At 36.3% G+C, this 72089-nt stretch overlaps 2 protein-coding genes and 1 pseudogene across 2 annotated transcripts; all 3 read left to right on the top strand.

Annotated features, from left to right (window-relative positions):
* The first annotated feature begins 48471 nt into the window (after window positions 1–48471).
* On the top strand, window positions 48472–49261 carry LOC143560879 (brassinosteroid-responsive RING protein 1 pseudogene; annotated as a pseudogene).
* Window positions 49262–62166: 12905 nt separating this feature from the next.
* On the top strand, window positions 62167–63118 carry LOC143560885 (uncharacterized). The gene is made up of 4 exons (XM_077049080.1): window positions 62167–62286; window positions 62334–62525; window positions 62618–62698; window positions 62858–63118. The coding sequence occupies exons 1-4, from the start codon at window positions 62167–62169 to the stop codon at window positions 63116–63118; spliced, it is 654 nt and encodes a 217-aa protein (XP_076905195.1).
* Window positions 63119–63250: 132 nt separating this feature from the next.
* LOC143560884 (uncharacterized) lies at window positions 63251–64183 on the top strand. The gene has a single exon (XM_077049079.1). The coding sequence runs from the start codon at window positions 63251–63253 to the stop codon at window positions 64181–64183; it is 933 nt and encodes a 310-aa protein (XP_076905194.1).
* The last annotated feature ends 7906 nt before the right edge of the window (window positions 64184–72089 follow it).

The following is a 72089-nucleotide window of genomic DNA, read 5'->3' as shown; positions in this document are numbered from 1 at the left end:
CAAAAGAAATCAAAAAATGTATATGAAGATCAGTGGTTCATATTGATCAATTTCTAATTTTTGTGTTAAAAAACTAACACTTAATAAAATCCAACATGACAAAATCGAATATCGAAAAATATAATAAAACAAAATGCGTCAAATTGTAATAACTTATGGTTATCTACAGATTATGTGTAAGGCCCCGATCCTGGTGTCCTACTTTAGCGTGTGATATACTCATAAATACAGTTCTAAATATCAGAGTGAATTACTTACGCAGAAATATTAAACTTCAACCATATATTACATGATCATTCAAATCTTTTCATAACAATAAAATTATTGTCTTAAAGCATAATATAAAAAGTCATATTAAAACATCATAGCATTCTTCTCAAGATGCTAGCCTTTGAAAAGAGACTACTGGTGGCCAGGAATGAAGAATGATGTGATAGATTATGTCAGTAAGTGCTTAACTTGTTTACAAGTCAAGGCAGAGCATCAGAAGCCTTACGGAAAGATGCAACCTTTGGAGGTACCAAAATGAAAATGGGAACACATCACCATGGATTTCATAACTAAGCTACCTCATACAGCTAAGCATCATGATACCATCTGGGTGATTGTGGACTGTTTGACCAAGAGTGCTCACTTTCTGCATATACGAGAGGCTATCTCGTCGGAAACGTTGGCAAGCTTGTTCATTAAAGAGGTTGTATCTAAGCATGGAATACCGTTATCGATCGTGTCTGATAGAGATACTCGGTTTACTTCGAGGTTTCGGAAGAAGTTCCATGAAGCTATGGGAACGAGATTGAACATCAGTACGGCGTATCATCCTCAAACATATGGACAATTTGAAAGGACGATCCAAACCCTTGAGGATATGCTACGTGCTTGTGTTTTAGACTTTGGAGGAAGTTGGAATACCCATCTACAGCTACCATTCAAGTATTGGTATACCACCGTTTGAGATGCTTTACGGTAGACGATGTAGAACCCCGGTATGTTGGGGAGAGATTGGTCAGAAAGAGATGAGAAGTTTAGAAGTTGTGCAAGAAACTTCTTCGAAGTTTGATCAGATCAAGGCAAGGATGAAAGCTGCTCAAGATAGACAGAAGTCGTATGCTGATAAGCGGCGACGACCGATTGAGTTTAACGTTGGCAACAATGTGATGCTCAAGGTCTCACCTTGAAAAGGAATTATTCGTTTTAGGAAGAGGGGAAAGTTGAGTCCGAGGTACATTGGACTGTTCAAGATTATTGATCGTATGGGCGAAGTGGCTTACAAGCTGGATTTACCCGAAGAGTTAGAAGGAATTCATCCAACCTTTCATGTTTCTCATATGAGGAAATGTTTAGCTGATGACACATCGCATGTGCCATTGGTGGACATTGAGGTTGATGAACAGTTGAACTACATTGAACAACTAATCGAGATAGTTGATCGCAAGGAGAAGCAACTCCGACACAAGGTTATACCCTTGGTGAAAGTGATATGGAAGCATCGCAAAGGATCTGACGCTACATGGGAATCCGAGGATGAGATGCGCAAGTTTTATCCAGATTTGTTTTAGTAATAGTTAGGTTTCGGGGACGAAACCTCTTTAAGGAGGGAAGATTGTAACATCCTGTTTTTTTATAGTCCGGTTATTAAAATGAAAATATGAGTTATTATGAGTCAGACTAGTGTTGGGTTAAATGGATATGGGATATGGACTTGGGTTATGAAGGAAAGAATGAAAGACCATGGGCTTAAGCCCATGATCCATAATTATATAAGCCTTAACTACCCATTTAATAATTCATTTACACATATTTCATACACCACCAAAACACACACTTAAGCTCTCTCTCTAATTTCTATCCTTTCTCTAGACGAACCAAGATAGAAAACCGATCCCGATCCAAGGTAATGATAGTATGATGTTGTATAAACTCAAACTCGTTAGATTTAGTCACGAAACAACGAGCCGACACCGTTAAACCATTAAAGTAACGAGATCCGGGTGGAATCGGGTATAAACCAAACCTAAGATGAGTTTAAGGGTCACCCTAGCTCAGACCTGGATTGAACGGGACAAAAAACGGTGAAAAACGAGCCAGACCTCGTTTTTCCGGTGAAGCCGGGTTTTCCGGCGACGGCGGCGCTGGAAAGGCGATGGGTACGAGAATGTTGTGTTAGAGAATGTTTATGACATTCTCTGACCTAACCCTAATTCGTTAACGGGAAGTTAACGAATTAAAGGTATTTCGTTAACGGGTAATTAACGAATTAGAATCAATTTGTCAAAGCGATTCGTTAATGGAAGCTTAACGAACTAGCCTTAGTTCGTACCCAGATTCGTTAAGGAAAAGATAACAAATTAGAAGGTCCAATTCGTTACATGGACTGCTTCGTTATATGGACTGATTCATCAAGGGACCAGTTCGTTATAAGGTCCAATTCATTTACAGGACCAGTTCGTTAGAGGGTTCAATTCGTTACAAGGGCTAGTTCGTTATGATAAACCAATTCGTTAAATAACCAAGTAACGAACTAGAAGTTTAATGAAATGACAGAACAGTCCCTGGACTTAGAGGAAAAATGATTTAATTACAAAATAGCCCTTGGACTTTATTAATTTATGGAAAATACCTTAAAGGATTAAGAGGTTAACAATAAAATATTATGTTGGTGCATAAATGTCAGTAGTTCATAGTCTAGTGTCTGTAATCGAGTCTGTAATGTTATTTATGTTTTTGTTTAAGCGAAGTTGTTAACAAGTTCGCCTAGGCGAACTTGTTGAACAAGCGAAGTTATGGACAACTTCGCCTGAACATGCCAGGCGAAGTTGTCGTGTATTTATATATAGGTTACGGCTTGTTTTGTTTTTAGTTAATCAGTTAGTCGTTTGAGTCGATAGAGTTGATCTAAGTCTGTATCAGTGATTCATATCACGTGAGTTCGGTTATTAATATATAACGTGTTTCAGTTTATTCGTGTGTGTTTGTTTGGTTTGCTTTCTACGCTCGTAACGATCTACGCAGGGATTCCGCACCTGAGTAGACAGGGATATCTCGTGTGATCCGTCCAGGGAACCTGCATATTATCATGAAATCCTAACGGAAAATTTGTTAACCACGCGAGGGGCTGCCGCCCCTAGAACCCCGCTGCTAGGGGCGCTGCCCCCGGAGCCCCATTCGTTGAGGGTAATAATTGAACTTGAAATACGCTATGGGTAGCGATAGATAACTTATACATGAAATTGTTATACAGTTAGTCGCTCACAATTAAAGAAGGGAATAACTATTAACGGTGAACGTAACCGCGTTCAGGTGAGTTTCTAGCCCCACTTCCTTGTTATGTTTTCGGAGCTGTGTGCATACTCGATGTGATAGTTAATACACTTACCTTAAGTGGTGAGTGTATTCCTCGTATGATGATTGCTTGACGGTGCGCGAACGATCTTCGGATATTGCATGTACCGCCAGGTAGTAGTTAAAGATATGATTGATATATATGATGTATGAATGACAAATGTATGATGTATGTATGATGTACGAATGTTGTATGTATGATATATATATATATGTGTGTGTGTGTGTGTGATGTATGTAAGATATGTTGATAGTACGTGAACGATCTTCAGATATCGCACGTATTATTAAGGAAGGTATGTAAATACAGGTATGTTACAGTTGTACGAAACAAAAGGGACCAGACCCTAACAATAATCTGTGATGATAGGGACCAGACCCTAACAATATCTGTGAGGATAGCGACCAGACCCTAATAATATCTGTGGGGATAGGGACCAGACCCTAATAATATATGTGAGGATATGGACAAGACCCTAATAATATCAGTGAGAATAGGGACCAGACCCTAATAATATTTGTGATGTTGGGGACCAGACCCTTATAATATATGTGAGGTTATAGAGCGGAAGGCTCTTTAAATAGTATGGATAGATATGCATGTAAAAGTAAAGTATGAATAATGTACACCCCTTTGGGAATGTGTGTAAGAATGTGAATTGATTGTTTGTTGTATGATTAACTAGAACTCACTCAGCGTAGCTGACTTTTAGTATGCACGCAGGTGAGTAGGATGAGATAGCTGGCTTGATTGGAGACACATGGCAGACGAATAAAGAAGCTGGCATATGAAGATTTATTTGTTAATGTTTGAACTGAAAGACATGTTTCAAGTTATGTTTTAAGACAAGTTATGGACAATTGTGTAATATTTAAGAAAGTATTATATTCCACGTAAAGTTTTAATTAAATCCGTTGTTTAAAACTATGTTAATGAGTAAATCCAACGTAGTAGGGCACCGGTAACGGGGCCTTACATAACATCACAAACATTATGAGGGTCTGGTCTCTATTCTCACAGATATTATAAGGGTCTGGTCTCTTCATTCCATACGACCATACAACCATACGTTCATACATACCTTTCCTCATATTATCATTCATGTAATTATATAGATACCATTAACCTTTTCTATATTATTCAAACATCATCCATAAAACATCCATATAACATACACTTATCACTTAAGGTAAGTGTATTAACTACTCACATCGATTATGAACACAGCCCCGAAAACGTAACACACAAATGAGGCTAGAAACTCACATGGATCCTATTTCTCTCGGAGTTAACTATAACACCCCTCTTTAGCTGTGCACGGCTAACTGTGCAAAAACAAACACACACACACATACACACACACACACACATATATATCAATTAACTACCCCTATCCAAATCATACTTCTAGGTTAACAAAACCTCTAGCTCCCCTGACAGCGGAGTTCTAGGGGCGAAAACCCCTAGCAGGGTCCAAGGGGCAAAGCCCCTGGCTGGGGTCTAGCTGACATGCCAGTTTGGAAAAAAAATAGTTTCATTAATAAGTCTTTACTAAAAACTTCATCAGAAAACTGAAGTTTAAATGAATCGAGTTTTGTTAAGCAAGTCGAATCGATTTTTCAATCTAATCAAATTGAGTTTTCAATCGAATGATTTTTCAGTCGATTCAATTCATTTCACTTTTTCGGTTCGACTCAGTTATTCATCGAACGAATCGAGTTTTCTCAAGACTTGATTCGATCCATTTCATGCTTTTCCATTCTAAGTCTATTCCTGTCACACCCCCGTCTACGGCCTAGGCGTGTGACACATAGTTGGAACTGATTTTGTAAATAAATGAGAGTTATGGTTTATTAGAGGAAATTTAGCGTGGATAAAATATTAACATATATATATATATATATATATATATATATATGTATGTATTCAAAATATGGGAGTATAAAAATGCTCGATAATGTTTACAAAAGATTGTTTGTTAAAAACCATCATTTATATTTTTACATTAAAAAAATTCATCTGAGCCATTATGATGGCTACTTCGTCCCCAAGCATTTATTCTTCATTAGCTATAAAACAGTTTAAAAATGTGTCAGCAACACATGCTGGTGAATAAGCTGACGCAAAAAGATATTTTTTTACTTAATTACCCGTCGAGCTGTAACTTAGGTCTCAGCCCATCGTGGCTTAGGAATAATCAAGTTAAAAACTAAATCACAATTATAAACTTAAGATCAACTCGAAACCGCTCAGCAAACACCACAGCATTCGAGATTACTTAGCTACCATTAATATACACGCGGTTACCCACTCTCGGACATTACTTAGGTCCGGTCCGTCATGGCGGAGGCATAACCAAGTGTGGCACGGTGTGCCCACCGTGAAACCACATATGAAAGGATCCTGACAAACGAATACGACGATTATACTATTTAAAAGTTTGGGGCGTATTCATCTTTTGTTTTATTAACTTTACTTCACTGATTGAGTTCGTCATTCAGGTTATCTCGGACCTATAGTACGAGTATTGTAACAACTCATATTTTTCGATAATAAACAAATATCATATTACTCTCCCCGTTTTGGTTTTCGGGAAATTTTGTAAGGCCCTGGTCCCAGTGCCCTACTTTGGCGTTGGATTTACTCATAAACACAGTTCTAAATATCAAAGTTAATTAAAACTTTCGCGGAATAATATTAAAAGTCAACCATTGATTAAAACATCCATAACTTGTCTTTTAAAACATAATATGATAGATAGTATTAAAACATTGTGACAAATCTTCAGATGCCAGCCTCTTCAAATCAAGCCACATGTCTCCCTCAAGCCAGCTGCCCCAGTCTATTTACCTGCGTGCATACTAAAAGTCAGCTACGCTGAGTGAGTTCTAGTTAATCAAGCAACATACATTTCCTTCACATACATACATACGTATCCGAAGACACATAATTCCATTCTTTCTTTCATACTTACATAAATGCATACTTTCATTCCTTCTTTCATACTTACATACGTACATACTTTCATTCCTAGATATAGAGCATTCCGCCCTAGAACCTTCGCAGATATTATTAGGTTCTGTTCCCTACATTCGCCGATTTTATTAGGGTCGATTCCCTACATTCGTCGATATTATTAGAGTCGGTTCCTTACATTAGCCGATATTACTAGGATCGGTTCCCTACATTCGCCGATATTATTAGGGTCGGTTCCCTACATTCGCTGATATTATTATTGTTGGTTCTCTATTTAACCATACCTTCCATTCGTCATATAACCATACATACCTTTCTTTATATAATTGTACTTTCTTACATACTCATTTCATTACGTACTTTCATACTAGGCATACTACATATTACTTTCCCTGTCGATACATGCAATATCCTAAGATCGTTCACGCACCGACAAGCATTCATTCATAACATTCATATATACTATCACATCAATCATTATAGCATACGCTTACCAATTAAGGTAAGAGTATTAACGTTCATATTAAGTATGCACGCAGCCCCGAAAACATAACAATGAAGTGGGGCTAGAAACTCACATGCGTTCTGTTACGATCACCGTTAATGGTTATTCCTTTCTTTAGCTGTGCACGACTAACTGTATAACAATTACACGTATCAATTAACAATCACTACCCATATCGTGTTTCTAGTTTAATTATAACCCTCAACAAACAGGGGTACGGGGGCAGCGCCCCTGGCAGCAGGGTTCTAGGGGCGGCAGCCCCTAGCTGGGTCCAAGGGGCTGAGCCCCTGGCTGAGGTCGAGCTGCCATGTCAGCTTGGAAAAATTTTATTTTCATTAACTGTTCTTAACAAAATTTTCATTAGAAAAATGTTTTATTGTTAACTCTTTAACCATTTAAGGTATCTTTTATCAATTAATAAAGTTCAAGGGCTTCTATATAATTAAACCATTTATTCTAAGTCCAGGGACCTTTCAGTCATTCTTTCAATCTTAATTCGTTATCCAGTTCGTTAACGAATGAGGCTCGTTCGTTATTTTTTAACGAATGGACCCCTATAACGAATGGACTATTATAACGAATTGGATTTTATAACGAATTGTCCTTTATAACGAATTGGCCCTAACACTAATTAACCAAACTCCTAACATGATTGATCTTATTAGGGTTTGGGTCTGATTTGTAGTTCATATGTTCTGTTAATATATATTTATGCGACGTGTTTATACAAGGTATCACCCAACTCAGTTGGCTGGTGTGTTGAGTTGTTGGGTCTTGAGCCGCTAGGGGTCACAGGTTAGAACCCCCAGCCCTTGTTTTTTTTAAATCAATTTTAATAAACGGTATTTATTATATTTAATCATTAAATTATGTTATAATGATCATATTTGATTTATATTTTACTAAAATTGACATATAAACCGGTCATTTTTTGGAACTTTGGTTAAACGACATATAGATATGTATAATTTATATATATGTATGTATGTATATATATGTAATAGATCATTAAAGGTTTTGATATTTAAAAATAATTTTAATTTAATATAGATATTTAAAACTTATTGTTAATTCACATATTAAAAATATAGTTCAAGTTTTTATAAAAGATCATATTTTATGTAAATATTATTATTTAGTATTTATTATCTATTATTTACAATATTTATTTAAAAGAAATATTTGTTAATAATTAAAATATACATATAAATACATTAAACGTGTTTTTTTAAATTGAAATAAGAAAATCTCATTGTATAAAATAAAAAGTTTTATAAATATTTATTTAAGTATATTTATATAATTAAATCATATTATTACGATAAACTTGGATAATAAAGTTAATAATGAATCTATAAATATTTAACTTTCATATGAATACACTCGATAATCAAATCCCGAACCTCTATCTAGTTTTAACTTTGTTATACAATCCATATTTATTTTCTCAATTATTCTTTATTATGATTTCTCGTCGGTAATTTCCGAAGAGTGTGACTCGTGTTTGCTACCATTTTTACTGCATTCGTTTATCTCTTGATTAAATGCTAATGTGAGTATCTCACTCCCCTCTTTTTACTCATTTTTATTGTTTTGGGGACATATGTGTTTGTAGATTTTTTTATTACTATATATCACTCAACTTGCAACTGTTAGTCATGTGTGTTTAATAATTTATGCATAACGTGTTATGTGCTTATATGCTTTACTTGGATACATTTCGGAGAGGTCCAACATATTCTCAGACTGGTATGATCATACGTCCATCGTGTTAGCCATCGTCCAGTTCATCGGGCATCGAGTTTACCGACAACATATTTACTTGTTCATTTGGTTAAATTGCTTATCTCACTTGACAAAGATTGCACTTTTATTTATTATTATATAATTATAAAATCTGGTGTTTTACTCACTCAACCTAGTGTTGATAAAATTATTATAAATTTAACGCATATGCATGTAATCTAATGATTTGATTGTTCAGGATCTTTGTGAAGAAACTTAGGTTGCATGCTAGTGAGAAGATACAAGATTTAAATTTAGATTTTTGTCTTATTTGTTTTATTTATGGAATTATGTATTTTGTTTATCTGAACTTTGTTGGATCATTTGAATTTGATTAATAGATATTATCATATCAAATATTGCATGATAGTACCTTTAGAGTTGTGAGCAATCAGCTTACGCCCCGACATTTCCCCCTTAAGTTGGGGTATGACAGATTGGTTTCAGAGCCGAAAGTTTAAGATTGGTCGTTATTGGTGCCTTAGTAACATGCTTAGGAGCCTCATACGTGCTTATCTGTTTGCCTTATGTGTTCAAAATAAATTATTTACAGGTTTATTAGATAATTATTTAATGATTATTTATTATTATATTGTCGTGCACACACCCACACAACTCCGAGGCTATGCCTCAACCTTCAAAGATAATTTTTCTTAAATATTTTAAATCAAAGTAGATTACCTTTTATTTTTGGGAAATCCCTTAAGAATTCCCTAGTTTTGTTTTTATTCATTCACCTTAAAGCTAGGTAGTATGACGAGTTCCTATAGGCCAAAGCGGAACCCAACTGTCATGCGACCGAAACCTTAGGTTGAATTTAAAACCGAATCACGGTGGTTCGTGGCTAAATTCAGTAAATTCCAATTATTGTGTTTTGTTATTTAAATGGTTAAGTTGGTGAAAAATCCATGGTATCCAGGGGCACTCCTACTATGCATTCCTCATCTTGTTTTGAATGTAAATTTGTTAGAGTTCGTCATACGTGGTGGTTCATGGGATGCTCCAACTACTCATATTTTTCTCTCGTTTATTAGTTACTTAGTTTGGTCAATTAAAACGCCATGTAACGCTCATGGCCGACAAACTCTATTGTATTGTTAATTCGTTAATTTGTTGGACCATTTAAAATGCCATGTAACGCTCTTGGGCGGTCCAACTCAGCTACTTTTATTCATTAGTTTCTTTAGACCATTCAAAATGCCATGGAAAGCTCATGGGAGGCCAACACACAAATTATGTTTCGTTAGTTTATTGTAAAATTAACTTAATCACACAAAAAATTAGTTTTTAAACTGACCTCACCTCCTCATCTAGTTATCATGCATTGATCATTTTAACTACATCAACTCATAAGTATTTACGCTATGTACCCCTTATCTTATAATCTTTTACCTTTAATCCTCGTGATACGACGCAAATCCCCCATTTCTTAAAAGCAAATTTATTATAAGTTATTTAAGACAATTAAACTGTTATTATTTAATTAGTTACGTCAACTTATTTTTCATCTTATAAATCTCTATTTTTGGTCCTTGGAGAATGTCTCACCTAAGAAAACACTGTGGTCCTCGACATCAATCGTCTAGTTCTCATGACCACCGTGTGGCCACCTGCATCGCAAATGAGATAGCTGCTGCAATCTCTAAAATGTAAACCAATTTCAAAACTTTAATACAATAACTCAATCATTTTCATTAACTTCTTTTCCGATAATTTAAATTCATTTACCCTTACTCATCCTCATAACAACAACAACAACAAGTGTAAGTCTAATCATAAAAACCATGTTGTTAATTAAATAAATCATCAACCTCAACAAAATCAAAGTGTCCCGAGCAAGAAACTCCACATCGGTATTCACTGGTTATGCCGCACTAGTAACTTTCATTATTCGATTTAATCCTCATCTCGTTTTTGCACCCAATGTAATTGCTTCGATCATCTATGCAAATACTTTCCCTACATTGCCTAGTGTACATGACTTCCCACAACGGTCTATGCCATCTACTTAACCCTACACACATACTACATATGCTTGCTACAACTATTGAAACCCTAATCATCTGCGCCATGTGTGTGAAAACCGAGGATTTTTATTTTAAATTTTTAAACATTGGCAACTTTGCCTAAACGTTAGCGACACTAATCTATAGGCGGTGTGTCTACTTGCTTTTTATTGATCATACATACGGACGGGATTTCTACTTGGTTCATTTTGATCAAACATATAGACAGAAAGTCTACATAATTTCATTTTGATCATACACATAGACAGGGAGTCTACTTATTTACTTAGGGGCACCTATCAATTTTCGGGACGAAAATTCTTTCAACAATGGGATAATGTGACACCCTGCATTTTCACATTAACTTCATTAACCCCAACTTCGTTGTCATAAAGGTCATGCATAACATTTACACGAGCCAATAAAGAGTCACACACATGAGTCTGTCAGTACACGTTAGTAATTAGTGTCGAATCAAATATGTTAAAATAATTCAGATATAATTGTTACGTGCTAGATGATTTTATGTGTTACACGATTTAGTATACTATGCTCTCTTAACACGTTCATTATTATATGAAAAATAATATGTCGATCATATGTTTACAGTATTATATATATATGTGTGTGTGTGTGTGTGTGTGTGAAATTACATGCTAAATGATTATATGTTTAGTTCATAGCTTGCTTCATGAAATTGCAAACGATTGCTCGTAACTTATACGATTTCAGCTTCTACAAGAATGCTATTTTAAGAAATAACAATGAGGCTTGATTTTATAGACTTTGGTTACTTTTTAGTTATAACAATTCGTTATAACCCGGTTTGGTGTTAAAAGGTTCGTTTAAAGCCAAAACTCATTTTAAAAAGGTCGTTAATGTAAACCTGATTATTATTATTAATTAATTAAAACAATAACCCAACCCTAATTCTCCTCCCACTAGATGTTAAACAGCCCCCATCCCTCTCTCACAATTTGAAATTCCAACCAAACCCTAAATCACCTTCAATTGAATCATGATTTTTGCAATTGGTGGTGTCTTTGAGTGACTCACATGATTTCTAATGTTAATTGGTAAGTTTTATGTGTCAATTTTATGTTTTGATGAGTTCTTCATAAACCTTAGATGTTAAATCTCTGAAATTTTGATAATTATAATGTTAATTGATTAATTAGAACCCTAGAGATGTCATAAACATGTTAGGGTTTGAGTTTCGCTGACAAAAGTTTTCTGACAGATTCGTTCTACTCTGGGTCTAGTTTCCATAAAGGTAAATTTTGTAATTTTTTGACGAGCTTTGAATAGTTTTTTTGATTTTACAAAAACATGTGCCAAAGCTGATTCGGGGATTCAAATTTTGTCCTGTCTTTCCGACATCATTACTTGAGATTAACAAAGTCAAATGAGTTGGTTCTACTTTTGGAACTTATAATTTTGAGTCTAAAATATAACCCAATTGGCCTTGCACAATTCGGATAAATGAGTTGAGAGAACAATGAAACAACTTTTTGTTGCGCAATCGGCTAAACTGTTTGTACCTGTCTGCAATGATTGAATTATTGTGAGTGTTGTATGCATGAAACAAATATAATAAAAATTGTTTGAGAAACCTAATTCTTATATTCTACTGTAGCAAATTTTGTATAATTTATCCTTAAGATTTACTTAGTGAATTAAATCTATTTGTACATGCCATAATATGTTTCGTGAACTGAATGATCATAAGTTGAGTTGTATGATGAATATTTGGTTAATTTGCCATGATATGATGTGTGGATGCATGTTAAGACTTTTTGGTACAGTTGACATTACTTTTTATCACCAAAGAGTCATCGTGTCAAGTTTGTGTTTGTGTGTGAGCCCATACTTGGGTTTTAGAGTCATGTGTTGTTGAACACATTCTCATAACTTAAACACTTGTACTAGGTAACGATTAGCGAGTCAAGTGCATCCTTTTGGTTTTGAGAAAAGTCTATTTCACGCGACACCAGGTGGGTTCATGCATTTTCCCTACTTGTTTTCTGGATTGAAAACACAAAACTATTTTTGTATACTTGTTTTCTGGATTGAAAACACTAAACACTTCTCATAGTTTTCTGGATTGAAAACACAACTAATTTCGTATACTTGTTTTCTGGATTGAAAACACACCATTTTCCTATACTTGTTTTCGGGGAGAAAATAAGGATATACTTACATACTGGTTTTCTGGAGGAAAACACAGCGACTTGTTTTGGATTTATGTAGTTTCTTATATATCACTAGTTTATACAAGATGCTATTATATCACATAAAGTCCATACGTTACCTTGAACTGATAGGATGGGATCGCGGGGTTATATGGAGTAGTACTAAGATAAACCCCACCCGGGCTAGTCGCGCTAGCACGGCTGTGATGTCGTAAAACGAGTGTTATATTTACCTAACTTTTATACGCCAATGTTGGTGATAGACATGGTAAGAAGGCATACATACAGTCAGCTTCGGTTCAAACGTCTAGTAGCTTTTAAATGGGTTAGCTACCCTAGTATATTTGAAATGTGCTAAATTTACTTATACATATACTACTTATGCTACGTACACTATCTATAATGTATATACTATTTTTTTTACTACAACATATGAACTCACCAACCTCGTGTTGACCCTTGAGTATTTATACCTGTCCAGTAGCTAGATGTGCTAAGGAGCGGGTTGCATTGCATATGTCAGGAATCACATTTGTCGCATGAACTTTTATTTCACATTTTTTTACATTTGATTGGTTGTGCATGTTTGCGCACGTGGTTTATTATTTTAAACCATTTACTTTACGCTTCTGCAAAACTTTAAATTGTATGGTTTGGTTTTTGTTTTATCATGTTTGAATGAGACCTAAATAATATTTTGAATATTTGAATTGGATATTTGGTATAACAAATGAGCTAGATCCTGGTATGTCACATGCCTCGCGGTTAAACTCCGTTAGTCGAAATTTGTGGGTGTGACAATGTGTGTCCTTAACTTATTAATATTCATCGAGCTCAAGTTTATCAAACCAACTCAAATCAAACACCGCTTTTGCAACACGTACAAGTTCAATCTAATCAAACAATCTCAAATAAATCAACCCCAATTATTCAAGTTTTTATAAATTCAATTAATCAAGGTGTTTTAAATCAAGATGAATCCAAATCAATCGTAATTAAATTTTCTCCAAGAAGACTTTTAATGTATTTGTCATTTTTATCTAAACATATTTTTGTCTAATCAATCATACACTGTAGCAATTTTTTGTTTACATTTGGTTTTGAAACAATACAATTCGAATAACTTATCAATTTTAAGCGTTTTATCTCAGACAATAAAAATTAATCTTATTTTCCAAAGACAATCGTTTACGATACTGTAATTTTTGTTTAAGTTATTATTCCTCGTTTAATCATAACCCATCTCTATATCCACTATAAGGAATCATTTCCTTTCCAACTCTTAGGATTTATATCCTTATATCAAAAAAAAAAAATGATTTGGAAAATTTTAATATTTATTAAAACAACTATAAAATTTAATTCATTTTTAGCAATATTTTACACAATGGTTATTAAGATTCTTGTTTTCTCTAAAAATCATGTTTTCCAAATGTTTTGTAGCCCACACAATGGAATGAGTTATGTGGACCATCCGACGATGCAAGTAATTATGGTCCAGAACATAATTATCTAAATCCTAGCATAGCAATCATAAAGCGTACAATTGTGTGACATAATATAGAGTCGAAAGTAGTTGGCGTAACGATACAAATGTAAAGATAATAAAGACATGGTGGATACGCCGCTGGTACATCCTATAAATAAGTGTCATTATCAGATTTTCATTTGGAGCGTTGCTTACTCCAAGTTCCATTATTATGAATAAATTTTAAATGCTATTCCTTAAAGATTAATTATTTTTAGTTTTCTCTAATTTCGGGACAAAATTCCCTAAAGTATGGGAGATTGTGACAACTCGGATTTTTCGATAATAAACAAATACCATATTACCCGACCCGTTTTCGTTTTCGGGAAATTTAAATCAATATAAAATACTATTTATCTTTATCTTTATTATTATATTGTGTATTATAGTTGTTATTATTATATATTATATTTATTATATAGTAAAACTTTGGAAAATACATAAAAATTACCCAAACTTAAACTTTGACCCAAAACTGTTTCCATCTTTTAAGTTCAGGGACCAGAGTGCAAATAAATCCAAATTATAATATTATAATAATAATAATTCAAATAAGAAACCCAATTACCAAACCCGTTAACCCGACCCATATTTGCATCCGTGACCCGTTTTGTTAACCTGCATCTTAATTCTCTTCGTTTATTTGGAAATTGAATCAATAGTGGTGTTAATAATACCAAATCGGCCTAACCGACAACACGAATTAAGAAAACAATATCATACATTATTTGTATTGCTTAATATGATAGTTTGCCTATAACCCATTTTTGATTATACATCATAGCGGACACTATATCACAATTAAACGCACCCTCACCATCCTTAGTGCCTCGCCAACTATAATCCCATCTTTAATTACATTAATTTATTGTCCGATGTCGTGTTCTTCATCTACGGTTGTCGTTAACTGTTGAAATCAATTAAGCTTAGTATGTTCATCTTTAAAGGTAATTAAAGATACCGTTGTGTTCGTTTTGATCCACTAATCAAAAAATCTAACACTAATTAACCGAACTCCTAATGGATTACGAGATTGACCTTATTAAGGTTTGGGTCTGATTTGTAGTTTATCCGTTCTGTTAATATATGTGTATGCGGTGTGTTTATACTAGGTATCACACCAGCTCAGTTGGCTGGTGTTTTGTGTTGTTGGGTCTTGAGCCGCTGGGGGTCGCAGGTTCGAACACCCAGCCCCTGTTTTTTTTAAATCAATTTTAATAAACGATATTTATTATATTTAATCATTAAATTATGTTATAAAGCTCATATTTGATTTATATTTTACTAAAACTGACATATAAACAGATCATTATTTGAAACTTTGCTTAAACGCCATATAGATATGTATATATATATGTATGTATGTATGTATGTATGTATGTATATGTAATAGATTATTAAAGGTTTTGATATTTAAAAAGAATTTTAATTTAATATAGATCTTTAAAACTCATTGTTAATTCACGTATTAAAAATATAGTTCAAGTTTTTATAAAAGATCTTATTTTGTGTAAATATTATTATTTATTATTTATTATTTATTATCTATAATTTACGATATTTATTTAAAAGAAATATTTATGAATAATAAAAATATACATATAAATACATTAAACGTGTTTTTTAAATTGAAATAAGCAAATCTCTTTATATAAATTAAAGAGTTTTACAAATATTTATTTAAGTATTTTTTATATAATTAGATCATATTATTACGATAAAACTTGGATAATAAAGTTAATGATAAATCTATAAATATTTAACTTTTGTAAGAATACACTCGATAATCAAATCCTGAGGCGACGTACGGTGATTGACGGGTCGTGCACATACTTTGAGGCGGAATGTCGATTGGCACAAAATTTGAGAAGACATTGGTTTTGGGAACGGTTTATGAGGATGAGATTATCGCGTCGGGGCACGAAAACCGAGGTAAAGAGGGTGTGATGAAATGAGAGGGCTTGATGCCATATTTATAGAGCTAGTCAGCCGACCTATTGCGGTACGCAATGGATTTTAAAAAGGGTCCATTGCGTATCGTGATAGATCAGGCAGCATCACATTATTATTATTATTATTATTATTATTATTATCATCATCATCATCATCATCATCATCATCATCATCATCATCATCATCATCATCATCATCATCATCATCATCATCATCACCGCGATGGAGTTCTTGGATGCCCATCGCGTATCGCGATGCCGCCAAGTAGCTGTGCAACGTCATCACTAGCTTTTCCATGTATTCCACGTTTCCTGACACATGGTGCCACGTTGCGTGACACGCGTCACATTCTGTCAAACCACGTCATCGCGATATGCTGTCACACCCCCATATTAGGCCTAGGAGTGTGACCAACAAGTTGGTACCATAATTGTTAATAAATCAGAGTTGCGTTAGTTTGCGGAAGAGTTATAAATCTTTAAGGATCAAAACATAACTTTTATATATACATTCAAAAGACGGGATTATAAAACACCCGTTAGAGTTGTTAACAAAACATTACTTGTTTATATTTACAAACCATCATATATTAAGTTTTAGAATAAATCCGAGCCATCGGATATTCAAAGCACTTTGACATTTCCAAGTGCTAATCTTGTTCACCTGCAAAATGTAAGAAAATACGTCAGCAACGAATGCTGGTGAACACGCTGACGCAAAATATTTTCTTTTACTTTATTACCTCTCGAGACTACGCCTGCCTCGGCCCAACGTGGCTTAGGAATAACAAAGTCAAATAACACATTATAAATATGAGCCTCTACTCTGGGTCACCTCAGCAAACACCGCAGCGTTCGACTTAGTTAAGTACCCGTAAATATACACAACGGTCGTACTCCCCGCAGGAGAGCGTCCTACGACCAAGGGTGGTGCGATCATGCCCAATCATCGCATAGTACCACCAATGTAAGGATCCAGACATACGTATACCACAGCCTGAGGGCTAGGTTTATACCCTTTATTTATAACGGTTTTAGGAACACATGGTTCCTTGTAAACAATTTCATATAACAAGGTTGACTCATTTTAAAATAAGTAAAAGTTTTGGGGCATATTCACCTTTTCTCTTTAGGATCGGCTTCAATCACCGTCCAAGGGTCTTTCCCTTCTTTGTCTCGCACCTATTGTACGAGTATAAATATTTATTAGTCAGATACACGATCCGGCTTAAGACCTTTAGTCTTATTTTATATCTCAACCTCGATGAACCTTTAGTTCATTTTATTTTACTTGAAAACCTTTAGTTTAAAAGTAAATTATAAACCTTTAGTTTATATTAAAAACCCGACGTTTCTTCTTCTCCAAGAAACGTATTCTTTTTCTTTTATTATTTAAGAATACTCATTATTCATTAAATAATATTTTCATAACAAAGAGCATACATATATACTTACACACATATATATGTATTCATATTCAAAATCATATCTTTCATTCATTTCTTTGTTATGTTTATTTCTCTTTTATCGAGGTATCGAGTATAACCTCGACTTAAGGCTTAAGCCTTTAATATAATGTTATATTATATTCAATTGACATTACGCCTAACCTTATTGGCGTATTGGAAACTCTAGGAACTCAAGCAGCACTTCCAATGCCGCTTTACTTCTAGATCAATTATTTTCTCGACACGCAAATCTATGAACGCCAATTTTCAACACACGTTGGCACGTACTTCGAGAACAAACGCCATTCTTGGTATGCAGGTGGAGGGTGGCATGCACTTCGAGAAAACATCGACACAGAAATCGAGGGATCGGGTAAGCTTATCGAGGGATTATGGCTCGTTTATCGAGGCAGGTCGTTAATATGATTGTCGGGATTCTATAGAGAGGTTAGAAAGAAGTAAGAGAGTTGCTTCGAATGTGAAAATATGAAATCCCGGACCTGCTATTTATAGACATTTTCTGGGGTCCCATCGCGTACCTCACCCGGTCCCTGGGCACCCGTCTCGTACCGCGACGTAGCCCAGGTGAGTCACCCAGTAGGTCTGCCACGTGTTGACACGTGGCAGACGGTGTGCCACGTGTTGACACATGACGGACGTCATGCCATGCGTGGCCACGTGTTGGGACACGTGGCGACCGTTGTGCCACGTGTGGACACGTGGCATACCACATGTCTTGCTGTCAGACACCCCATCGCGTACCGCGATGGCTGTTTCTTCTGACCTGACGCGTACCGCGATGGGTCAGGAAAATCATAATTTACTTTTTAGACCCTCAACTTTGGAATTTGGCAATTTCAGTCCCTAGACTTTGGAAAGTTTGATACTTTGAACTCGAAATTTCCACGTTGTTACATCAACCCCACCTTGAAACAAATCTCGTCCTCGAGATTGCTTTACAAGAACAAGTGGGGGTATTTCTTTCTCAATTCCGATTCGAGTTCCCAAGTGTATTCGGGCCCTCTACGCGAGTCCCATTTTACTTTCACAATTTTCAACGTTCTTTTCTTTAATTTCTTTGTTTTCGAATCTTCGATTTGAATTGGACGTTCTACAAATTTTAAGTTTTCGTTTATTTCAAGGTCTTTTAATGGCATAGCCAAAGATTCATCGGTCAAACACTTACGCAGATTCGAAACATGGAACACATCATGTATCCCTTGCATTTCCTCAGGCAGTCGCAAACGGTATGCAACAGTGCCGATTCGTTCAAGTACCTCGAAAGGTCCAACGAATCGAGGACTCAATTTTCCTTTCTTACCAAAGCGAACGACGCCCTTCCAAGGCGAGACTTTCAATAAAACTTTTTCACCGACTTTGAATTCTAACGGCTTACGACGGACATCAGCGTAACTCTTTTAGCGATCATGTGCCGTCTTAAGTCGTTCTCGGATTTGGATAACTTTGTCGGTGGTTTCTTGGACTATCTCGGGTCCAGACAATTGATTGTCTCCGATTTCAGACCAACACACGGGCGTTCTACAATTTCTTCCATACAACGCCTCGAATGGTGCGGTTTGAATACTTGCGTGATAGCTATTATTGTACGAAAATTTCATTAGGGGTAAGTAGTCATCCCAACTTCCACCTAAGTCGATCACACAAGCGCGGAGCATATCTTCTAACGTTTGAATCGTCCTTTCGCTTTGCCCATCGGTTTTTGGATGATAGGCGGTGCTAAGGTTCAACTTTGTACCAAGTGCTTGTTGGAAGCTTTTCCAAAAGTGAGACGTAAAACGACTGTCTCGATCAGATATTATAGACAGCGATACCCCATGCAAAGCAACGATGGTGTTTACATAGATACGCGCTAGTCTATCCATAGAGTACGACTCATTGATGGGTATGAAATGTGCGGACTTTGTTAAGCGATCCACAATTACCCAAATTGCATTATGTTGACGAGTCATTTTCGGGAGTTTTGTAATAAAATCCATAGTGATTAACTCCCACTTCCATACGGGAAGTTCGGGTTGCTGAAGCAATCCCGAAGGCTTTTGATGTTCAGCCTTGACTTTTAAACAAGTTAAACATTTCGCAACATGCGAAGCGACATCCCTTTTCATTTCATTCCACCAATAATTTTCCTTGAGATTGTGGTACATCTTATCACTTCCGGGATGCATCATGTATTTCGATTTATGAGCTTCGTTTAAAATTTTCTCATGCAAACCTCCAATGATTGGTACCCAAATCCTATTTCCAAGTCAAAGGATACCATCATCACCCTTGACTAGTGAGTCAATGGTGTCATTACGTTTTTCGTCAGAGATTTGGTTTTCATTGATTGCTTGAGTTTGCGCAGATTTGATTTGTTCAAAAAGATCGATTTGAAGTTCTAGGCGCAATGCTCGAACCCTTTTGGGCTTCTCATGTTCCTTGCGACTTAAGGCAACGGGCACAACGTTGGCTTTGCCTTCATGGTAAACAATTTCACAATCATATTCATTGAGCGTCTCCATCCATCGCCGTTGGCGCATGTTAAGCTCTTTTTGATCGAAAATATGTTTCAAGCTTTTTTGATTAGTGTACACGGTAAATCTTACTCCATAGAGATAGTGCCTCCAAATCTTAAGTGCAAAGATTATGACGCCTAACTCTAGATCGTGAGTCGTGTAATTCTTTTCGTGTACTTTGAGTTGACGGGAGGCGTAAGCGATAACTTTCTTGCGTTGCATTAGTACACATCCCAAACCAGAATGGGACGCGTCACTAAAGACCACAAAATCCTCAGTATCTTCTGGCAGAGCCAAGATAGGTGATTGGGTGAGTTTTTGTTTAAGTATATCGAACGCCTCTTGTTGCTTCGTTCCCCATTCATACTTGATGTTCTTTCGAGTTAAGGAAGTAAGGGGAACGGCGATTCGAGAGAAATTTTCGATGAATCTATGGTAATAGCCGGCCAATCCCAAGAAACTTCGAATCTCGGTTGGCGACTTTGGGATCTTCCACTTAGAAATCGCTTCAATCTTAGCGGGATCTACTTGAATACCGTTGACGTTAATGATGTGACCAAGAAATTGCACCTTGTGCAACCAGAACTCGCATTTCGAGAACTTGGCGTACAACTTGTCGGTTCTAAGAATTTCAAGCAGAGTTCGGAGGTGGACTTCATGATCAGCCTTTGACTTAGAATAAATAAGTATGTCGTCGATGAATACGATAACAAATGTATCCATGTAAGGCTTACAGATACGGTTCATCATGTCCATGAACGCGGCTGGAGCATTAGTAAGTCCAAATGGCATGACCGTGAATTCATAATGTCCATACCATGTTCGAAAAGCAGTCTTTGGAATATCTTCGGATTGGACTTTAAGTTGGTGATAGCCGGAACGAAGATCGATTTTAGAAAAGAATCTAGCACCTTGAAGTTGGTCGAAAAGATCATCGATACGAGGGAGTGTATAACGGTTCTTGATTGTGACTTTATTCAACACACGATAATCAATACACATTCGCATGGTTCCATCCTTTTTCTTGACAAACAAAATTGGCGCTCCCCAAGGTGACGAACTTGGTCGAATGAAACCCTTCTCCAATAGCTCATCGAGTTGTTTCTTCAATTCCTTCATTTCCGTTGGCGCTAAGCGATACGGAGCTTTGGTGATCGGAGCGGTACCGGGAATAAGATCGATTCTAAATTCTATTTCGCGATCGGGAGGGATACCAGGGAGTTCATCAGGAAAGACATCAGAATAATCGGAAACGATAGGAACATCTTTGATTTCTTTTGGCTTAGATTCTTTGGTGACATAAGACATAAATGCGAGGCATCCTTGATTCAAACACTTGTTAGCCCTAATCATGGAGATTATGCTAACTTGGCCAGCATCTTTATCCCCTTCAATTCGAATCGTTCGTTTATCAAGGGCTTGAAATTCAATGGTTTTGCTATTGCAGATGATACGAGCATGGTTATCGGATAACCAATCCATACCTAGTACAATATCCAAACCAGACAGACTCATGGGTAGTAAACGAATAGGTAGAATATAACCGGCTAAAAGAATTTTTCCGTTTTCAAGGGCTTCGGAGATTTTAACGAATTCGCCACTAGAAATCTTGACGCTTAGAGTTTTATCTAGTTTTATTAATGGTTCGTTTAATAGACTACAAAAACTATAATCTATAAAACTTAAATTGGCACCTGAATCAAATAAAACTCTAGCATAGGTGTCGTTGACTAAAAATGTACCGGTGATGGTTTCTGGCACGTCAGCTGCCCTTTTTGTGTCGAGTACAAAGACTCGAGCGTTTCCCTTTTTATCCTTGCCACTTCCACCCGCACCACCAGCAGTAGGTTTGTTCTTTGGGCACTCGAAACTTAGATGGCCCATCTCCTTGCAATTAAAGCAAGTCATTTTCTTCTTCCAACAGTGAGCAGCCGCATGACCCGTACGGTTGCATGACTCACACACTTGAGAAGGCGGAGCAAAGTTGCATATGCCTTTATGGTACCTTCTACATGTCTTGCAAAGCGTAGAATTTGAATTAAACCGATTTTGGTGTCGGTTTACGCCTTTGATTTTAAAATTGGCACCTCCTCCAGCTTTCCCGTAGGTGGTTGTCGTCTTATCTTCCTCCTTGTTACGAACCATACCGCCCATCAAATAACCGGTCAACTCCATTGCAGAGTCAGCAATTTGAGATAGGTGAGACCTTACCATGTCACGGATTTCCCGCGGTAGTCCCCAAATATATCTCGTAACTTTGCTGGACTCAGGGTTAACCAGCTGGGGAACCAGATGGTAGTATTCGTGAAATTTGGTATTGTATTCACGAAGGTTCGTACCCACGACCTTTAGATTGAGAAATTTTGTTTGGATCTGATCGGTCTCATGCATGGGACAGAACTTTGCCATCAACAAGGCTTTAAACTCACTCCAACTCAAGCTATACATCATCTCTCTTCCTTTGCTCATCAACATAGCATTCCACCACTCGTGAGCCTCACCCTTGAACATAAGGGCAGAATATTGGATCTTTTCTTCATCAGAACACTTACTTGTAATCATAATCGTTTTCATCTCCTCAAGCCACCTCACCGTAGTAATGGCTCCCTTATCTCCATGGAACTCTTTCGGTCCATAGTACTTGAAATCTTTAAACGAACAACCACTTATCTTGAGTTTCTTGAACTCACGTCTGACTCCACCATCGGCGTTAGACTCATGCACAATTTCCTCAACAAGAGACAGGTTCGGACGAAATTTCTCGGATTTTCGAGAGGGATGAACGGAACGATTAACAGATCGGGAATGTTTGGATTGTCTAGATTGAGATCTAAACTCGGATTCTTCCCTAACAGCTTTCTTAATCATCATTTGGATTTTATTCATATATTTTTTGGGAATTTCTTTCTCTCGCTCGTTCTCGGGCCTTTCCCCTTGTCTTATATTTCTTTTTCCTTTCGAGCGTTCTCATTGTTGTTACTTTGTTCAGACATATTTCTTTTCTTTTTCAATTTAGTATGAAATTTTAACAACATTTCTTTTATTAAACACATATTTTATTACACACATATATATAGCACAAGGGTATATATATTTATTTCATAATACACAAATGTATATATATCATTTCAATGATATATATAGATCATCCTATCCTTATTCTAAGACGTTTCAACGTCCTTATTACATAGATATTACACATATCATACAAAGCTATATTACACATAACTTCGCATATCATTCTTCTCCACCACCTTTAATCTTTCAAGAACTTCTTCACAACCTTTGTCAGCTTGTTGCATTTATGAAGAAGCTTTTCTCCTATCTTCTTCTTCTTTTTCCCATCCATAGTAATCTTCTTTCTCAAATCGTGGGTCTCGTGTAAAGCTCGATCCATATGTTCCTCTTGTGACTGGGGAATGTCATTAGGATAACCATATCGGGGTGGTGGGTCACAGTACACCATCATCACCACGTTAAAATGATTCCTTGGATCAGGGTATGGGGAAGAAGTCACATCGGATTGGTAGTTGAAGAAAGTGTCGGCAGCCTCATTCTGCTCTTGTATCTCATTTGCTTGTTCTTCAACTGATGGGATCTCGCCTGTGTACGGTTGGAAGCTTGACGAAGCTTTACCCCTTAGTTGCTCCAGATATTGAACATACGGATCGACGAAACTGTAGCTTGGGTTCTGGGAAGTGAGTGATTCATCCATTGACATCTCGTTGTGGTTTCCAGGATGCTCTTCTTCCGGTTCTTCCTCATTTTCTTCTTCAAGGTCCTCCTCTTCATCGGGGTCCTCTTCTTCTTCGGGATCCTCCTATTCTTCCGGTTCATCTTCTTCCATGGGTTGTGCAGTTTCGTTCTCCATTGGGGGCATCTTGAAATTCTTGTAGGGCATTATTACCCTCATTTTGGGCTTGCAGGACGACCCTTCGTTAGGTTGCAAGTTGACTTCATTCATGGTGGAGCTTCCAGTAATCCATCTATGTGGGTCAGAGTGGCACTACATCCAGTCGGAGTATGGGGTTCGTGGTTCTTCCTTTACGGGTCGTTCTGAAAGGAATGCATAGGATGGGTGTGCATTTTGAAAATATCCAGTGGGGTAATATTGTGTTCTTGTGATGGTTGATAAGTGGGAATCTCCGAGGGTTGATACATAGGTATGGTTGGTGGGTGATAGCTTGAGTGTCTTGGTGGTTCGTTTCTTGGTGGACTCTCGGGAACATCTATTGGGTAGTGTCGGCTTCCTTGGTAGTATACAGGTTTGGTCAAATCGTGTTTCACATCTTTGTCAAAATACGCTTCATAGTATCCATCACTCATGTTATCCTCGGGGTAGGGTTCATCGATTCCTACTTCCTTGGCTTTGCGTACGTAGTTTTCCATCCAACTTTTGAATGACATCTATATTATGGGTGGTTTAGAATGTGGAGGGAAAGAAAAGGTTACCAGCCTATCTTATCCCTAAAACACATAAACAATTACTTCCTATACTTGGATCGAAGCTTGGGTATTGTTTTATGATACCCAATTCTTTAAGAACGATGCTCTTATATCAACCTGTCACACCCCCATCTTAGGCCTAGGAGTGTGACCAACAATTTGGTACCATAATTGTTAATAAATCAGAGTTGCGTTAGTTTGTGGAAGACTTATAAATCTTTAAGGATCAAAACATAACTTTTATATATACATTCAAAAGACGGGATTATAAAGCACCCGTTAGAGTTGTTAACAAAACATTGCTTGTTTATATTTACAAACCATCATATATTAAGTTTTAGAATAAATCCGAGCCATCGGATATTCAAAGAACTTCGACATTTCCAAGTGCTAATATTGTTCACCTGCAAAATGTAAGAAAATACATCAGCAACAAATGCTAGTGAACATGCTGACGCAAAATATTTTCTTTTACTTTATTACCCCTTGAGACTACGCCTGCCTCGCCCAACGTGGCTTAGGAATAGCAAAGTCAAATAACACATTATAAATATGAGCCTCTACTCTAGGTCACCTCAGCAAACACCGCAGCGTTCGACTTGTTAGTTCACGTATTAAAAATATAGTTCAAGTTTTTATAAAAGATCATATTTTGTGTAAATATTATTCTTTATTATTTATTATCTATAATTTACGATATTTATTTAAAAGAAATATTTTTGAATAATAAAAATATACATATAAATACATTAAACGTGTTTTTTTTTAAATTGAAATAAGCAAATCTCTTTATATAAATTAAAGAGTTTTATAAATATTTATTTAAGTATTTTTTATATAATTAGATCATATTATTACGATAAAACTTGGATAATAAAGTTAATGATAAATCTATAAATATTTAACTTTTGTAAGAATACACTTGATAATCAAATCCTGAGGCGACGTAAGGTGATTGACGGGTCGTGCACGTACTTTGAGGCGGAATGTCGATTGGCACAAAATTTGATAAGACATTGGTTTTGGGAACGGTTTATGAGGATGAGATTATCGCGTCGGGGCACAAAAACCGAGGTAAAGAGAGTATTCTAGAGAGAGATGAGGGTGTGATGAAATGAGAGGGCTTGATGCCATATTTATAGAGCTGGTCAGCCGACCCATTGCGGTACGCAATGGATTTTAAAAAGGGTCCATTGTGTATCGCGATAGATCAGGCAGCATCACATTATCATCATCATCATCATCATCATCATCATCATCATCATCATCATCATCATCATCATCATCATCATCATCATCATCATCATCATCATTATTATATTCCATCTCGGTACGCGATGGAGTTCTTGGATGCCCATCGCGTATCGCGATGCCGCCAAGTAGCTGTGGAACGTCATCACTAGCTTTTCCATGTATTCCACGTTTCCTGATACGTGGTGCCACGTTGCGTGACACGCGTCACATTCTGTCAAACCAAGTCATCGTGATATGCTGTCACACCCCCATATTAGGCCTAGGAGTGTGACCAACAAGTTGGTACCATAATTGTTAATAAATCAGAGTTGCGTTAGTTTGCGGAAGACTTATAAATCTTTAAGGATCAAAACATAACTTTTATATATACATTCAAAAGACGGGATTATAAAACACTCGTTAGAGTCGTTAACAAAACATTACTTGTTTATATTTACAAACCATCATATATTAAGTTTTAGAATAAATTCGAGCCATCGGATATTCAAAGCACTTCGACATTTCCAAGTGCTAATCTTGTTCACCTGCAAAATGTAAGAAAATACGTCAGCAACGAATGCTGGTGAACACGCTGACGCAAAATATTTTCTTTTACTTTATTACCTCTCGACACTACGCCTGCCTCGGCCCAACGTGTAGGAATAACAAAGTCAAATAACACATTATAAATATGAGCCTCTACTCTAGGTCACCTCAGCAAACACCGCAGCGTTCGACTTAGTTAAGTACCCATAAATATACACAACGGTCGTACTCCCTGCAGGAGAGCGTCCTACGACCAAGGGTGGTGCGATCATGCCCATTCATCGCATAGTACCACCTATGTAAGGATCCAGACATACGTATACCACAGCCTGAGGGCTAGGTTTATACCCTTTATTTATAACGGTTTTAGGAACACATGGTTCCTTGTAAACAATTTCATATAACAAGTTTGACTCATTTTAAAATAAGTAAAAGTTTGGGGGCATATTCACCTTTTCTCTTTAGGATCGGCTTCACTCACCGTCCAAGGGTCTTTCCCTTCTTTGTCTCGCACCTATAGTACGAGTATAAATATTTATTAGTCGGATACACGATCCGGCTTAAGACCTTTAGTCTTATTTTATATCTCAAACTCGATGAACCTTTAGTTCATTTTCTTTTACTTGAAAACCTTTAGTTTAAAAGTAAATTATAAACCTTTAGTTTATATTAAAAACCCGACGTTTCTTCTTTTCCAAGAAACGTATTCTTTTTCTTTTATTATTTAAGAATACTCATTATTCATTAAATAATATTTTCATAACAAAGAGCATACATATATACTTACACACATATATACGTATTCATATTCAAAATCGTATCTTTCATTCATTTCTTTGTTATGTTTATTTCTCTTTTATCGAGGTATCGAGTATAATCTCGACTTAAGGCTTAAGCCTTTAATATAATGTTATATTATATTCAATTGACATTACGCCTAACCTTATTGGCGTATTGGAAACTATAGGAACTCGAGCAGCACTTCCAATGCCGCTTTACTTCTCGATCAATTCTTTTCTCGACACGCAAATCAACGAATGCCAATCTTCAACACACGTTGGCACGTACTTCGAGAACAAACGCCATTCTTGGTATGTGGGTGGAGGGTGGAACGCACTTCAAGAAAACGTCGACACAGAAATCGAGGGATCAGGTATGCTTATCGAGGGATTATGGCACGTTTATCTAGGCGGGTCGTTAATATGATTGTCGGGATTCTAGAGAGAGGTTAGAGGAAGTAAGAAAGCTGTTTGGAATGTGAAAATATGAAATCCTGGACCTGCTATTTATAGACATTTTCTGGGGTCCCATCGCGTACCGCGCCCGGTCCCAGGGCACCCGTCGTGTACCTCGACGTAGCCCAGGTGAGTCACCCAGTAGGTCTGCCACGTGTTGACACATAGCAGACGGTGTGCCACGTGTTGACTCGTGGCGGACGTCATGCCACGCGTGGCCACGTGTCGGGACACGTGGCGACCGTTGTGCTACGTGTGGACACGTGGCATACCACGTGTCTTGCTGTCAGACACCCAATCCCGTACCGCGATGGGTGTTTCTTCTGACCTGTCGCGTACCGCGATGGGTCAGGAAAATCAGAATTAGACCCTCAACTTTGGAATTTGGCAATTTCAGTCCCTAAACTTTGGAAAGTTTGAACTCAAAATTTCACGTTGTTACATATGCGATGACGTGTTTGTATTGGGTGATCGTGTATCGAGACACCGCCCATCCTGTGGTTTTGTGGCGTACCCATCGCATATCGCGATGGATTATTTTTCTGAACCATTGCGTGTCGCAATGGGTTTTGAAAACCAGCCCATGCGTGTGAGCCTTGGGTGTTTCGCACCCTTTGCTAGGATCACTAGTGCATGCATGGCATATAAGAATATTACTATGAAAACTCATATCCTTATAAAGAGCTTCCAAATATTTCATACTTTCCATTTGGGATGGATTTTATCTTCCTTATTTATACCCATGAAATAGTTCTATTTTCTTCCTTCTTTCCATGTGGGATGGATTCCTTTCCCACATTTCATATGGAATTCTTCCAACTTAATATAATCTATATATATCTTATTATTTTTTACCATATTTATTATTAAAATATTTTTGGGTCCTTCTATTTTCAATGTTGTCATTTTTAACCCAAAAATAAATGTGGTATTCTTTGAGATATTACACTTCCTTACGCCCCATTATACTTGTCTTACTGATGAAACGAGTTCTGGGCAATAACAACTCTGTTTCTCACCCTAACACGGTCCAAACGTCATTCTTTTGTCCGGTTTCATCCCAAACAACTTGTTTATGTTCAAGTTTACGTTTTAATTACAAAATAAGGCCCGATTTGCCGTAGCATCAAACCCTAGAAAACCGACTTCAAAAACTTAACTTTTTACCTAAAACGTACCTCTTTTGGTTCGGTTTTGCTTCAGCTCGTATTCAACACGTGAATCTATGTGTTTCTCTAGTTGTTTGATGATTGAACACGAAATCTAACCCTCCTTTACTTCAGATCTGGTCCGAAATGACAGAAGAGCGTTTTTGTGTGTTTTTTAGTGTGTTATGGAGGCTAGGTGGTGGAATGAGGGTTTGGGGTTTTAGGGAGGGTTTAGGGTGTTTAAATACCCCCAAGCCTAAGGACTTAAGGCTCATTACCATCTCTTATCCATCTTTTATTGTCCAAACCCACACTCTATTATTATTTAACTAAATAATAACAAACCATTAAATAGACAAATTCTTTTATTTATTATTATCAACAGTAGGATGCTACATCAGGCTCGGTTTAACATTCGACACCTCATAAAGAAATATATCATCTGCTTTGACCATGAAAAGATTACTAATATGTTTTTGTTGCCCGAGTGGAAACCCTTAAAGAATGTCACCCATCCTAAATTTTCTTTCAATATACGATGCTTAGTTACAGAGTTTTCAGCTCAAAGCATCCATGGCTGAATGGTTAAAGCACCCAACTAATAATTGGCGAATTTGTAGGTTCAATTCCTACTAGATGCACACCAAATGTGACCCTCCAATAAGTTTATTGAAATTAGCTCTGTATTAATAAATTCTCATCATCCATACATAACGATTTAATGTGGTATTCATATCATACTATATGAACACTAAGAATTAGTAGTCTTATTGAGACTAGAACTCATAGGGAATCAAATCGATTTATGGATGGAATCAAGTATGCAGTATTTACAGATAACTGAATCCAATTTTTCCCATTCTTTTCATATCCGCAATAGTGCGAAAAGAAGGCTAGACACCAAGTTGTTCAAGCCCTTTGATTTCACTTGTTTCAACTTGTGATTTATAAATAGCTTCGGCACAAAATAAGAAACGATCTCTCCAACGCATAAATGGTTGTGAGTTCACGTTCTCATCATCTTTAGCAAAATCAAGGCCACCACGAAGACATTCATAACAAGCTCTATCGTAGTTTTTAGCGGATCTACTTTAACGCGAATGAATATTCTAAAGAAACATAATTAAGTTATGTTCTAGAAAAAGGAGATTCTTACATTTATGCCCTCCTGCTGAGAAAGCATTCATTTCTCGGTAAATTCCACAATTATTGTGCCCAAAATATGTTGATGATATTCGAGAATAGGTTTATGGAAAAATATATTTCTTTGGATTAAATTGATTAGAAAGTTATGAGATTTTCCTAAACTGCTACATACACTTAGGGTTGTCTTCGGAATTTGAGTGCCCAAAACAAGTATATAAATGGCCCTTATATAAAAAAAATGTCAATTTTTTTCCTAATGAAACATAAACATACAAAAAAAGAAAGATTTTAGGTAGGTGTTTGCTAATGAGAAAGAGACATCAGTCTCCTGATATATGGTGGAGAGTTAACTTCCTTCAATCTAATGTTAGATAAAGTAGATGAGTTATTGATTTAAGTCACCAATATCTCATGTGAAAAGCCATTAATGTAAATTAAAATTTTAGCAAGCATTCGATTGTTGGTAGTATGGTGGCAATTAAATTTAATCCATGTTGTGAGACAAATTCTGATGAACAAAGCTGGATTAGCATTAGGACAATTAACCCATGTTTAAATTCAGAGTGTAATTTGTGGCAGGAAACCTCTGTTAATAAAGAGCAGGGGAATTTTTGGAAGTAATGAAATTGACATAATCCTTAATCACCTCATAATTAAAAACAATTGCATGTGCAAAAGGTCTGGAAAGTTTATTAATATTAGTAAAGCTAAGCAAGTGGGATTTTGTGATTTAATTAAGATAAGGACATTTTGTCATTTCATATTTTTATTGGCAAGTTATGTGCTACTTAATAAAAATAAAAAAAATAAAAGAAAACAAGTGATTTATCGTTTTATTATTTCGTTTATACCTTGCTCTGTATCGACTAACCATCTCTCATTAAATTCCTAAACAAGATTTACTAGGAATGCCAACTTCTGACATGACACAAAATAATCAGAGTGTGAATTGAATAATCACGAACACAACCCCATTTAGTAACAACTTAACCTCAACATGACTCAATTAATAATAGGGCTTATGAACCATTTAAAGTGTTTCTTAACATCCTATTTAGGGGTGTTTGGGATTCCTTACTTTGCCTCCTTATAACTTTTTATTAAGTTAATAAGTTAAAAAAATGTAATTTATGAAACTTTCTCTTACAATATAAGCAATCCCAAACACCTTATCACTTTTCAAAAAATTTATAAGTTATAAGTTGGTGAAAATAAGCAATCCCAAACACCCCGTTTGGATGGAGTTATTAAAAGAATGTTGACATTTAAAGTTTAATACTTTGTCTAGTGTATAAACTTAGGTGGTGTTTGGGCTTGCTTAATTTAGTCTTCTTATAACTTATTAACAAAGTTAATAAGTTATATATATGTTGTTTGGCAAACAAAAAGGACTTATGGATTTTAACTTATCAAAACAAGACAAATAAGAAGGTTTTGATAAGTTGGGGAAGTGTAACTAGTAACTTATTGTGTTTGATTTACCTATTACACCCCTCAAGCCCTCAAAATCCATTATATTCCTTTTGAAAAAGAGTGTCATATGTGGTCATTTTGGCTTTCCCCATCACATAAGATAATCCAAACACATTTTTTAAACCTCATTTTAAAGAAGTCATAAGTTAAGAAGTCATTTTTTTAACAAAAAGTCTTTTTTGATTTAAATAAGCAATCCCAAACACGCCCTTAGAGTTTGATATTGAACTCTTCATTTCGATTATCTTCATACATTATTTCCAACTATGTAATCTCGAGCTAAACATATAATTTCAAGTTTGTTATTATAAATAAGATATATGCAATGTACTCAGTTCCTCTAATCTTGAGCTAAATATACAAAACTTAAGTTTATTAACTTTAGTGCATGATTTGTTTTCCGCGGCTGATCGAATAGTCTAGGGGTAGTTTAGTCTTTATATGTATTGTAACATGGCCCATTCTCTATGGATTGTATAGCGAATGGAGTCCATTCATTAGACTAGTTATTCATTCGTTAAGGTATGAGTTCATTCGCAAAGGATTTAGCGAATGAAGGCTCATTCATTATTTAAGGATGCCCATTTGTTATTAGATTTAACGAATGGGATCTCATTCGTGAAGGGAACACCTCATTCGTTAGTAATGTTAACGAATGGGGACTGGGCCTATAAACAGGCAGTTCCTTTTCATTGAGCTTAAGAGATCCGTTCTTAAGGTATTCATGTCGTTACCATGTCGGATTCCCTCGATAATGTATTCATAATGTATGAACTATCAATAAGGTATTCCTTAATGTATTCGTTTCGTGTATCGTATTGATGTATCGTGTTAGCGGCTAGATCTTGGTTTGCGTAGCATATAACATAGCGTAACGGTTTCTCAATTGGTAACAGAGCAGATGGTTGCTGGTGATACATCAATTCGTTGCTGAAATCTGATTTGAAACGTGTTCATCGGGTTTTGGTACTGTTTGATCGGATTTGGATCAAATTAGTAGATATTTAATGTAATTTAAGGCTGATTCATGTTTATTGATTAAATCCAAAGCTTCCTGTGTAATTTGGAGGTTTTATTTGATTATTTCATTGGATTTTGTTAATATCCGCCATTGATGTTCATGAACAGAGCTTGAGTTTTGATTCAATTTTGTTTGAAATTGATGATGGAATCATGTTCGTAATGTATTCTTGAAGCTTCATGGTGATTTTGGGATGATAATTTGAAGATTTGAATGAGTTATGATGAAAGTCCGCCATTGTTGGAGATTGAAATTTGCAGATTCCTGCTAAGTTAACCGTTTTTCCGGCGATTCAACTGATTTTTCCGGTGAACATGGTTTTTTGGTGCTACAGTAACCGTTTCCAACAGCTCATTCGTTAATTTAAACATCTCATTCGTTACAGGCTCATGGTCATTCGTTAATCATTTCTTCCATTTGCTGATCTTAACGAATGAGAATCAGTATAGCGTTTGAGACCTATTCGTTCAGTTGTGTAACGAATGTGGTTATTTATAATGAATGAGGAACAATTTTAACGTATGAAGATATTGTTTTAATGAATGAGAGTCTGTAGCGAATGTGATCAGATTCACTTATGTCGATAACGAATGAAGCCTCATTCGTTCTGTGTTAAAAAAATTATTTTAGAAAAAATTTCTTAAACGAAATTTTTCTGGAATATATCTTATATGTGGGGCACACTTCTTGAAAATTTTGGCGACAATATTTTCCGGCCCGCTTTTCACGCTTATCAAGACCTTGCCGAATGTGAGACCACGATTAATTTAAAGAGGAGTTTATTAGTGATTTTTGAATATATTTTCAAGACCTTGCCGAATTTATCAAGAAAATGGGGAGATAATTTTTTCAAGGATTTTATTTGATTGGTTTCTTTCATTGATTGCAAGGATTTCTTGAAAAGTTACTGCAATTCAGGTGGTAATTAACGATTGCAAAGTTATGTTTGACTGAGTTCAAGACTGCAATTGTTCTTCTATTGTTGATTGATTTGTTCGAGATTGAAACCTAACTATGTGGCATTCGAGTGTTTGTCCGTTTACTTTTTTCTAAAGGACTTTGATCCTGACAATGTCGACTACGAGTATTCGGTGGATTACTTCTGTTGAAGGGGACAACTCTTGAATGGATTAATCTTAATGAAGAATATATTAATCTTGTTATAGGATTGAAGAATATGATATGCCCAAAACATTAGTGCATCCAAGCGAATGGGATGTAGAAGACTTTCAAAGAGTGATATTTTGGGATAAACGTTATCAAGAGAGGGAAAAGCTGTAACATTTCGGGTTTTTCGCTTTTATTTTTGTAACCGTTACCCGACCCATTTACGGTCCGGGCTTTATAATTAATAAAATCCCTCACTTACCGAGTTACAATTTACTATATTTATTTAAGACTTATTTAATTTTGACGCTTTTAACCCAAAGTATAAGTTCCAACCATTTTGTGTCCATCTCCAAACTTGAGAGTCCTATTCGTAAGTATTGTTATAATCCATATTACAAAATGGATAATCCATTACCATATCCGACCCATATTCATATTTTCGTATACTCGAAATCAAGAAAATCAATCAATTAAAAGTCCATAATCCGGTGTAATCAATCTATGAATTTGAAAATCGTTTATTTATGTTAGGCGCGGCTCACCGACAACCTATATATGTTAAATTGCATCATATTGATTTGTTATTTCCTTTTACATTAAGCCGACACTAATTGACAGCCAATGACTGCGTAAACGTTGATTATTTTTCAATTAAATTCATGAATAGCTTCCTTATAAGGTGACCGACAATTCCCCAATAAATAATTGATTTCACTTGACCTATAAATTACTCGTTCAGTTCACCTTCTGGCCGGCCCTGTTCATGCTCGTTCTTCCTCTTCTGTTCATCAATCTAGGTAATTAAGGGCATGGTTGGGATCGCGTTTGCATGGGGAACAAAAACCCCTAAACTTGTTTTTATTAATTGTAACGTATTGGATCAAATCGAGATTAGGGTTTGTATATTCAAATTGGGGATAAACAGTTTGTGTTTATTAATATTTGAACCAGAGTCATCTTGCACGTCGGCTGGGTTAGCCTGCTGGTTAAATCATGTGTGTTTGGGGGTGGGGGTCGCGGGTTCGACTCTCCCACACCCCGTTTTGTTTGGAAAATCAATGTTTTTGTGCTTTTTAATAATTAATCCATTTTATTAATAATAGTTTTGATTAAACAAAGTTGTTAACTAAAAACCTACCTGTTAATATTCGTTTTCATTCATGTATATCTATTTCTCTATGACACGTTTTCAATTATATATAAGAATAAAGATACTTAAAAACTAACGTTTTAATATATAAATATATATATAAATCAAATAACTTTATAAAAAGACTAAAGATGATATTTTATTAAGTTATGTTTTCTCAAATAAAAAATAATATTTTAATAATAAATCCTTACAAATATAATATTATTATAATGGTTATGGTTTAACTCGTATCGTGGTTAAGATCCTCATTTTAAGTATATTCTTTATCCTCTTAGGCTTTAACGTTGTTCGCGTGTGATTTGTTTCCCCATTCTCACTATCCTAACAATCTTCGTTCATCTTTGAGGTGAGTACCACATTCCCCTCCATTTTACTTGTTTTATCACGTTTTGGGGACATATGCGTAACTTAGTATATTTTCACATTTATCTATACACAAAACTGCAACTGTATGTCTTATGTGTTAACTAACCTCATGCCATACTTGTTATGTGTTTATGTGCTCAATGTGAACCGCATTCGAAGAGGTCCAGCATAGTCTCATAAAATAGTATGATCATACGCTAGTCGTTATAGCCTTGTGCTTTTCGACATCTCATTTTATTTGCTCATTGGTTGATTTGTTAATCTCATATGACTCGTTGCAGCTACGTATTTTATTATATATATATAACCGAACTGGTGTGTTGCTCACTCAACCTCGTGTTGACAAACTATATTATTTTCAACGCATATGCAGGTCATGGTTTGATGTGAAGTGTGGACTTAGAAGAATTGTTTTAAGGACTTGAGCTAGAAGAGTTTATTTTTGAAACTATGAATTTTCATTTGAATTATTTGATGTTTTTTTTACTTTGGATTTCTTTTTGTAATGAATAATGGTGTTATTTGAATTAAATAAATAGATATTTAAATTTATATAATTGCGTGATAGTAACCTTGCGAGCTGTGACAATCAGTCCACGCCTCGACATTTCCGCCGTAGGTTGGGGTGTGACAGATTGGTATTAGAGCCGAAGGTTTAAGATAGGTCGTTAGATATTGCCTTAGACACATGTTTAGGAACTCTATGCGTGCTTATCTGCTTACCTTACGTGTTCTATTTGATTGTTACTGCTTTTCCTTAGTTAATAATTTTTCTTATTATATTATTGTAATGCACACACGCACTGCTCCGAGGCTATGCCTAAAAACTCAAAGTTTTATTTAAATTTAAAATCAATATTAGATTGTTTTTTAATTGCGGAAAATTCCTTAAGAATTCCCACCTGTTGTTTTCGCTCGTTCACCATAGGGCTAGGTTATGTGGCATGTCCCTATCATATGAAAAGGGGAGAGAAACTGTGAGTTGGGCACAGGCAAAACGGTTCCAAGAACCAAAGGTAAGACGCTATTCCTTACCTAGGTGATAACCTGACTACAGTACTCAACCCTATGGACCCGAGCGAGACCCATGAATGCCATATGACCGACACCCTAAGCTGTCACCCGTGACCACATTAGTGGTTGCATTCCTTATAATACTTTTAAACCGAATTCACGGTGGCTCGTGACATAAATTTGGTGACCTTCCGATTATGGTTTTTACGTTATTTTATGTGGTTAGTCGGGAATCCCGAATATCCATTTCTTAACTTGTTTCGTATTTTTGTCGGAGTTATCAACGTGGTGGTTCCCAATATACTCCGACTACCCATATTTTATTTTGATAGTTCGTTATTTAGTTTCGTCGGTTAAAGATGCTCATCAGGTCGATAAACTATATCGCATTGATAATTTGTTAATTAGTTGGGACAATCAAATTGCCATGTAACGCTCATGGGCTGTCCAACTCAATTGTTTATTCGATATTTATTTTTGGGTCATTCAAATTGCCATGGAAAGCTCATGGGAGGCCAACGTCCCGATATGCATTTCTTTATATTTTTGTGTGAAACTAACCTAACTGAAACTTAATATTTTTTTTAACTAACCTTGTTTCCTCATAAATATTTACACATATGATCCCCCAACTCATGAACCTTTACTCTTATTTATCGCGTAGAATGTCGTCACTCAGAAGTCAACGTCGTCATCAACGTTCATCTGGCTCACGCGACCGCCGCTTGGCTGCTAGAATCACGAGAGAATTTGTTGCTGCAATGCCTGAAATTTCCGCCCAAATTCAGAGCCTCAACTCTAACGGTTCAGCCACCTCGGCTGCACCCAATAACTATGATTTCCGTAATTTCTTGAGCACCAAACCTCCATCTTATCGTGGTGAGGAAAATGCCACGTCCTTGCTCCAATGGTTTGAAGAAATGTAGAACATATTTATCCACTGTGAATGTCCGGATGTCAAACGGACCAAGTTTACTTCTAGCTGCTTTGTGGATCGAGCTGTTATATGGTGGAATGCCCTGAGGAATGACCAAGGGTCTGATTTGGTCGTGGCTATGCCTTGGGAGGAACTGAAGAAGGCGATGAAAAAGGAATTTTGCCCGGAACACGAACTACAAAGGTTGGAAGCGGAGATTTGGGATCTTAAGCAAATTGGTGGCGATAACTCCACTTATTCAAACCGATTCCGCGAGCTTAGCCGTATTGTTCCGAATCTGGTAACTCCCGAGACCCGCGGCATTCAGAAGTACATTCGTGGTCTCCAACTTGTTTTTAGTGATGCCGTAATGATTCATAACCCATTAAAATTCGGCGAGGCAATGGACCTAGCTGCCTCCCTCACTGATAGTCACATTCGGGATGGAGCCTTGTCTCGCAAGAATTCGAAGCCCACTCCCGACAAGACAAAGACCGACTCCTCTACCGATGCCAAAGCTGAGACCAGACCTCCCAACAACAACAACAACAACAACAACAACAACCGCTTCAACAAGAACCACCAAAAACGTAAGCCTAACCATCAAAACTACTCCGTCAACCAATCCAACAACCAAGCACCAAATGACCCTAATGCCCCAATCAAGAAAGCTTACTTTGGCCCACATCCCCTTTGTGCCAAGTGTAACCGCCATCACCCGGTTCAATCCCGTTGCCGGTTGTGCACTCAATGCAATCGTTTTGGCCACCTTGTCAATAATCGTCGTGCACCGCCTAGTTCTCAAGTTGTCCAAACCCGGTCTGCACCCCCGACTGCTAGACCTGCTGCTAACCCTTCTCAGCCCGGTGTTCCGAATAACTGAGCTTGCTACCATTGCGGAGACCCTAACCATTTCCGCAACGCCTGCCCACTACTCACCCATGCTAACCAAGCCCGTGTCATGCCTGCACCTCCTTATGTTACCCATCCACCACAAGCCCAAGTATACCATGCACCGTACTACACTGCTCAAGCCTACCAAGTGCAAACCTACCAACCTCAAGCCTATGCACCCAAACCCATGCACCTCCTGTGCCTCAGCTCATGGCTCCTCCATCGGCATCAACACAAGCTCCCGCTATTCAAGCTCCTACTTTGAACCAAGCTGCTCAAACCCCTCAAGGGTCCAATGGTCGTGCGTTTATGATGAATGTGAATCAAGCTCAGAGTTCTAGCGATGTGGTGAATGGTACGTTTCTCATTGATAATCATCATATTTCGGTTTTGTTTGATACGGGTGCCGACAAGAGTTTTATATCTTTGGATTTTGCGTATATTATTGATAAGCCTCGGGATAAGTTGTCTAGACCTTTTATCGTAGAAGTAGCCGATGGGAATTCTATTATGATTGACTCGGTAGTCAGGGATTGCATCATAGTTCTTAACAAAGTCGAGTTTTTAATTGACCTCATTCCGATGCAAATGGGTAGTATCGATGTAATCGTAAGGATGGATTGGTTAACTCTTAATCGTGCGGAAGTTGTTTGTTTCGAAAAGTTCATTCGTATTCCTATAAAAAAACGGTCGTGTTCTTAAGTTTTTCGGTGATACTCCAACGTTTAAGATTAATCTCATGTCATGATTTCAAGCTCAACATTATTTGTGCAAGAAATGTGTCGCCTTTCTGGCTCTCGTGGTAGAGAAAGAGCGAAAAGAGAAGAAATTATCCGATATCTCGGTTGTTCGCGATTTTCCCAATGTTTTTCCTGATGATGTCACTGGTCTTCCTCCGGTTCGCCAAGTCGAATTCCGAATCGATCTTATACCGGGAGCTAACCCCGTAGCTAAAGCCCCTTACCGTCTTTCACCCTCCGAGATGCAAGAACTCTCGAGCCAACTCCAAGAACTGTCGGACAAGGGTTTTATTCGCCCGAGTTCTTCTCCTTGGGGCGCACCCGTGCTATTTGTTAAGAAGAAAGACGGTTCATTTCGCATGTGCATTGACTACCGTGAACTCAACAAGCTTACCGTTAAGAATCGTTATCCACTCCCTCGAATCGACGGTCTTTTCGATCAACTTCAAGGAGCTGCATGCTTCTCGAAGATCGATCTCCATTCGGGTTATCATCAAGTCCGAGTTAGTGAAGATGACATCCCCAAGACAGCCTTTCGTACCCATTATGGTCATTACGAGTTCTGTGTTATGCCTTTTGGGTTGACAAACGCACCCACGGTGTTTATGGATCTCCTGAACCGTGTTTGTAAACCTTATTTGGACAAGTTCGTTATTGTTTTCATCGATGACATCTTGATCTATTCGAAATCCGAGAGCGACCACAAGAATCATCTCCATACCATTCTTGATATGCCTCGAAAGGAGCAATTGTATGCCAAGTTTTCTAAGTGAGAGTTTTGTTTGAAAGAAGTTCAAGTTTTAGGCCACATTGTTAACGAAAAAGGTATTCATGTTGATCCTGCAAAGATCAAAGCTGTTAAGAATTGGAAGCCGCCTACGACTCCCACCGACGTTCGTTCTTTTCTTGGTTTGGCGGGTTTCATTCATAACTTTTCCAAGATCGCATTGCCCCTCACCGCTTTAACACACAAAGGTAAAACCTTTGTGTGGGGGTCAAAGCAAGAAGAAGCCTTTGAAACTCTTAAGGACATGCTTTGCAATGCTCCTATCCTTGCTCTTCCGGAAGGAAATGAAGATTTTATTGTTTTCTGCGACGCTTCTAACCATGGTCTTGGTTGCGTTCTCATGCAACGAGGCAAGGTTATCGCTTACGCTTCAAGACAACTCAAGGTTCACGAGAAAAATTATACGACGCATGATCTCGAACTTGGTGTTGTCGTATTTGCTTTGAAAATTTGGAGACATTATCTCTATGGTACGAAGTGTGTGGTGTTTACCAATCATAAGAGTCTCCAACACATCTTTGATCAAAAAGAACTCAATATGAGACAACGTCGATGGGCCAAGTTGCTTAGCGACTACGAATGCGAAATTCGCTACCATACTGGAAAGGCGAATGTCGTGGCTGACGCCCTCAGTCGTAAGAAGCCATTCAAATCGATACTTCTTACGTGTGTTCTTGTTCAAAATGATCTCGAAAAGCGTGTTCTCGATGCTCAACACGAATCCGTCACCGAAGGCAATATGTATGACGAGATGTCGTGTGGTGCCGAAATCCAACTTGAAACTAAACCCAATGGTCTACTTTACTTTCTGAACCGCTTATGGATCCCCAATCATGATGATCTTCGCACATTTATTATGGACGAAGCTCACAAGTCACGATATTCCATACATCCCGGTGCGGACAAGATGTACGCTGACCTTCGTTATGTCTATTGGTGGCCTGGTATGAAGAAAGATATTGCTTTGTATGTTTCTAAATGCCTCACTTGTTCCAAAGTGAAAGCCGAGCATCATCGACCTTTTGGTTTACTCGAGCAACCTCCCGTCCCCTAGTGGAAATGGGAAGGTATTTCCATGGACTTTATCACTAAGCTTCCTTCTACCCGCAAGTAACATGATAGTATATGGGTAATTGTTGATCGTCTGATAAAGTCTGCTCATTTCATTCCCATCAAAGAGACTTATTTTGTTGATCAATTGGCGCGTATCTACGTTGAGAAAAATTTTTGTCATCATGGAACTCCGTTATCTATTATATCTGACCGTGATAGTCGTTTTACTTCTCGTTTTTGGAAGTCGCTTAAATCCGCTTTGGGTACTCGAGTGGATCTTAGCACTGCTTATCACCCGCAATCTGACGGTCAATCCGATCGAACAATCCAAACCTTAGAGGATATGCTCCGTTCTTGTGTCCTCGATTTTGGAGGAAATTGGGATATTCATCTACCGTTTATCGAGTTCTCTTATAATAATAGTTTTCATTCTAGTATTGGTATGACACCTTTTCAAGCGCTCTATGGCCGTAAATATCGATCTCCGATCTATTGGAATGAAGTTCGTGAATCTCAACTCACTGGTCCTGAACTAGTCCAAGAAACGACTGATCGTATTGCTCGAATTCGTCAAAACCTCCTTGCTGCTCGTAGTCATCAGAAGAGTTATGCTGACAAGAGACACAAACACCTAGAGTTCCGTGTTGGTGACTTTGTTTTACTCAAAGCTTCTCCTTGGAAGGGAGTTTTTCGTTTTAGAAAGAAGGGAAAACTAGCTCCTCGTTTCGTTGGTCCTTTTGAGATTATTGATAGAGTTGGTCCTGTTGCGTATCGACTCAAACTTCCTGTTGAACTCTCTAATATTCACCCGGTGTTTCATGTTTCTAAACTCAAGAAGTGTCTTGCCGAGGGTAATCTCCACATCCCACTCGATGAAGTTAGTATCGATGAGACTATGCATTTCGTTGAGCAACCCGTTGAGATTATAGATCATATGGATAAAGTTACTAAGCGAAGCCGCATTCCTTTGGTTAAAGTTCGTTGGAATTCTAAGCAAGGCGCCGAGTTTACGTGGGAGCGTGAGGACCAGATAAACTCGAGTATGCTCATCTTTTCATTGTTGCGGATTCTCTAATTTCGGGACGAAATTCCCAAAAGTAGGGGATACTGTAACATTTCGGGTTTTTCTCTTTTATTTTTGTAACCGTTACCCGACCCATTTACGGGTCCGAGCTCTATAATTAATAAAATCCCTCACTTATTGAGTTACAATTTACTATATTTATTTAACAATTATTTAATTTTGACGCTTTTAACCCAAAGTATAAGTTCCAACCATTTTGTGTCCATCTCCAAACTTGAGGGTCCTATTCGTAAGTATTGTTATAATCCATATTACAAAATGGATAATCCATTACCATATCCGAACCATATTCGTATTTTCGTATACTCAAAATCAAGAAAATTAATCAATTAACAGTCCATAATAATCCGTTGTAATCAATCTATGAATTTGAAAATCGTTTATTTATGTTAGGCGCGGCTCACCGACAACCTATATATGTTAAATCGCATCATATTGATTCGTTATTTCCTTTTACATTAAGCCGACACTAATTGACAGCCAATGACCGCGTAAACGTTGATTATTTTTCAATTAAATTCATGAATACATTCCTTATTAGGTGACCGACAATACCCCTATAAATAATTGATTTCACTTGACCTGTAAATTACTCGTTCAGTTCACCTTCTGGCCGGCCCTGTTCATGCTCGTTCTTCCTCTTCTGTTCATCAATCTAGGTAATTAAGGGCATGGTTGGGATCGCATTTGCATGGGGAACAAAACCCCTAAACTAGTTTTGATCAATTGTAACATATTGGATCAAATCGAGATTAGGGTTTGTATATTCAAATTGGGGATAAACAGTTTGTGTTTATTAATATTTGAACCAGGGTCTTCTTGCACGTCGGCTGGGGTAGCCTGCTGGTTAACTCATGTGTGTTTGGGGGTGGGGGTCGTGGGTTCGACTCCCCCACACCCCGTTTTGTTTGGAAAATCATTGCTTTTGTGCTTTTTAATAAATAATCCATTTTAGTAATAATTGTATTGATTAAACAAAGTTGTTCACTAAAAACCAACATGTTAATATTCGTTTTCATTCATGTATATCTATTTCTCTATGACACGTTTTCATTTATATATAAAAATAAAGATACTTAAAAACTAACGTTTTAATATATATATATATATATATATATATATATATATAAATCAAGTAACTTTATAAAAAGACTAAAGATGATATTTTATTAAGTTATGTTTTCTCAAATAAAAAATAATAGTTTAATAATAAATCCTTACAAATATAATATTAATATAATGGTTATCGTTTAACTCGTATCGTGGTTAAGATCCTCATTTCAAATATATTCTTTATCCTCTTAGGCTTTAACGTTGTTCGCGTGTGATTCGTTTCAACATTCTCACTATCCTAATCATCTTCGTTCATCTTTGAGGTGAGTACCGCATTCCACTCCATTTTACTTGTTTTATCACGTTTTGGGGACATATGCGTAACTTAGTATATTTTCACATTTATCTATACACAAAACTGCAACTGTTTGTCTTATATGTTAACTAATCTCATGCCATACTTGTTATGTGTTTATGTGCTCATTGTGAACCGCATTCGGAGAGGTCCAACATAATTTCATAAAATTGTATGATAATACGCTAGTCGTTATAGCCTTGTGCTTTTCGACATCTCATTTTATTTGCTCATTGGTTGATTTGTTAATCTCATATGACTCGTTGCAGCTACGTATTTTATTATATATATATAACCGAACTGGTGTGTTGCTCACTCAACCTCGTGTTGACAAACTATATTATTTTCAACGCATATGCAAGTCAAGGTTTGATGTGAATTGTGGACTTAGAAGAATTGTTTTAAGGACTTATGTTAGAAGAGTTTATTTTTGAGACTATGAATTTTTATTTTAATTATTTGATGTTTTGTTTACTTTGGATTTCTTTTTGTATGAATAATGGTGTTATTTGAATTAAATAAATAGGTATTTAAATTTACATCTCATTTTATTTGCTCATTGGCATTTCCGCCGTATGTTGAGGTGTGACAAAAGCGAAGTGAAAGATTTTGAATGATCGGGTTGTTCATGTAGATGTGTGACAAGGTCAAATGTAAAGATATTTTTGCTTTACAGGTGCTGATGGATAGCTAATGATTTGATCATGATTGTTGAATGACTGAACCATATCATATGCTAGTTGGATGATCGAGACGATCACTTGGAGTTGCTTACTTTGAGGGGGAGATCTGATATGAGAAGCTATAAGTATTGGTTTGCTGAAAAGACTTAAAGATTGCCTATCTGCACAAGCCCGAGAATCATCTGTCAAGGGGATGTTTGTTAATGTATTAATCGTGACCGATAATTTGCAGTTGAAGTATTCGACAGCTACTGAAAATGGGTAGTCTGTTAGTGCATGATTTGTTGCCCGCAGCTGATCGAATAGGCTAGGGGTATTTTAGTCTTTATATGCATTGTAACATGGCCCATTCACTATGGATTATATAGCGAATGGAGTCCATTTGTTAGACTAGCTATTCACTCGTTAAGGTATGAGTTCATTCGTTATGGATTTAGTGAATGAAGGCTCATTCGTTATTTAAGGATGCCCATTCGTTGTTAGATTTAACCAATGGGTGCTCATTCGTGAAGGGAACACCTCATTAGCTAGTAATGTTAACGAATGAGGATTGTGCCTATAAAAAGGCGGTTCATGTTCATTGAGCTTAAGAGATCCGTGCTTAAAGTATTCATGGAGTTATGATGGCGGATTTTCTTCATAATTTATGAGCTTCAATAAAGTATTCCTTAACGTATTCGTCTCGTGTATCGTATTGATGTATCGTGTTAGCGACTAGATCTTGGTTCACGTAAGATATAACGTAGCGTGACGGTTTCTCATTAACTGAGAATAAAATATAAGAAACAAAAACAATTTAAATAAATTTAAACATTACAATATGTTCATTTGAGCTTGATGTACCGGCTGCTCAGGTTTTACTAATATTCACAAATAGACATTAAAGCGTCGACCCGAAAATCAACATGAACATGACATGATTTTAAAAGTGTCTTGTTTAAGTTGATTCTTTGTCACAAACAAATATATAAGCCAACCACTGGTGTTTAACCTGTCAAATACAACCAACATACTAGAAATTGTATATAAAAGTAAACAAAGTAAAACATGTAATATAATTTAAAGAAAAGGAATAATAAAAAGAATAGTAAAGTTACATAAAGAGAACATATATACATGTAGGCATAGAAATACAAAGGAAGAGACAAAACTGAAAAAGAAACGGGAGGCACAAGTAAGTGGACCGGTGTAGTGATAAGATGAGCTACGGTCCAAGCGGTTGGGCATTACATGTAGATTTAGGTATCCATGTATACTCTACTTTCATTTTATATCATTTCTTTTTCTTTTAACCTTTTCTTGGTTGATGTGGGTCATTATGTTTTGGTTTTCTTAGACATGTTAGATCGGACTCCATGGGTTGACGTGGCTTGTTTCCTACTACCTAAAGACAATCAATTCAATCTTAATATATATAATACCCGTGAGTATCCACGTTTTATGTTTCATGATGGATTTGCAAGATTTAAATTTAACCCGATTTATCTTAAACACAATTATATTTAATTACGTATTATTATTATTATTATTGTTATTATTATTATAACAATAATAATAAGTATTATTATTAAATACACAATATTATATATACTTACTATAGTGAATTAAATATGTATTATATAATGTATACTATTTACTATTATATAGAAAAAATTAACAATTATTATTATTTAAAACGAAAATATCAAGTGTTATACCATATACATTTGAAATTGTAAAAAACTTGAAAAAAATGCTTTAACATGTTCTTTCCAAATACTTTATAATATAATATAGATTAACAATCCAAATTAAAATTCATTGATGGATACTAATATATACTGCCATTTTAACCAATTATACTTGTAACATTCAATTTCTTGTACAGTTGTACCACAAATATTGTCTGTTTTATGATCCATGAACATTTCATGGTTTTGTTTTATATCGCTCAATTAGAAACTTCCTACGAGATCAGTCATCAGTTGATTACTCTTACTTAAGCATGTTTAACTGTTGAGTTCTTCTTTTATTCACAATCGTTGCATCCAATATGCGTTGGTGATATTTGAGAGGGGGGGGGGGGGCTTTCTTATTGCCCAGTATCTCTCGTTTAAATAGAATAGAACAAAAAGATGCAATATTTTCCTAAGGTGTTACAAACACACCCCATTGCAAACTACCACAACAAGAATAGTTCTAGTATCAACAAACTTAGCTGGACGATTATGAGTCATAAAGATATGGGTATTTGTAACACCTTAGGCAAAGTCTCACATGTGTGTTGTTGACTTCCTGGTCATAATGTTAAAAGTGAAGGAAGGTTAATCATGAATCATGTAATGATGTTGATAGCCGAAATACAAGGGTACATGTACCAATCGACCAGTGTCCCAATGGTTGAGTGTTATATGTTTTATGTCCAAAGCTTGATGCAAAATTACTCTCGAGTTGAGATCTCATTGGAAGAAGCCTATCAACATCTATATTCCTACATGGTAGAGGTAAAACTGTTTACATTTTACCTTCGTCAGATTCTATCATAGCTTTGTTATTGATAAAATTTACTGAGTATGATGATGTTTCGGTGTAGTGAATGAAAGGGTAACTCAATAGTTAGATGTGCTTGATTGAGAGGAAACTATAGATGGGTGACCCAAGAAAACTTCCACTAAAATAGTGAAAAACAAATATTTTAGCTTATAGGGCAAACTTTACACCCTTAACATTCACTTTTGTTGCAAGTGGCAATTTCATTCGCATTTATCAACAAACACACGCAAATACACACTTAATTTTCAAATGAATTTTGCATTTAAGAAGGATACTTTTCCCTATATTGCTCATAATCACAATTGTAAGCCTAAGATTGTTACGAGTTGGATTACCTTTGATTATAAGAAACTAAAAATTAAGACTGTCATTAATTAAATAATTTTTTCTGAACGTCCAAGTTTATTGATGGAAAAAAAAAATCTAGCCTAGCAAGAAGCCAGACTAGAAAACAACATAACACCCCGAGTACAAGACATTGCGGATTTGTCATTCCAATATTTTAAAGTTTTGTTTATTTAAATTCAAATGGTCTATTTGTAAATTTTAAAAATAGTGCTTAAATTGTATAATTGATCATATATAATGATTATTAGTTTACTGATATTCAGTTAACTTATAAGATATTTTTTAAATAACTTTCACATAAATAGAGAATTTAGTAATTTGATAAATTAAAGTATAAATTAAACATGATATAGTTTTTTTGGTGGGAATGTTTATGGTATATCCATTGGACCACATATGTCCGTACCTTCACGATCAATAGCATTCTGATTACTGTTTAAGGTGTCGACCCCATGCATTCTATCAAATAGTTTTATTAAATAAGCAATAATCAAAGTAAATATATATAAAAAATAATAAAACAGGGCACACCTAATAATTTGGCAAGAGCCCCACCAAAGATGCAACCAAGCCACACCTTATGGTTCTGGACCAACCATGGCACCATAAGTGAAAACCCACTATCCATGGTTCCATATTTTAGTGTTTTATTCATGCATAGATGATTAATGGTGGAACCAATGGCTCCCACCACAGATGCCATTATATATTGGAACACAAATATATATGACTCGTATTGTTTGGTCCCATCCCTAAATTTCTTTGGATAATTTTACTAGTAATTATAGATTTGACCCAGCTGTCTTAGTATGAGTGTGTGTTTGTCTTGTTTAGGAAATGAGCCCAGCCGAGCCGATTGTAGTATGACTTGTCTAAACTCGTGCTCGATTTGTTGAACTTAACAAACTCGAGTTTAGTTCATTTTAAGTTACATATCTAAAATGCGAGTTTGAGTGGTGAGAAAAGTTTCAAGATTGGACTAGGCACATTTATTGTTATTAATCTTTTATTTCATTTGTAAAATATTTTTCATATTAATACATAGTTTTTATATATAACATAAGGGAAGAGTTATCCTAAAGATAAGTAGTTTTCTATGAAAACTATGAATCCATTGGATTATGTTAATCAATGATTGAGATTTAAAATTAGCAAAAACCGACATAGTTTCTTAGAATTACCCTTTCACCGTTATAATCGACATAGTTTCCTGGAATTGTTCTTTCACTATAGGTTGTAATGTCACATGTTAAAAATCTATTGGTTCTTACCATTCATAGGAAACTCCTTTTTTTATTTGAACCATTTTCTCTAACATAATACAATCAATTAGGTATTCTTATTATTACGTAATATATATTTGCTATATTAAATAAAACTATTATATTTATATAAAGATTAGGCTCGTTTAAATTTGTAAACATGGTCAAGCTAGACATATGTAGCTCAATCTTATTTATCAAACATGCTTCAAATAAGACTTAAGTTTGTGTAGAGCCCATCTAAGTTTTATTTGTGCTTTTAACATGCCGATCTCAAGAACCACTCATGCAACTCCGTTTGTTTACAAGTTTAGTTTGTGTAAAGATAACACGTTGGTTTTCATTATGTGTGTGCAAGTTTTTGATACATAATATGGTGTGTAAGTATCTAATACTCGTATTTCATGTGCTATTTACATAATTATCATGGGAGTGACTCCAAACATCAAACATTTAGATAAAAAATCATGAATCCCTTGTTACATCAAGTAACTAAATAAAGAGAAAAAAAGGACTAATAAATTTTATAAAAACACATCATATCTTAAAGAAAATTATATGATTCCTTTTTATCAATTTCTCATCCTAACTAGTCCACATGATTAGGCTATTAAAGTTGGGCATGACAATCATGATGAACATGAACCTCTTAAATATGTCTCACCAGATTACAACCAACCCCCTCAACTTTCCCAATGTTTCAATTTCACCCCCTCTGTTCTCCATATATATACAAGTGCATTACTCACTCTCTTGTTCAAACTCAAACCAATAATAAATAAACTCATCCATGGGTTTTCCCAGTTGGTTACACTGATCTATACCTCCCCAAACTCCTCCTTCACATCTTGACTCTTTTAGGTCTCATCCGCAGATTCATTTCCTCCATTTTCCGTTTCGCGGGGCTCGGGGACTTCCTCGAGCCCGAATTCTCACCCGACCCGGCCCGAACCGAACCCGCTCCTCGTTTTCATTCGGTGTCCGCTGTCCTGATTCGTGAGCTACTCCCAGTGGTTAAATTCTCGGAGCTGGTGGACCCACCCGAGAGCTGTGCGGTTTGCTTGTATGAGTTTGATGCGGGTGATGAGATCCGGCAACTTACGAACTGTCGACATATATTTCATAGGTGCTGCTTGGACCGTTGGATGGATCATGATCAGAAAACATGTCCGCTTTGTCGGACAACGTTTGTACCTGACAGTTTGCAAGATTCGTTTAATGAAAGGTTGTGGGCGGCATCTGGGATTGCTGATTATTATGGGGAGTCATCGTTGGTTAGTAGTTTGTAATTAGTGTGTTAGAAATTATTATTATTTTTTTTTTTTGGTGAAGAGGTTAGAGAATTTTATAATGTATATTTTCGTGAAAAGGAAAAAAAAAAAGAAGCATATATTGTATAGATGAAAAAGTGGATAAGAGTTAATGGAAATCTTGATTTTTTTTTCTCTATTTCAATCTAATGTTTTTTTTAGTTTGGTTAAAAACGGCTTTAAAAGCGTCATTAAGCGCCGTTCTTTCATACCCGTTTATTAAAGTCACTTGAGGGTGTTCTTCAATAAAACGGCCCCTATACCTCCTAACGAGGGTGTTTTTCCACAAAGCCACCTTTACTCCCTTCCTCCTCCGCTCTCTCTACTTCATGTGAGCTTTAAATGTTCAAAACCAACTATTGTGGATGTTGACTTGTTGAGTTGTATTAGGATATTAGAAAGAGTGTGTTTTTAACCTACTCTTTTTGTATGAAATAGTTATTTTGCACTAATAATATTAAAAGAGTGTGTTTTTACCTATTTATTTCGTATAAAAAGAGTTATTTCCCATAACTTTAGGATATTAAAACCCATGAATTGATTATTTAAATACGCCTCTATAATAAATATTTTCTAAAATAATAGTTTTTTCATACTTTAAACATTTTCTAAAAAAGTAGTTTTTTCATACTTTAAACAAGTTAAGATTTGATAAAGCGTTATTCAAATGGTTGAAAATGTTAACTTGGATAATTTTTATTAATCTGACAAGATATAAACTTTTGTATTTCTTAAGACAGTTTTAAGACTTTAAAACTATGTATAGTGGTTGGGGTTTTGGGAGCCAAGTCGTGTCCACCTCACCATTGGTGAGCGCTAAAGCCATTACGCGGCCGCCAAGGAGGAGCGTCAAGTTAAATGGAAAGAAAGAGACGGTTGGGGGTGGGTAACTTTAACAAATTCAAGTTAAAACCAATACATCATTGTTAAATGGTATGCTAGTTTATCTTCGCTATTCACATAACATTTTAACTTGACTCTTTTAACTTGCCTCATTACACAGAGTCTTAAAACAGTTAAAGGTGATGTTCCACGTCTTCATAACAAGCAATAAGCAATGATTGTGTTATTAATTATGTTTTAAAAAACTTACAAGTAAAGATATAGTTTAAACAAGTTTGAAAATTTTAATATACTAAAACTAGGTTGAGTGTTTTTCTTAAAGACAAAATGGCCAAACGTGTTATATATATTTTTATGGTGTTGAGTATACATAAATTGATGTATGCATAATTAATGGCCCCTTTTTTAGACTTTAAAAACACACTCAAGAAGCAAAGTAACATGTTTGGTTTGAGTGAGATGAAAGTAGATTAATGTATATCATGAAGAAACACAAGGTCCCCATGAGCAAACAGGTCGATGGGTGTCGTCCAAGAAAAACTAGTTTAGTTCCAAACGACAAGTTGCCTTCAAACTCATGCATCTTACCCACAAGGATATTATCTCATACCTAAAAACATGTCATCATACATCATAGTGGGTTCATAACAATTCACAATTGAACACTTGTGGTGAACAAACATGCATCCCAATTTTATAAACCAATATAATTGAGAGTAATAATTATATTATGAAAATAAACATGCCTTGAGTTGGAGTGACACGTCTAACTCATTTAATAAACGAGTTAGGTTTGGGACTAGATGTAAAAAATAAATGTCACTATGTCAACTCGTTAAAGTTTAGATAGGTTTCTATTTTTATTTTTTATTTTCTTTTTGTATAAAAATGAAGTTTTGGTCGAATTTGATTTTGGTTTAGTTTTGCACTTCAAAATATAATCTATTTTATACCTTTTCTGAACTACCAAAAAAAAAAACTATATTAAAACCAACAAGATGCTAAAAGAGAAACAAACACCAACAACCACTAAACCGAAAACAAAAACAAAATAGGCAAACCAACAAACATATTCTACACTTCAAAAACAACACCAATTTTTCCAATGAGGTAGCTCTTCTCCCCCCCTATTTTTAATCCAAAGGAAGATCAATGTCTTTATTCCTCAACCAAGCCCGAAATCCGAATCGGCACCCCATTGTGAACAAGGTCATTCTTTTTTTTTTCACAAGCACCATGTCGCAATCAAACAAATCACTTGAAATACTTTAGCCTTAACTCTTGATAACGCCAAGAACTTTCTGAACATCTAGCAAGACCCGAAAGCTAAACAAGAAAAAGGCGGGCACTTTACACCATTGAGATATCACACTCCACAAGGATTGTGCGAGGCCACACGAGATAAAAAATAAGTTCAACCGATTCCTCTATTTCTCCAAAAATCGGGTAAAGCTTCGAGTTCACCGGAATATTCCTATTTTCCAAAGCATCGAACGTTGGTAACTGATCGATCCCCGCTCGCCAGGCCACAAACCTACCTTTTTAGGCACCAAGCATTCCATTAAAACACGAAAATGGGGTTGTGTAGATCTATTTTATACTAATCTCCTCCTATATGGGCTTTGAGGTCTTCTTGTTTTTTTTTTCTTTTGCTTTTACTATTTAAAAGGGGTGGCGGTGCAGCTTGTTGCCCGCTTACTCATCTATCTATTATAATTGGATCATTTTGTTCAATATATGAATGATGTTTTGTGTTAAAAAAAGTTAATCCCCCATGGTCGAAGAGCATCTTAAAATAGAATAATTTGGTTTTGATGAAGGTGAACACGATTGTTTGGCGGGCCCTTCAAAACCTCCTTTCAACAAGCGATAATCTGATAAAAAGAAAGATATTTTTTTGGTCTGGATATGTGTAGTAGTTGTTTTGTTGCAGATGACTCGGCGGACCATATTATTACATCTTGCTATGCCGTGAGTGTGGCGTGGCAAAGAATTGGAAAGTGGTGCAGTATTAAAACCTTTTCAGGTTAAGGGAGTCCAAGGCTTAATTGAGGCCGTAAAACAGATTCCAAACTTGGGGCATAAAAGAAAAATGGTATATTCCATTGTTATTGTGGTCATTTGATACTTGTGGAAGATTAAAAACGAGCATATTTTTAAAAACAAGCCTGTGAAGATTGTTAAAGTGTCTAGAGAGCATTTGAGTTTCTTATGGATTAAAAATAGGGCGAGACCATAGTTGTCAAAAGAAAATAGCGTTAAATAGCAACAACCTACCTATATTCTACATAGCGATAGGGATAAAAAATAGCGCCCGCTATTTCGTGTTTAACGACAAGGTTGTAGATTTTTTTAAAAAAATAATTAGGGGATTCAATATGAAATTAAACATCATTAACAAAGGAGAAATGTAATTCACAATACTTAAAAGACATAATATATCAAAACTGACCATGTTCTTTGAAAATTGACAATAGATACAGTTGAAACCCAATTCAATTAAAAATTGACATCCATTCTTTGTAAAATGACAATCAATAGTTTGAAAATTGAAGATATTTCAAAGACAAGTTAAATTGAAAAAACCAATTAACTATCGATTGATTTGAAACCACGAATTGAAACAACCACCTGACAATTGATTCAATTGAAGCAACAAATCGACCATCGTTTCAATTGAAATTGACAAACCGATTCTTTGAAACAACCTAATTCAACTGAAACTAAAAATTGATTCTTCAAAATTAAACATCGGTTCATTGAAAATTGACCAGAAAAAACCCCTAGATATCGCTACTCTTACTTTAAATGATTGATAAACCTAGTATAGCGATGAATCAACGCATCACAACATACCGCGCTATAGCAAGCGATATGTTTGTTATTGACAACTATGGGCGAGATGTATCAATCTAGATTGGGATGGGTGGAAATCTTTGGTTATGTAATTCGTTTCCGGTTTTGTTCTAGGTGCCGGCCATTGCTACCGTCTCGGTAGGAATGGTTTTGGCTTTGGCTTAGTTTTAATGAAAGTAGTTGTTAAATATATATATATATATATATATATATATATATATATATATATACTAGGTTATTGACCCGTGTACGAAACAGGTGAAAATATAGAAATTGTCTAACAAACACATGTAATCTGAAAAGACAATATAATTTATAATATGTTTTCTAGGACGTCAACATGATATTTAGTTGTAAATAATACTTGTACGAAAGTACATGATTGTCATATATAAAGTTAAACTAAAATAACATTCAAAGTACAATGTTTAGAAACATAATCAAAAGTTGAAAACGTAAATTTCATAAACTACTAATATTTTCTTATAAACGATATTTGTTGTTTTATTTGTAATTATACATTCCTTGTATAATATAAACATTTTAATACCGTCTATACTTTTCACTCTTGATAAAGTTAAATAAAGTTGACCATATGTAAACACGGGGTCTATCAGGCATATGTCAGCTCTTGTTAGAGACTGACATTGACTTTTATTAATGGTCATTACAAAATAAATTATAACTGGAAGCTGCATTCTTTTCGATTTAAATGGAAGTTTCTTTTATTCATAGTGAAGTCTTCCTAACAATCAACGCCCTTTTCTCACCAAGATAAACATCAAACTTTGGAATACAAGCCTTCTTGACTTAAGTCAGATTTCGGTTACCCCGTTATATAATTAATGTAACAAAAAAGCTTGTAAATAAAATATAAAAAATAATAGTTATTATGTGTAAGTAGTAACGAACATAAAATTAGATTATATATGTTTGTAAATATGAAATTAGCATCTCGTCTTGCAAAATCATCTCTATGGACCAGTCTTTATTATTGTCCTTTAGACACCATAACTTCAATATACGAACCTTGAGAATGCAATCATTCTTAAGAACATCCAACTCATTAAACATGGTTATGTTTGTTGGCTCCATTGTGTTGTTTGTAAAACAATAAAAATACAAAGTATTAAATTGATAATTAAAATGCATGAACAATATCAATAACATGAATGAATAAAATAACTGGAGTAATAGAAATGAACCTTATAAGAAATATGAAATTGCAGAATTTAATAAATGAAAATGTGTGGTATAAAATTTCTTGTATGAAACTGAAAGTATATATATGAAGATAAATATTTTTGGTTGATTAATTAAAAAAGAAATATTATTCTCAATTGCATTCAAGATTTCAAGATAATCAGTTTCATATAAATATGAAAGATTTGTAAAGATGCAAAAAAAAACTTCATACCTATAATTGATTTAATAAATGTTATTATTAATAGTCGAACAATTTTTAACGTAAAAATGGTTTCATATTGATTTGATTAAAAATAAATATCTATTTATTTAAAATTCAAACTATTGAATGAAATTAGAATATACCGTATAGTATACTTAAAGTAGTTATATAAATCTATTTTAACATTTTAATAGTTAAATTAACATTTCAATTTGATCAAAAAATATATATTTTGAGGTTATACGAAATATCATAGAAGTTAAAATACAAAGATTTTTAACGCATAAAAGTATTAAATGCTTCTCCAAAATAAAAGTTTATAAAATTTTATAATATTCAAAAAAATCATAGACGCAAACATGGATATCTCATTGCATTCATTTAAAAAAAAAATCAACTAATTTAACAACTAATAATTAGTTGTTTCCAAATATACAAAGTTAAGTGATTATACAAGTTTTAAAATTTATGTTCTGCATTTTTAATAGTTAAAAGTATAACACAGTATAGTTTTTTTAATTAATTAAAAACTTTATAGACAACCAAAAATAGTAAAATATATAGTGTATTGGTTTTTATTAATCTCAATTATCATTTTTTGGTCGTTGTCGGTCTATAAAATTTTATTATATATAATTGTACAAAAAATTAGAAATATAAACCTGTAAATGTTATTGCATTTATTTAAAAAAACCCAACTAATTTAACAACTAATAATCAACTTTTCAAATATACAAAGTTAATTGATTATGTAAGTTTTAAAATGTTAGCAATGTTAATTTATTGGTTATTTATGTAAATACCGGATTTAATGTCTAATGTATTTCAATTAATATGATAGCATAATCTTGACATAGTACAAATAACATTAGTTAAAAAACTTCAAACAAATTAGAATTCAAACACAAAAAATAAAGTTGCATGATTTAGATCGGTGTAAAGTTACTACAACTCATCCAATCCTACATTTGTTTTTAAAAACAGGTGAACAATGTAAACAATTTACAACTGAAAACATTAATTTATTGCTTTTTAGGTGAATTCCGTTTACATGATTTTGTATTCCTATAGCATTCATTTAACCACCTAGCATGTCACATAAGAATTTTGCTAACAAAATTGGTCTGCATCTTTTGTTTGTACTCCACTATGCAAAGATTTTGTACAATGGAAACTCCATCAACATAATACATAATCATGTCACATATTAAGTTATGTTATTTTTAAAAGATGAATCTTAATATAATAGATTTCCAACAAGAAGCTATCCATAATATTGGTCAACCGTTAATTTGCATCTTCAATCAAGTGAACCTTCCACTATGAAAACATTTATAAACATGTAATTAGACGTGGGTAAATAAACTGGTTTATCGAACCGACCCCGAAAATCGAAACTTTTCGGTTTGAAACCAATTATGTAGAAACCGGTTTGGAACCGATTGAAACCGTAGGTTCAAAACCGGTTTGTAATTTTCTCCAACAAAGCGGTTCCAAACCGGTTAACTGAACCTGAACTGGCTAAAACATGGCAAAGACCGGGAAAACCTGAACCAAAACCGATCGTAACCTAAACAAGAAACCGGTTTCAACCCAAACCAAAACCAAATTATAAACTGATTTTGACTTTTATTGACCAAACGAACTGTTTTTAAACCGGTTTTGAGTTCTAAATATTTCGATGTAAAAACCAAACAATTTATTTATAACATACACAATAGTTAAAACAAAAATTTTATATGTATGAATTACCAGGTTCCAAAAAAATAACACATTCAAATATAGAGGTTAGAAAAAAAAAGGTAGTAGTATCATATTGAGATCTTCTTTAAAACATGTATCAATGTTTTTTGGTTATTTAGAATTGAAGGACCTAAGATAAGTTGAAGATAGTATTGTTGTCCAAAACAAATAGAAACCATCTACTATTAATAACAAATTGCAGCAATATGACCCATATTTTTTTATTAATGTTTATATAATAAGTAACATATCAAACTGGCAAATCTTTGTATATATCAACTAACCTATGAGGATGTGTTAGTACAATCACATATGTTCTTAAAGTTTGCAAGCTTAAAAAAATGATATAAAATTCAGAAAAAGGAAAACAGACATTGTTATAACATAATAAAAATAATGAAATTAATTCAAAAACTTTAATTATATCTAGTGTCGTTATTTAATCAATTGACTTTTAGGTCAAATTCAACTAAATTCAAACTATCCCATAACTCAACTTGTACTAAAACAAATTCAAAATTGCCATAATTTTTCCGATTATCATAATTCCAAATGTAACGAAGCTATAATCCTTCAGCCTCCTTATTTATCTATTTTTGCTAGAACTCATCTTATCATTATTGTGTTTTGTAAAACTAAAATTGTTACTTATTAAGAGGCTTGTACAACTTATTCTCTTGTTATCTTTCCAAAATGTTGAGTTAGTTGCAAAATTCTTTTCGGCTAAATCTAGAGTTTACTCACACAAATGCAAAATTGATTATTACCTATTTTGTGACATATAAAGAATGCAACTATTCAACAGCAACCCGTAGATCAAAGTTGTAAAAGAAAGACTACAATTGTACATGAAACCTTTTACATATATGAAATTAACATTTCTCATAATGAACTATAACATTAATTCTTCCAATCTCATTCAAGGTATAACAGAGATTAAACTTACAATATGATTAATTACATCAAGAAGATTTAATCTCATAATAACCACCAAACCAGAAGCTTCCAATGGTAAGCCTTGTACTACCTATCCATATGCCTTTCTAGCAAACGAATCAGATTCACCAATTAGGTGATGGCTAAAAACGTAAAAGTATTAAGACGTACAATACATTAATAGTAGAAAATGCAAAAAAAAAAAAAAATGCTTACACGATCGTAAAACAGCCTTTCTTGTCCCCTTTAGAATTACATAATTGATGCATGAAATAAATAAATGAGTATTCAGATTGAGAAAACAAAAATCAAATGAAATCAAATAAATTACAACATTAACAAAAATCAAAATGAAAAAAGGACTTATAGTGAAAATAGTGTTGTGTTGCTGCAATATTATATAGGGTGGTAAAGAAAATCATATTTTTGTTAACTTTTTTAAATATAGAAGTTCGTTTAAAGGTTTTTAAAATATACATAAATTGTGTTGAATTCAAGTCAACAATAGTAATTGTAATTGCAAAAGATATGTCATTTGCTAAATATATGTCCGAGATTATAGGTATAACATTAAAACCGTTGAAAACTTAATACCTTTCTTAAACATATATACAAAAAGTTTAAAATATTAAACAAAGATTTAAGCCATTTATTGTCTTTAAAACAAAATAAAAATATAAAGGTTCCATCTAAAAATTTAAGTCATTTATTGTCCATAAAAAATTATAATTTAATTTTGAACTATTTAAATTTCAAGAAAATCTATGAATACATAGTATATATGGAATCTATAGGAATTGGCCAATATGATGAAACCAAGTATTCAAATCCCTATTAATTTAATAGTATAGGTAGATACATTAATAATACATTAATTATTAGTAATTGATATTCTTTTTGATTTATTTTATTGTTAAGAAAATTAGAGAAGTGAATGATAAATTTGAAAACATATGAAATAGACCAATAGGAAAATGCCACGTGGACTCAATCTCAATTGTTTTAATAGTATAGGTAGATATACATGACTTTATGGCTAGTTTTTGATCTATAGACTTGACTTATCCTTGGATTATAGAGTTACATTGATCATGTCAGGATTGCAAGTGTTTAAACATGTTTGAATTATGGTTGAGTGTTTAAATACAATAGATTGTACTTCGTGCGAGTAATTTTAACCTGTCAACTCAACTCACATAAAAATAGCTACAACATAATCATGAACTTGTGTTGGTTTTTACTTGTTTAGCAAATTTGTCTTAACGAAACCCGAATAGGGACCCCTAGATTAGCAACTTTTAGCTTGAAATACACAAGTTGCACAACTTATTTCTTTCTTTCATGAGTTAAAAATTCTACTTTTTCAAAAAAAAAAAAAAAAATTAAATTAGAGTTATAAACATAACAAAAAAACCTCTTAAATCCATATTACTTTTTGTATAAAAGTTCTAAATTACATATGAACTTAATGTCATAGCATTCACAATCCACCCATCAAACCATATCCTATCTCTAAAAAATATTTTTTTTTTCAAAAATACATTTCATCCTTCCATCATTTCATTTTCCTAAATTCAAATTATAAAAAGTTGTTGTGGTAACTTTTCATATATATAAAAAGGAGAAAATTATGATTTGTGCCTCTGGGCTATATGGGCAAGGGCACAATGCATGTCCGATTTCTTAATTGAGTGGTCTGTGCCCTCAAACTTTTCCAACGGATTTTTATGTGCCACTCCGTCAATTTACCATCATTTGGCCAGCTGACGGTTATGGAATTTTAGTCATTCTCTCTCTATAATAATAATAATAATAATAATAATAATAATAAATAAATAAATAAATAAATAACAATAATAATAATAAAAAAGTCAATGGTGTCCTCCCTCACCCAGATTATCATCCCCACCACCTCCCCCTCTCCCTACCTATAGAGGTAGGGTAGAAAAAAAGACCCAAGTACCCATAAAGATCATCTGCGGGTAGACAATGACTTCCTTAAAAGTCACCCGCGGAACGTTTCAATCACCCGCATAACTCAAGTCCGAGGAAAGTTAAGAATAAATTCCAAAGACCACCTGCGGGTTGACCAAAACGTCCCTAGAAATCATCCGCAGGATATTATCCCCACGCGCGAATGTGACTAGAAGGTGACATCAGAGGGACAACTGTAACTAACTAACTAACTGACTAACTAACTAACTGACTAACTAACTAACTTACTTTTAGATGATTTACAAGGACCTTTCCTTCGAAAGCATGTGATGCAACAACCAATTAAAAAAGGACAGCTGGCAAGGTTGTTACAACCATGCACATGGCCAATTAGCTCGTTCTATCATATGCGGGCACATGTCCTAGTTGTTAGGAAAACATCTTCTGAAAATGGACAACTGGACCAATAATATTCCCTAACCCTTCGACTATAAATACCTTCATCATCTCCACAAGGTATTCATTCACTCCCCAAGAATTACTTTAAATACTTCAAGTACTTTTCTCTCTTTCAGAATGGTACCTATTCTCACGAAGGAGGGTGGTTACGGGAAGACCCCCCCTTGTCCTTCCCGTAACGAGCTCACAGTGGTTGCTTTGCAGGGTTCCGTCATCAGACTTGTAGGATCAGACTCATATATTTGGATTGAAAGTTACTCGACCCGTATCTTATAGACTCATTGATCTAACTCCTTAGGGATTAGATCCGTGTTTCTTCATTGGCGCCATTCGTGCTTGTGTTAGAATTGCAAGAGTTTTTTGTTGATATGAACGATATGGCGCCATCCGTGCTTGTGTTAGAATTGCAAGAGTTTTTTGTTGATCTGAACGATATGAGTCAATCTCTTCAAGGGCCTATGGAAACTCCGGCGTTAACCAGACGTTCCATTGGAGCTTTGGCACCCGGAGGTCCGACTCTGGGTGATTTAGGACGAGTGACGACGGAGAAGCGTTGAGAAAATCAGGAACCAAATCTGGAAGACAGATCTGTAGACTCTCTTCCAGCTAGAACTCATCGCCAGACCGTCAGACCTAAAGGAATTCAGTCTCCAGAAGAATGGTTGCGGATGCAACAAGAAAGGGCGTTAGCTGAATATGAGTGCATGCTGCATGAAGAAAGGATTCGGGCGTGAACTTTGGTGTACGATGACGATTAGGTGAGATCTCCATCTCCTTATCCAACAGTATGAATGATCCATATGCGAGAAAGTCTCCGGACCTAGAGATACTCTGAGGAAGAAATTGGAAGGGGAGGTCCTGACAGAGGTCGCCCAGTTTTACGGGAATCTTCCCACAGAATTGAGTACGATCAGAATTATGCCTTTAAAAGCCAGATAGATCCTAAATATCGCCAAGATGATGCCAGTTATTTTAGCGGTGATAGTCAGATCTACAGAAGAGAAGAAATTAGTCGCCCGCGTGCGATGGTTCGACACACGGAATATTGCTGTGATGCGAAAGAAGATTTCACAAAACCATATCGCCGCGCAACATTTACCGAGAAGTCAAAGTTTGTCCCACGCATTGCCGCGACTCCATTCCCGGTCAACGTGAAAATCCCTACTAACTTAGGAAAGTATAATGAAATGTCTGATCCAAGCGATCACTTACTCAATTTTGTGGCAGTGGGAGGAGTCAGTGGTTGGAATCTTCCTTATTAGTGCCACATGTTCGCGCTAACTTTAACCGGGCAGCTCGGGAATGGTTCAAAAAATTATCGGATGGAGAGATTAAAAGTTGGGATGATCTAGTAGCTAAGTTCTCCCAACATTTTAGACAACAAAAGAAGCACACTCGAGATCCATCTGAAATTTTAGACGTCGTTAGATGAGACAATGAGTCTATCGAAGACTTAATTTCTCGGTTTAACGAAGAAAGTTTAAACATCGGAGGAATCAGTGAGGATATGCTGAGAGGAGCTTTCCGCAAGAATAGTAGAGCAATGCTTTGATTCGTTGCTTACAGGTAAAGATGGAATGCCTAAAGCGTGGGATGACATAATTTCTGTCGCAAAAATTTTTGCCAGGACAGAAAAGACTTTGGGGGTCTGAAATTCCTAAGCAAACGACTAAGGTGGAGTTCCAAAGTACGCGGATGAACAAGCAAGCCAAAGGATCAATTTGGTCTAGACTTCAGCCTCTTGCAGAAGCTTCGAAGCAACCGGAAGTGATATCTTATAGGTAACAAAAGTAAAGATCGTTATTTCATGCAAAACAACAACAATTGGACTCCATTGACAAAAACACATTCGGAAATTTTAACCACAGAATAACTAAATTTCAAAAAACCCCTACCGCTCATAAAGAGAACGCATCTCAATCCTAACAAGCATTGCATGTTCCATGATGACATAGGCCATTACACAGTCGATTGCGTCAGCTTGAGAAATGAAATTGAAATTGCAATTAAGTCTTGGAAATTGGAACACTTGCTGAAAAATGTGAGGCAAACAAATCGCAAACCACCCGCACAAGTCAATCCTGGTCCGCACAAAAAGCCAATAAAGGTTCTGAAAGTTCATATGATCCAAGGAAGCCGAATCAGCGGATACAAAAGGCAGGAAATTGATGATGAAGAATGGAAAAGTGAACCGGTAGTATTCCCGCGGTTCAAAGGGGTCCCACGCATGAAGAACCCGCTGACAGTCACTGCCCTGATTGGGCACTATCGATCACAATATGTTTTCTTCGACACAGGGAGTATGTCAGATATAATGTATGAATAGTGTTTCGAGCAACTAGATGAGGAAGATAAGGCAAGATTAAAACATATTCATGCGCTAGTTTTTGGTTTTGGGTATGAGGTCATGCATCCTTGGGGAGTTATCTCCTTCCCCGGGACTCTTAGCGACGGTATGAATTCGCGAACAGAGGATGTAGAGTTTCTGGTACTGCTTGCCAAGTCCAAGCATGATATAATTTTAGGGCTAGGGGCAATCTGTGACTTTAACTCATACGCATCTAAAGCTCACGGTGCAGTAGGAGTTCCAACCCGCACAGGCGTGGCAATTATTCGAGTGAACAAACGTTGTTTCACGACGGGGAGTTCAAAATAAAGTAAATTACCAAAGCAAGTAGCAAGAACTGAACCAGAGAAGTGGGTATTGAACCCAAAGTTCCCAGAACAAGTAATCACAATAGGTCCCTCTATCTCTGAGATAGTAAGGACATTTTTGATGCAGTTATTAACAAAGAACATGTACATCTTTGCTTGGCAACCCGCAAACATGACATGGGTTCCAAGGAGGATTGCGGAACACGGGTTGCGAGTTAATCCAACGTTTACTCCAATTATGCAGAAGAAACATAAAATGGGACCGGAACAAACAAAGGCCATGAATGAGCAGGTCCAAGACCTATTGAACGTTGGTATCATTCAGAAATCCAATATCAGACATGGGTTGCTAATCCAGTCATTGTTCTTAAAAGCAACGGAACATGGCGGATGTGCATTGATTTTAATGACTTGAACAAGGCATGTCCTAAAGACTGTTACCCACTACCTGAAATTGATTTGAAAGTGGATGCGGAGGCACTTTCAAGTTTAAGTGATTCCTTGATTCTTACAAAGGGTATAACCAAATTCGTATGGCGGCAGAAGACGAAGACAAAACCGCATTCTGAACTGACCAAGGCACTTTTTGTTACATAATGAAGCCCTTTGTTTTGAAAAATGAGGGTGAAACTTACCAGTGTTTGATGGATGAAGCCTTTAAAGAACACATTGGGCACAATTTAGAAGTCTACATAGATGATTTGGTAATAAAGAGCGTAGAAGAGGACCAGACGTTGTGGGATATAGAAGAAACATTTAATACCCTCAGAAAGATTAACATGAAGCTTAATCCCAGCAAATGTTCATTTGGAATGGAGGAATGAAAATTCTTAGGAGTTATTGTTACGTGTGCGGCTTTCAAGGCTAATCCTGAAAATGTTCAGGCAGTTGCTCGCATGCCCTCACCTTCTTCCCTCAAAGAGGTGCAAACATTGAATGGAAGATTAGTGGATCTGAATAGGTTTCTAGCCAATCATACGGCTAAATCCTTCCAATTCGTGTCAACATTAATAAACTGCTTGAAGAAGGCACACTTCAAATGTACTGCGGAAGCTGAGCAGGCGTTTCTTGAATTCAAGAAATGTTTAATAGATTTACCCACCTTGACCGCACCACAGGCATGAGAACCATTGACTTTATATCTTTCAGCATCCGACATAGCCATTGGGGAAGTACTCTTGACAGACAGGAAAAATTTCCAAACACCGATTTATTACTTAAGCAGAACATTGACTGATGCGGAAACCAGATATTCAATGCTTGAAAAATTAGTGTTGGCATTGGTCTATGTAGCCAGACGCCTCCGCAGATATTTCCAAGGGCACCCAATCAATGTTTTGAAGGGATACAAACTGAAAACTGTGTTGAGAAAACTAGAATTATCTGGGAGGTTAGAAAAGTGGGCCATCCGGCTGGGAGAACATTCAACTGAATACAAGCCTAGACCCGCAATTAAAGGTCAGGTATTGGCATATTTCGTCACAAAGGTTCCACAAAATAAAGAGAAAGAATGTTTGATTGAACAAAAAACTCCAATACCTCCTGAACGCGATCAGATTTGGTCATTATTCACGGATGGAGCTTCAAGTGGTCAAAGGTCAGGCGCAATCCTTAAATTGGTTAATCCTGAAGGCCATGAGTTTACCTATGCCATCAAGTTGGTCTTTAAAAGTACCAATAACGAGGCAGAATACAAAGCTTTCTTGGCAGGCCTACGGATAGCTAAAAATCTGGGCATGAAACACTTGGAAGCACGTGTAGACTCGATGTTAATAGCGGGACAGAACAACGGGTCGTATGAAGCAAATAATGATGTGGTGGCCTCATATTTGGCACAAGCGAAAGATCTTATTCTCCAATTCTCGTCTTGCAAAGTAATCCAAATAAAAAGAAGCGAAAACAAGTCTGCAGATGCTTTGAGTAAATTAGCTTCCACTAATTTCGAACACTTTGCAAAAGATATCCGCATTGAGGTTCTTTACCATCCATCTGTACCGCAGCATCAGGCTTTGGTCATACAAACATTAGTTGAATCCTGGGTGACACCAATTATTGCTTATTTGTTATCCAGAACACTTCCAGAAGAAACAGCTGTGGCTCAAAAAATAAGACATAAGGCCTTGAATTATCAAGTACAAGTTGGGATATTGTATCGCCGGTCATTCTTGGGTCCGCTCTTAGACTTGTAGTCGCTGAAGATGCAAATTACTTGATATGAGAAACCCATGAATGAATTTGTTGTCTACATGCGGGTCCAAGAATGGTAGTAGCTAAGATAATGAATGCGGATTACTACTGGCCGGGAATGCATAAGGAAACGGTTAGAGAAAACAGAAAATGTGACTCGTGCCAGCGGCATGCCCCCAATACTTTAAGGCGAAAAAATGAGTTAGTGCCGGTGACATCCGCATGCCCATTCCAGAAATGGGCTGTTGATATTATGGGACCATTCCCAGAAGCTCTGGGACGCGTCAAGTTTTTTATCGTGGCAATTGATTATTTCACTAAGTGGGTCGAAGCTAAGCCGGTTGCTTCAATTACCGCGGCGAGTATAAAAAAGTTTTTGTGGGAATTCATCATATGCTGCTTCGGCCTTCCGCAAATATTGGTCAGCGATAACGGGACTCAGTTTACAGATGACGGATTACAAGCATGGCTGAAAGAACTTCAGATTACTTAGGTATTCACATCTGTGGCTCATCCACAGGCCAGTGGCCAAGTAGAAAGAGCTTACAGAACCATTAAGGATGGAATTAAGTCTCGATTGGGAACTAAACAGACATGATGTGTTGAAGAATTACCCCATGTACTTTGAGCTTTTAAAACGCAGAAAAAGTCAAGTAATTTAGAAACGCCGTTCAGATTAACCTATGGCACTAAAGCTATGATTCCTGTTGAGATCGGGATACCATCCGCAAGAATGTTTTCCATCATCAATGATGAGGAAGAGCTGCGATTAAACCTCAATCTCCTTGAAAAAAAAGAGAATTAGCACTTATTCGTGAAAAAAATTATAAGCGTCAGCTGCAAAAATATTACGATTCTCAAGTTCAAGTGTGCAAATTTTATGCGGGAGATTTTGTCTTCCACAATAATGAAGAATCGGGACAAGAGCCCTTTGGCAAGTTAGCCCCAAATTGGGAAGGGCCATATCGAATAAAAGAAGTGTTATCGAAAGGAGCCTACAAGTTGAAAAAGTTAGACGGAACTGAAGTCCCCAGAACTTGGAACGTTGCCCAGTTAAAAAGTGTTATATGTAAGCCAAGTTGTTTTTATTTTCAGTCTTTGTGCCACCAGTAGATGCGCGTAGCACTTTATGTCTAGCATTCCCTTGTAAGTTGGCCTACGTGACATTTTTATTCAAGTAATCATTTAGCCGTAATATGCCTTATGATTAAAATTATTTTTATTCCTGGCATGCGTGCCAGAAGTGACCCGCGTGTTAAGTAAAATTATTCCTGGCCTCCGTGCCATAAGTGACCCGCGTGTCAATTAAAATTATTCCTGGACCGCGTGCCAGAAGTGACCTGCGTGTCAAATAAAACTACTCTTGGCCTGCCTGCCAGAAGTGACCCGCGTGTCAAATAAAATTATTCCTGGCCTGCGTGCCAGAAGTGACTCGCTTGTCAGATAAAATTATTCCTGGCCTACACGCTAGAAGGGACTCACGTATCAAATAAAATTATTCCTGGTCTGCATGCCAGAAGTGACCCGCGAGTCATTATACTTAAGATCGCAATATCGAATAATTCTTTATTAACATACAAGAAGATCCTAAGTCTAAACACTTATATTACTCATAAGACAAAGTGTAAAGGATAAAAACTTCTTATATTAGTCAACATGGGATTACAAAAAAGTTAATAGTTACAAAACACAATTGTAGCATGATTACACTAAAGGATCTTGCACGTTTGCGTCTTCCTGATCTTGCACTTGAGAGGGAGGAGTATGCGGCTTGGGAGAGGTCGGAGGAGTAGAAGGTGTATCGTCCGAAGGTGAAGGCCGTGCAGCGGATGCTCCTCAAGGGGCCGTTGGGCCTTCATATATTCAACGCCCTACTCAAAACCAACCTTGTGGCCGGCTTGAGACGAGGGGTTGAGTAAAGTAGCAAGACAGTCTACTAACTCAGGCCCATCCTTGATATGGTCAATTACCTAACAATAGTTATAATATATTAATCAGTAAGTGGTGAAGATATGAGAAACGAGACGAAGGAAAGAAAAGAAGCATACATAGGCAAGGCCCTCAGTCATTTAGCATTGCCTCTCCTCCTCAGCCTTTTTGGCCCTCTTCTCCATCTCCCTATACCCATCAGCCAACTGCACGTTATCCTCATTTAGTTTATTTGCACGTTGCTCCAGCTGCCCGTGAGCTTCCGCAAGTGCAGAATAAGCGGCTTAAAGGTCTTCTGCCCTTTTATCCATCTCCTCAGTCTGCTCCTTTTGTAGCCTAGCCTCCTCCTCATATGATTGAATCCAGTTACCTTGTTTGGTTACCTGCATCTCTAGTGTAACATTGGCATATAAAGCTATAGCCAAGTATGACTCTTTGCGCCTGGTCTCGTCACAAGCGGCAGAAAGGATAGTGTTCTGCTTTTTACAGGCCTCTTCCCATGCGCGAGCCGCAGTGGCCTGGTGATCATTTTCAGCGTGCTAAGGAATCTCCGCATCTTTCAGTTGCCACTGGGCAGTCTGAGCCTTTAAACGTTTCTCTTCAGCAAGCTTTTTGGCTTCCTCGGTTGCCCGGGACATCTTGCCCCACTTTTCTCCCATAGATAGCCATTCTCGCAAAATTTATTTCCTGTTGGCCACTGTGTTAGCCAAGACAAGAACGGGATCCCTTCGCCAAGGTCTAGTGCGGTATGTATAAATGATCGTCGTCCCCAGGATTCGTCATTCTGTAATAATAAACACTTGTGTGTTGGGAATAGGAAGCCTCCCACCACCCGCTGGGCGTGTTGGTGAGGAAAATGAAAATGGGGTGGATATTGTGGTGGAGAGAATGGAGAGTGATGCGAGATTCCTGCATCTTTGGTTCCTTAACATCTTTAACTGGTTCTTTCTCTTTTGAACAAGACGCATCATCGGGTATAACGATCAATGGAGGAGGGGATGGTTGCTTCCGAGTTGATACACCTTGATCAGGTGTATCTATGGTTCCTGCAAATGACGAATACTAATGTAAAGAGTCAAAAACATAAAGTAAAAGAAAAATGTTCCATAAACTCAACTACTTACATGCAGGATATTGCATAGCAAGCTCCCTCACTCGATCTGAGAGGCTAAATTTTTGTTTTTTAGGGCCAGATGCCCGTTTCTTTCTCTTCGCCGGTTCCTCCTCGGCATGAGCGTGGCTTCCCTCCACGTCACTTGCCTTGGAAGAACGGTGATTCCTCTTCCGCTCAAGATCTACCAGAGCACGCATAATAGTCGAAGTTTTAAGCGTATCATCGGAATAGTATTCTTCGAGGGGCGATGATTCATCACTCTAAGATAAAAGTACAATCACCCCGTCCGAAGTTAAAGCATTTAATGGTCGTGGGTTCAAGGAAAACACACCCAATTGGAATATCGCCTCAGACACCACCGGCTCGGTGCTCACCTTAATGGGAAAGAGGAAAAGATCCCGCGTCTTATCAAGGATGGGTAGAGCCATCGTGAATACGCTTTTGTGCACACCCCCACAGTCTTCTCCAACAGGGCATAAAGCATCGAGCATTCACCTATGAGAATGCAAACATGATAAACAAAAAACATACAACAAGAAATATGGGAAATAGGAGAAACTTACTTTCATCCGCGTTCTGGAAAAACGGTTCCATATCTGGGGATGGCCATAAGGACTCATACCTGCCCACACCAGGGCCTGTTCAGGAATAGACCGCATTGGTGTTGGCTTCTGAATCAGGGTCTTGAACCACTCTTGACCCTCAAAGGAGGCATTGTTCATCTCCGGAAGTTTCTCATAGGCCAGAAGACGAACCATTGTGATCGGGACCACATCCTCCAGTATCCAGAAAAACTTTGTTCTCCACTAATAAGCACTACGTGGAGGTTCAGTACCTATAGCCCTCTTGGCCACTACGGCACAATTAAATCACCCACCGCGGCCATGCATCTTGTAAAAAAACAAAAAAATTTCAACTTTGGGCATGATATTGTTAGCCCTGCAAATGAATTCGAAGTGGCGAATCCGCATTAGGCTAAAGGGGTGGACCTGTGATAGGTCCCGTGGCCGGTCAATATATTACCCAGGAATTTGGTTATCAGAAACCGAAGATTCCCGTGTGAAAAGAAGTCAACATAAGCAACCATCTTGCCGGTTGGACGTTTATCAGCAGTTGAACCGGCAGTCGGGAACTCTGGTTCCACTCCGGTGCTTTGCCGTAAGTGGTACTGAGCTTTTCGAATTCCAGTCGTTTCCAACTTATTTCGATCGTCTCTATATTTGGCAAAGACGTGGTCATCTTGTCACCTGCCATTGTTTCAGACGATAATGGAAAATAGCGAGAAATTGTGAAAAAAGGAAAGGTTTAGATCAGATGTGAAGATAAATAAGAAGAAGATGAAGTGTTGAAGGCGATAAAAGATACAAGTGAAATGTATCCGCTTTATTTATACCCATCGCAGTTAATGCGATGGGAACGTGACAGTGGAGAGAGAAATACAAGGTCCAATGGGGCTACGCCACATCACACGGGAAAAACCATAAAAAGTGAAAAAGGTGGTACAGTTAACAGCCGGCACAGAGTCACGTCAATCATTCGGCGCCTGCAAGCTGTCACATACTCCTTTTACATGGTTATAACAGACATGAATATCTCCACCAAAAACGAAAATTCAAAAATCCCCATAAAGATCTTAAGTCCAAAATTTCACCCGCATAAAAGTTCACGCGGAAGAAACAATGGACCGGGGGACTTATAGAGTTAGGGTGGCAAAAAGAATCAAATACCGATAAAGATCATCTGCGGGTAGACAAGGACTTCCTCAAAAGTCACCTGCAGAATGTTTCAATCACCCGCATAACTAAAGTCTGAGGAAAGTTTAAAATAAATTCCAAAGACCACCTGCGGGTTGACCAAAATGTCCTCAGAAATCATCCGCAGGATATTATCCCCACGCACGAAGGTGACCAGAGGGTGACGTCAGAGGGGCAGCTGTAACTAACTCACTTTTAGAAGATTTACAAGTGTCTTTCCTTCGAAAGCACGTGATGCAATAACCAATTAGAAAAGGACAGCTGGCAAGGTTGCTACAACCATGCACATGGCCAATTAGCTGTTCCTATCATATGCAAACACATGTCCTGGTTGTTAGGAAAGCATCTTCTGGAAATGGACAGCTGGACCAATAATATTCCCTAACGCTTTGGCTATAAATACCTTCGTCATCTCCATATGGTATTCATTCGATCCCCACGAACGGTTCTTTAAATACTTCAAGTACCTCTTGTCCTTCCCATAACGAGCTCACGTTGGTTGTTTTGCAGGTTTCCGTAATTGGACTTATAGGATCGGACTCATATAGTTGGATTGAAAGTTACCCGCCCGTATCTTGTGGACTCATTGATCTAACTCCTTAAGGATTAGATCCGTGTTTCTTCACTACGTTTATGAAAATCTGACCATCGTCACCACCACCACGCAAGCCACCATCGCTAAATAGACTAAATGCTCCATGAAACTCGGATATCCATGCAAGTCATCAATGAAATCCAACGCTCCATGGACTCAGTTTAATAGGAGGTAGTGAGTCTGTGTTGTTGGTCTGTGCGGAGAAAAGGCGGCTGAGGTGTTGACTTAGGTAGATCGGTGGTGGTTGATGGTGATGGAGAAGGCGCAACGGTGACGAAGGTTGTGGTGCTAGAATACGGTAGTGGTGGTGGTGGTGATGCACGAAGATGATATCTAGCTGCATGTTCCTATTTACTCCGGCGAACCGACGTTCATAGAATCTAGCATCAATTGCGGTAATGAAATACATCATTCAACTCGTCCTTGTTTCATGATCAAAAGCACTAATATCTTGATTTCAATACGTAGCCTTACTAGACGAATTTTAAACTTGAACAAAGAACATTAGGGTTTTCCAGCGAAGTTAGGGTTCTAACAATAATTCCATCCACCTTAGTTCTTATACTAACATACATGAAGAGGTTATGGTGGAGGTTATGGAGATGGACGTGAATTAATGGCGGATTAGTTCTTAAATGGATACATCAATTTAACTCATGATTTGAATATGATGAAGATGAGTAGTTGGATTTTGACTTGATCAACTATGTTAAGGGTAAAGTGGTTTTTTTCCCTCCTTAATGACGGGTAGACTTGTGATCTTACCAGCTATTAGATGGGTCAACATACAGTCAACTGATAGCGTGGCACATAAAACCCGTCGGAAAAGTTAGGCGTAGAACACTCAATTTAAGAATCGAACCTGTATTGTGCTCCCATCCATATAGCCGAGGGTGTCACACTCGACTACCGTCGAATTAACGTTTGGGTGTATCGTATATATTGCTCAAATCACAAGAGACAATTATTAAAGCGACAATATTCTCGTTATCATATTAAATCTCAAATATACAGGTTCGAAATTAAAATGACATCATAACAAAACAAACTAACTATTGCATCATTTTATTAAAGTAACCTAAAGACAATCATATGTCTTTGGTATTGATAATTTCATCAAACATTCATACCTGTAGCATATATATAAAATAAATGTCAACTAAAAATAGTTAGTGAATTTCTCACAAATTGTTGTAATATAATGTGAGGCAAAATTATACAATTCCATGAACATGCATATTAAACGAGCAAGTAATGAAATATGTAAAAATATCGATGAGACCCTTCTCTATTTGACATAAAGTCTAAATAGTAAGGGGAGCGTATGATCATTCTTATTAAGACTACTGTGGCTTTGACGCAACAATACATAATAATAATAATATTAATAATAATAATAATAATAATAATAATAATAATAATAATAATAATAATAATAAGTCAATCAATCATCATCATCATCATCATCATCATATTCAGTATATCCCACCAATAGCAAAGCTATGGTAGGGTCTAAGGAAGGTAAGATGTAGACAGCTTTACCTCTACCCCATGAGGATAGAGAGACTGTTTCTGGTGAGACCCCCGGCTCGATAGTCATTTTGCATTAAGCCTTGGACATATGCACATAACACTCAATCATCAGGACACCTGTTGATTGGTGCATGTACCCTTATCTTTCGGCTATCAATGCCACCACATGATGCCTGATTAACCTTCTGCCACTTTTGACGTTATTTTCACGATATTAGTAAAATAACACCAAAATTAGTCCAATTTCACTTTTGCCTACCCGAGGGTTCACACATATATACATTATATGCGCGCACCGTAAGCAAGGCGTTAACAATAATCAATCAAAGAGGCATAATTCATACAAATTTGTAATAACATATAAGTCCATGATGTGAATTGTAGTTTGAGGCAATGAGGAAAAAATTACTAGTGTTTTGCTAGAATATGTATGCTACCCCCAACATAATAAAAGTAAAAGGGGGTGTGAGAAACTCACATGTTATAAATAAGCGAGGCGAGAAAATAAGAGAACATGACTTTAAGTGAGTGAACCAACAAAGTTCGGTTCAACGAGCGAGCTTAGATAAATAAATAACTAGCATTAAAATAAGGTTGAAGTAAATAAGGAAACAGTGGCCGACATGTTCATTTTATAATTCTTAAAACGAAATGTTTGTTAAAGATATATTCTTAATTATAAAACAAAAGGTTTGGTTATAATATTTGTTAATGAATTTGAATGAGTTTGGTTTGTTTCCGAACCTAGCTCGGTTTAAGAAAATAAATATTATGCGAGTAGTTCGTTTTTGTCGGGCATGAACCCGGGGTTGGGTCGGGTTGGTGTCTAACATGGTTGGGATGAAAAAGTCATGTTGAAAGAATAAAACTTATATTCTAAATTATTTGCTTGTAAAACTAGTCATGAACATAAACTGATATTTAAACAAGCGGACTAACAAAATTTGGTTCCTCGCCACATTTGTCAAAAGGGTTTGACAATA

Source organism: Bidens hawaiensis, unplaced genomic scaffold (genome assembly GCF_021521415.1).
Source record: "Bidens hawaiensis isolate Kalapana, Puna unplaced genomic scaffold, B.hawaiensis_p1.1 tig00020504_1, whole genome shotgun sequence".
In the NCBI taxonomy this organism is placed as follows: domain Eukaryota; kingdom Viridiplantae; phylum Streptophyta; class Magnoliopsida; order Asterales; family Asteraceae; genus Bidens; species Bidens hawaiensis.
Note: the sequence above shows the minus strand (reverse complement) of the source record. Positions and strands in the feature narration are given on the sequence as shown.

What these genes read in the sequence shown, in the direction of transcription:
- LOC143560884 (XM_077049079.1), top strand. Translation starts at nt 63,251, where the DNA reads ATGCTTGAAAAATTAGTGTTGGCATTGGTCTATGTAGCCAGACGCCTC.
- LOC143560885 (XM_077049080.1), top strand. Translation starts at nt 62,167, where the DNA reads ATGACATGGGTTCCAAGGAGGATTGCGGAACACGGGTTGCGAGTTAAT. An exon ending in CAAAGGGTATAACCAAATTC is followed by an intron (nt 62,526 to 62,617) that starts GTATGGCGGCAG and finishes TTGAAAAATGAG; the next exon opens with GGTGAAACTTACCAGTGTTT. An exon ending in AAGTCTACATAGATGATTTG is followed by an intron (nt 62,699 to 62,857) that starts GTAATAAAGAGC and finishes GCGGCTTTCAAG; the next exon opens with GCTAATCCTGAAAATGTTCA.